The sequence below is a fragment of the Schistosoma mansoni genome, assembly GCF_000237925.1.
Source record: "Schistosoma mansoni, WGS project CABG00000000 data, supercontig 0252, strain Puerto Rico, whole genome shotgun sequence".
NCBI classification, from domain to species: Eukaryota; Metazoa; Platyhelminthes; class Trematoda; order Strigeidida; family Schistosomatidae; genus Schistosoma; species Schistosoma mansoni.
The window spans coordinates 80308-152396 of NW_017386115.1; the positions used below are offsets into that span (position 1 = coordinate 80308).

Genomic DNA, 72089 nt, shown 5'->3' on the forward strand with positions numbered 1-72089 from the left:
CCCAACTTTGAAGTCGAGTCAGATCCTCCTGCAGAACTAGTATATCATTGTGAGTACGTATCTCTCTCCAAAGTTTCACATCATCAGCAAAAAGCAATAAATCAGATTAAACTTGTTGAGGAAGATCGTTAATATAAATCAAGAAGAGAAGAGGTCCTAGTATTGAACCCTGGGGGACCCCACTAGGACATTCCATAGCCTGAGAGAGAGTGAAGTTAACCCTGACCCTAAGATGTCGGTTTTCTAGGTATGAAGTGATCCAGTCAATTAAAGGGGGTTTTATACCCAATCGTCCAAGCTTCTTGATAAGACATGCATGGTTGACCCTATCAAAAGCTTTTGAGAAGTCCAGGTAAATGACGTCAACCTTCCCCTTGCGATCAAGGATGGTTGTCCATTTATCCACCGCAGTCAGCAGGTTGGTCGTACAAGAATGACCTTTTCTGAAACCATGCTGTTGAGGCGAGAAGAACTTTGAGGATGATAAGTGTTCTAGTATGCCGTCGAATACTAGGGATTCCATAATTTTTGAAGGTATGGAGAGAAGGGCCACTGGTCGGTAGCTTGAGGGTTCACTGCGTCGACCTCCTTTGAAAATTGGTGTGATGTGGGCCAGCTTCCATATTTCCGGTAGTTTGCCTCTGCTTAGCGAGTGTGCAAACATCACGCTAAGTGGTGTCGCCAGGATTGAAGCTGCTTCCCTCAATACGGCGGAATGAACCATGTCCGGACCAGGAGAAGTGTCTTTTTTTAGGTTCTGCAGTTTACGGAGCACCAAGTCAGCACTCAGGTCCACTTCGGAAAGTCCTGTACAGGTGCAGGTGAAGCTTTCGTCAGTATGGTTGATGTGGGTCAGTTGGAATGTCCGGGAGTAATGTTCAGCCAAAAGGTTAGCGACATCACTGTCGTTGTTGGTCGTGCCATTAGGACCAAGCAGTTGGGAAACTCCAGTTTTGCCTTGTCGAAGAGAAGCTGCATAACTGAACAAGCTTTTCGGATTGGAGACGAATCTATCGATAAGCTTGGTCTGGAACTGAAGCCTGTCTTCTCTTATTGCCTTTGTGCATGTGTTCCTTATATGTTTGTATTGCCTGTACGCGCCGTTGTTATCCGTTCGTTTATATTCAGCCCAACAGTGCCTTTTGCGGCTTAGCAAACGACGAGTGCGGTTCTTGATGATTGCAGGTTGCTTGTAGCTTTTTGGGACCATTTTAGGAACTGAATGCTCAGTAGCACATAAGATCGTGTGCAGTAAAAAATCCCAATGAGCATCCACTTCAATTTCAGGGCGAACATTCCAATCCACCTGTTGAAGATAGTCCTGTAAAGCTAACACATTCAACCGTTTGAAGTTCCAGCGCTTGTTGCTAGTAGGATATCGTAGCTCCGTCTTGCTGACAAAGCTGAATGATAAGACGGCGTGATCACTTTTGCCCAGGGGAGCCAGGATTGAGAGGTCGTCAACTAGGAATTCTTCGTTTGTGAATACCCAGTCTAAGCGTGACGGCGTCTGACTGTTTCTCCAACGGGTTGCCGACTTCACATTTTCAAATAATCCCATAACATATCAAATATCTTTGCATAAGACGGCTGACTTCTTTGCATTCAGTCCTCGTTCTTTCTGTATGGTTACAGGTCTTTGGTCACATCCTATGTGTTGACTCTGGCTACATAACTGCACCGAATTTAGTCAGTTTGATATTTAATTGTAAGTCATGTGTTTGGCTGAGCCTATGATGAATGAATCGCGTATACTAATGGAGATGGGTGCGATTGGTTTAAATGTGATCTTGAGTGTTTATTTTGAATGTGCCGTTAGTCGATTCAGTGTGCAGCGAGCATACCTACCAGAGCCCCTAGATATTGTAGGGGCAGTGAAATGTAACTGAGCCTTAGACAAATCATCCGACAATTGGATCACTGAATATCGAAGAAATCACCGATCCCTGTCAAAGTAATGTAAAACCGACGCGCATAAGTTAATCATTCACCATGGACTGACCGTTGCGTTGGTAGTCTCACTAACTTCTCTGTATTCATTCATACAATGTATTTCCATAATAACGTCTTTTGTGTCATACGGTCTTCATAGCAGGCATAGTATTCTAATATGTCGAAAGGGTAATCCACGTTAGATGTTGACCGCGAGGTGAGACTTCGAAGTTAGCTGGTTCATCACACCATTCACGTGTAAATCGAGTAGGTCACCGTTTCAGACCCATTGGTAAAGATATGTGAGCTATTTTTAACAACAACATAATTTGAATCATCCAAAGAACCTGAAAGTGGTAAGGAAGTATCGTCACACCTAATAAAGAGATTACAGGCCAGGAGTAAGTAGATGTTACGGTAAGTTGCTTGTCCTTTAGTTAATTTCTGATCGCCATCGATTGGCGCTCTAATAAAGCTACGTCTGTCTGAATATCCTAATCGAATGACTAACCGATTCCTCGAGAGACCGTACTGTAGTAGTATGCGATGGCCTAAGCATAGTGTCTCGAGCTTCAATATTCACTGTATCTGGTCGTCATCCATCTTTATTTACTATGGCGACTAGATATCGCAACTGTTACCTCCGATGCTATAAAAGTAAAACAAACAATCAATGAAGGCTCCTGACCCGTCTTGGACAATTGATTTTATTAGGCTCCTACAGTCAGAGAGCAAACCAATGAGCTGACAAGAAACATTAAAGGAATCGAGTTCGACCAATTCAAAATAGTGCATGACAATAAAATTGAAAAATAAGAATAACCAATGACTAGCAAAAATAAAAGTCCAATTCGATCAACCTGAAAGTAAAACTTCAAATTCAAATATGGGGAATCGATGGGCGGACATCGAATAATATGTCGACCTCAGGTTGTTTTGACACCATTTTAGGCAGGTTAGATTGCAGAAAATTATAAGGTCTGCAAGCTTCATAATTGTACCAGTAAAATTGATGATAACCATCCATAATGAAGATGCCATAAATAAATAGTTTATAACTAACTCCCCTTAAAAATAACTAGTACATACTGCATAGAATGAAGTTTCCTTCCTTGTCTATATTTGTTGGATTGTGAAGAATAAATTTGACCAGCAACTATATGAGGTAATTTTTATTAAAAAGTGAGATGCGTTTAAACTCTATTCAACCTACTAACGTACGGCTATAATCAATTGTTTACTCCTCCTCGGTTAACAGCTTCCCAATATTCCTATTTCAGAGAAAATTTTATACACTCTGGGGAAGCTACAACAGAAACGTTTGGAAAGTTTTCACGCACTTTGAGGCTTTTCCACAAAGCCACTAGTTATTTTGGAGGAAATACCCAAGGCGTTCGGAAAAATTCGGGGTCTTCTTGATTGTTTCATCAGATTTAGTGTAAAACTACGAATTTTCATAAAGCTTTAAATAAAGTCCCGAAATGTCTTCAAAAAACGGAGAGCAGGTATGTTACGACTGGAACCACTCGACAACGAATATTGCATTCAGTGTCAATTCTGTAGGATGCAGTTAGCAAATTTATTGGGATCCTCTTGGTGATGAACAACTTAAAGTAAACAATAGTTTATCAATAAACTGTTATTTGACTGTTCAATATCTATATCATGATTTTGTAGTAATCTTGTGGTTCTCCTAGTTTTTTCCAAAGTTTGAGTAAAATACAAGAAATCCGTGTAACACCGTTCTGCGAAGATGTTATCATTCAGGATATTGTTTAAGTCCTTTACGACATAAATACAGTGAATTAAGATATTTTGTCATATGATTATCTAATTTACTACGTATTCCAAAATCAATGATTTGGCCCTGTTTAGTGCATCGTAACGTTAATAATTATCAATCTTACCAATATAAAGTAAACATTTCTAACTATACATTCATAAAACCAAAATATTAGCTTTTAACTGCGGAAATATCAAAGCTAATCCTAAACATCCAAGTATTAAACAGAATTTAGTCGCACACACATGGAAAGTGCTCATCCTCAATGCGAACAACCTTTAAAAAACATTGCTTCACTCTTGGTAGTGGTACTTTGATTATGCCAATCGAAGAATGAATGTATATGATCCATAATACGCCAACCAAAATAAACTAATTAGGCAATCTAATCTCCCTCCTCCCAGTTAAAGGAAGAATTACGACGCCTCATTATGAACACCGAGAGTCTTCGGAAGTCTTGAGGCCGATGCCCTTTCTAACAACCAGAGCAATAATTTGATGTATAAAGGAATGACTGAGCTATTAAGGAGACCAGAAGGACGAGCCAAATAGCAAAAGAAATGAATGGATACAAATTGGTGATCATTGGAATCAGCGGAACATATTGAACCCAGGCTGGACAGCAAAAGCTAGGTATGGGAGAGATGCTACTGTACTGTGGTCACAAAAAAGAGAATGCTCAACACACACAGAGGGTTTCTCTGTTGCTGTCAAAAGAAACCCGAAATGCACTTATAGGATGGGAATATCATGGACCCATTATAAGATCCAAACCTAAATTCTAATAGGTCTTGATGTGGTTGAATAACTACAGTAAAAGTTTAGAAACTCGTTTCAATCGAAATCAGAACAAAGCGTTTCGGAGTAATAACGGTTCTAAATTTCATCATATATACAAATGTACAAATTTACCTAAACAAATATTACTACCCAGTTATTCAACCAACAATTGATACCAAAATATTCAATCTAAATTACAATGAATAGCAAAGTGGTAAGAAATATATGAAAATTACCGAAAACACAAAAAAGTGAGTGTTATTCTATCCTTTCTGGATAGATCAAGTAAGATTCCGTTTGAGCGGCTGTTTTATAACACAAAGTGTTTCAATTTCTGGGAAAGTGCTCCAAATTACAACCAAAAATGCACGATCCCAGTCAAAATCAAACAGCACAATCAAAGAGCGAGCAGTCAATATGACAGCCGCCAGAATAATAGCAATTAAAACAAACTAAACACAGTTCAGTAAGGAACATAGAGACTCAATAAAAAACGATAAGAAAAACCAAGAAAATTAAACGTTACAGTCTTAATTAGCATCAAAATAGTTAACAATTTATTCATATAAAGAACACGTAAGGAAGAAATCACAAATGTATGCATGGAGGGATTTTCACTTTCAAAATGGATCCAACACCCATCATCATCAAAGCACCCTCCAAAACAAGGAAGGAGAGAATTTTAATGAATGTTATCCAGTGTTATGCAATCACGATTGATAGTGATGATGACAATAAAGATTAGTTCTACAAGTGAAGTGCCCAGTAAATGACTTGACCATCCTGATGGAGGACCCAAACTCCAAAGTTGGACTAGACAATAACGGTTATGAAGATGTCATGGGACAACAAGACTAAGAGAAATGAACGAAGATGGTGAGAGATTTGCAAACCTATGTGCATTCAGCAAAATTTTTATGGGTGGCACCATATTTCTCCACAAACGCATAGACAAAACTACATAGGTCTCACCGGATCACATGACGTCGAACAAGATAGTATACATTTGTACCAATAAAAAATCCGGAAAGCCCAACATCAATCGATTCATAATCTTAATCATAAACATAATAATCTCCATAACCTCCTACTGATCATAAATGTTTGTTTAAAACTGATTAACACTTCCGCTTTTTAGATGGTCTTGTTTATGAAATTCAATTTTGATTAGATTGTTAACACTGGTCGAGAATTTTCAAGGCGTTTTCTTTTATAAATGTGTATTATATTACTGAAAACAGTTTGAAAACTTATTAACACCATCATATTTATTGTATCCAATTTATTTCAATCTCTCGTTCGTTTCACATGTACTTAGTTCCGTTTATAATCTCAAGGCATGTTAACATTAAAAATTAGGTGTGAATGAATAGTAATATCAGTTTAGTTATAGCTGATTTAATAGTTTCCTCCCACAGCAAAATTATCACTTTGTTATTTGTGACTTCGTTGTAGAATGATATTTGTAAATGTCTCATTCATCACTAAAACTGATGATAGTCCTGGAGAATTTATGAACTGACGTCAACTGGAGAATAACAGAAATCCAAGAAAATAAAGAAGTATTTTATTTTAATTAAAAACTACACACAAACAGCCATTATAAACTTACTTACTTACGCCTGTTACTCCCAATGAAGCACAAGCCACCGACCAACATTCTCCAAACCACTCTGTTACAGGTCTTCCTTTCTAGTTCTATCCAGTTGTTGTTGATTCTTCTCATGTCTGTCTCCCATTCTTAAGTCATCGTCTTCTCCTTTGGCTTTGAAGATTCCACATGAGGACTTCCATTGTGATACATTTGGGTACTTTCCTCAATGTGTGTCCTACCCGCTTCCAGTGATTCTTCCTGATTTATTCATCTACTGGAATCTGGCTTTCTCTCTCCCATTGTTGCTGATAGTGTCTGGCCAACGGATCCTAATTATTTTTCATAGACAACTGTTAATGTACACCTGTATCTTCTGGATAGTGGCTTTCGTATTTCTTGAAGTTTCCGCCCAACACAGTAGAACTATCTCAACATTTGTATTGAAAATTCTGACTTAGGTGTTGACAGTTGTTTCAAGTTGTAGATGTTCTTCAACCGTAGATATGCTGCTCTTGCTTTTCTGATCCGCACGTTCACATCTGTATCGGATCCACTGTGCACATCAGTGATGCTGCTCAAATAAGTGAAGGTTTTACATGCTCCAAAGCTTGTCCGTCAAGCGTGATTTGATTGGTGTATGTTGTGTAGTATCGGAGAGTCTTGCTTTTCCCTTTGTTTGTGTTGAGACCTAGTTATGCTGAGGTTGCTGCTACACTGATCGTCTCCTTCATTTGTCATTGCATATGAGATAGAAGAGCCAGATCATCTGCGAAATCTAAAGCCTTCACTTTATCTTATCTAAAAGTTAAAAATTTTATTTTAAACGTGAAACCTTTTAAGACCTTGAGTCAAAATCAAAATAATGACGCTTCCTATTCACTCAACTGTCAACTTAGAGTTGGCATTATTGATAGTCAATTCACTGAACGTTTCAGCAGAATACGGTCTCCAAATACAATGTTAAGAAATCAATCTAAAAGTTATTCATCACTAAGGACTAGTTTTGAGTATTATTTCATGAAGTGATCTTAAGGAGAATACTTTTTAGTTCATCTTAACTCAAAGTATCTGGGTCCCAAATTACAAAAATATTAGATGTATATGATAAGCTAAATGTGTAATACTTTCTAGGTTTTTAACTTATGTCATTAAATCGTGAAGACTATGTTGTAAAAATATTTCTCATTCTGTTGTAACAAATATGATCAGTTCTAAGCTTTAAATGGGTTAGGGTTATCCACTCGTGTTATTTAGTGGATAATGCGATGGAGTTTGTAGCGAAAGGTTCTGGGTTCGAGTCCCAGAGTGAACATCAACTCTGAGATGCAGGTACATCCAGCTGACGAGTCCTAAATAGGACGAAACGCGCGTCTTGGATTCCACTGCTAGCCACTATCCATATTTGCTTCTAATGCTTGTGAACTTAGGCTATATCGAGGCAATACGCACAGTATGCACATATGCCAATTAGAGACTGACCAGTCGCAGTCCTAAAAACATCAATGGGAAGATTCAAACAAACAATACTAAGTGAATTTAGTTCTAAGCTTTATTTTGTAAGGAAGGTAATGATATATAAATACAAAATTAAGAAAATATAACAATTACATGAACTGTTTTATTATTCACTAAAAATATTGAATACAAATAAGAGTATATCATCAGATGATTTAAGTTGAAAATGTAACTAACTAAATTTTAACTTATTTACTTGGATCTCGTAATCAAAACTGAATATCTTGATTTCTATGTAGTAATAGGTTATGGTCATGTTCAATTAAAGTAATCATATCTAAAATAAAAAATGGTGTTTTCTCTTTTAATTTCAGTATTGAGTTATGGAGATTATTATGTTTTTGATTGAAATCATGAATCAATTGATGTTAGACTAACAATGAAAAGCTAGAACCAATGGACGGCCGTTTCGTTCTATTATGTGACTCTTCTGCAGCTCGCATCCACAATCCCGCTCGTGGGATTCAAAGTAACAAAATGATTAGCCTCAACGTAAACGAAATCTTTGAAATAAATTTTTTTGAACTAACTACTATTTGTAAGCAAAGATGAATAGTGGTTAGCAGTAGAATCCAAGACGCGAGTTTCATCCTATTTGGGACTTGTCAGCGAGATGTACCTGCATGTGTTTGATGTAAAGGACGTAGTATTTTTCTTTCAATTTGAATCAATCTAAATTTAGTTGTTCAGAGAATTAATGTTTGTGTTAAGTACAAAATATTTAACAATATTTCTGACATGGTGGATAAAACTAAATTGGATCTTCCAAGATCACATGGTAAATGAGACATAAGTATTTGTGGGCTATTTTATAAATGATTAAATTATTCATCTACCCATGATAACTTGATAGTATGTTAGTTTTGAAGTTAGTCATGCTTATCTATAGATAAGCATAATTAGTAAGTAGTCTAGTTCGAAATTTTAGAAATAAGGCTGCTAATATGGACATCCATCCATACACAGATTAAATGATTAGGTGTTGTTAATCAAATCAAATTACAAGTCATAATAATTGTACATCCTATAGTTTTGGCATTTTTCAAAGTTGAAATCATGAGTCAATTGAAGCTAGACCACCATCGAAAACCTGGAAGCACTGGACGGCCGTTTCGTCCTATTATGGGACTCCTCAGAAGTGCGCATCCACGGTCCCGCTCTGGCGAGATTCGAACCCATGACCTACCAGTCTCGAGCCAGATCCCTTAACCGACAGACCACTATGCCGGCATCCGACTATGTTAATGTCTAACTTCAACCAATCCACGAATTTTGAGCGACCGTTCACCAATTGTTTTCAATGAGTTGTTATCTCACAACAGACGTGGTCGAACTCCACTAGTCACTGCTTCCCACTAGAACTCCAGGACATGTATCTTGAAGTCAGTCACTAGTGAGCATATGATTATAATCAGAAAGGGTTTTGTGGAGATTTCAATATTTCAAAGTTGAAATCATGAGTCAATTGAAGCTAGACCACCATGAAAAACCTGGAAGCACTGATTTAAACTTTGAAAAATACTGAAATCTCCACAAAGCCCCTTCTGATTAGCATTTTTCGTTTGTGGATTTTCAACTGTAATGTCAATTTAAGGAATTATTGAAATGGATAATTCAAGCAAATGATACTTATAATGTTCACAGAGAAAAGAGGACTTCTAGACAATTTGTTTTCCCTATTCAAATTAAATTTCTACTCTTAGTACTTCATCAAAAAATCGGAAGATTTTGTTTAACCTTAATCTATGGGTTGATGCCTATTTTTTTATGAATAACTATTTTGAAAATCCAAGAAATTTTTTTTGTTTTCCAGCATCCATTCTATTTCTGACATTTAGTTATATTGAGAAAATTTTATTTATTCTCTGATCTGACAAAGATGATATTAATTACCACTCAGTGATCAATCACTTATAAATACATTTTGGTCTTACAGGAGGTCAATCGAGACTCGGATAGCTCATTGGTAACGTCTGTGACTGTGAACCTCGGTGATACGGGATGGAGTCCGTTAGGGAGCATCAGTTCCCTCAAGATTACAGGTACACTTTGCTGATGAGTGCCAAGTAGCATTAAACTTAGGTTCAGGGTTTCTTGTGGACCACCTCCAACCAGCATCTTATTTCAACATAGTGCACGCAATGCCGAGTCACCTAGACTGGTAGAAATATTGCAACAAGGTCGATAAGATTCGATCTTCATTAAGAAGGAACAGACATACATGAAATTGATCACCACTCAGTGACCAATCAACTGTAAATATTTATTCCCTTCAGGCATCGTGACAATTATAATACATTCCGTTTAATCAATACATCTGAAGCTATACTGAATAACTCTAACTACCCGGATTTATTAATATTTATTACACATATTACAAATAATTGGAAGACTAATAAGTTTAGCTCAAGAAAACAATTGATCATGCTACACTAAATCAAACTGAATAATCATTAGTGATCTTGATTTTTAATTTAATTACTAAATAATCAAACCTCAGTCAACATATTTTTGTGTAGAGCATGAATGGGACTTTTGAACTCCAACAGTTTTCATATCAAGAACAGTTAAATATTTGTGATCGGTTTTTTTTGAGCAAGTAGTGAGGATTAAGTCCATAAAGCTGAACTAACAACGTACTACAAAAAGTGACGTTTCTCAGATGTTAAGAGCATATCGTGTTGACCAAAATAAGGCAAGCTGTTTTGAAAAACTGTTCCTTTATTTCCTACTACACTATAAGTTGGTTGGATAATGAACATAAAAAAAGTAGAAAACCTATAATCCGACGGTAAACGGTACTACCAACTGTACTGAGGTATAATGGCAGGAAGATATTCCTTATAGACAACCAATATTTGAAGTCATTCCTCATTAGAAAAGGAAGCATCATATGAGATCAGCCTTAAAGTTGCTACAAGTCACCTTATCAGCATAATTTCGTCCTTTATGACACATCAATAAAAGTATGGAGCTTTTGTATCTAAAATTACTAACGTGAAAAAGGTGTATTGCCAGTAGTAAGTTGATGCCCTTTAAGCTCTCTGGTTACGCTTTTAGGTTGTCAAGATCACTGTAAATCCAGTTCATTACCCCTATAGCTTAAGAAGAAAAATATCTTACCACAATATATTCAATCGGGAAATGATTATGACCATCTTGCCTCTAACAGAAATTGAAAAAGGCCAGTCAATGAATACAAATGATTTAAATAGGCATACATATTTTTCCTTAATTTTTTTTCATTTATTACATAAACAAATAAGGGAATATAATTTGACAATTAATAGTATGAATTTATGTTTAGATAAAAAAAAGAAAAAAGAAAGTTTTTTTTGTTCCTGCATCAAAAACACACACACACAGCATGTTTTTTTATTTATTACAGATCAATCGTAAGTTTTCTTTTTTTTAAAAAAAAGTAGCATAAAATAAAATTATCGACAATTGAATAAAATTTTTAAAAAAAAACAACAAAAAAACACTCCGTAAAACAAAATTAAAAAGTAAACAATTTGTGATGTAATGAATGACGTAATAGTTTGTTTTTCAAAAGGAACATATAAGCAAAAAAGATGATTAAACAATTGCAATTACATAAATGCATACTCACACACACACACATATACATATACACACACACACACACCTATGACTCATTCATGATTATTGGGAAGGGGGGACACAGGAAATGAAAATCACTATGACAATTATCTGCACAGAATGTACAAACATTGTGTTTCTGTGCCTCATATTCATATGATTCAGTGTGTGTGTGTGATTATATGTGTGCGTGTGAAGGCAAATATGTTTTCCTTCAACTATAAAAAAAAATTTAAGATTTTCAATGATCGTCTTTTTGTCAATGAAATTCTTTAAAAAAACACTCCAAATTAATAAAATTACAAATAAATTAAAAAAAACAAACAGAATCATTCGAAGTAAATGCCAGAAATGTTTGTTTGTTTGTTGCTTTTTAATGTTTAATGATTGTCCAACTCGGTGAACAAATCACAAACTAGGATTATAAGCTTGTATGACTTTAGCACAAAGTGTATATGATGTAAAGAATATTTTGCATCTCCCTGCAATTGTCACTTTTATATATACAAATGAGTAGTATTGAAGGATCGTAAAGCATATATTAGATTTGTAAATAAAATCGACAAAGTTAAACGAGAGCAAGAGAAAGACAGTTTGTACTGATAAAACATTGACTAGGACAAACAACATTGAATATATATCTGTGTACAAAATGATATAAGTAGTGAAGCAATGAGCAAAGATAAATAAATGAATGAAATTTCAGCTGTTTTCTTTTTTCTTTAAAATTTATGCTTCATTTCATTTCTTGATTAAAATTAACTTTATGATGGTAATATTTTAGATGATTGTAATGTAGCACTATTCCGACGACTTAAAAATTCACTTCTAACTGGTCGATCAATTGACCAATCAGAATAACGTACATCTGATTTAGAAATAATACCTAAACCTGAGGTAGTAGAAGATGTTAATTTCGTATTAAATAGATCATTTTTAACACTTAATGATAGAGTGGTTGTATTTGTATGATTCGTACTAGATATAGAAACACTCGTGGGAGTGATATCACAATTATTTTCATTTATAATAATTGGTGGATATGAAAATGTATGAAAATTATCATAACTCGTTGATTGTAAACGATCAGGACAATTAAATTTTAAATGTCTATTGATATCATTATAATCATATGGTAATGAATGTTTAGTCATACGATAATATATCACAGGATTCATTGAATTACTATTCCCTCCTTCTTCATCATCATCTTCTTCTCCTTCTTCTTCTGTTAATAAATTTGATGGGATCACATAAGAATGAGATGATACATTATCATTTAATAAACTACTATAACTATGACCATAATTTTGTGGTAATAATAAGGATGAACATAAATTTGATTGTTTCAATTTTTGATTATGTAATAATGATGTATTACATGTTGATAAACATACCGTATCTAATTGATTAGTATAGTTAGATTGAATTAAATCATTTGTTGATGATGTAAATAAGATTCTTGGCTTCATTATTTGTATGATATTTGAATTATTCAATAGATTACTGTTAGTTGGCATTTGATTATTATCATTATGTACATTTAATAATGATATAGTAGACATCGTTGTTTGTAAATTAGGATGATTATGATTATATAATGAATTGATTTGAGTGATATCCTTGAATTGATCTAATGTTAAAGTTAATTTAGGTAGGATCGTAGGTTTTAAAAACCATTCAGCACGTTTTGTTAAATTTTCCATTTGACGTCGACGTAATGAATGATAACGGCTATGATTACGTCGAAGTTTTATAGTATTATTATTATTCGAATGTAAATTTGTATTGAATTCATCAATTAAAAGTTTATTTAATTCATCATGTACATCAACTTTAGAGTATAATGAAAATTTGACATCTTTCATCTTTGCTCGTTTGTCTTCTGGTGCCTAAGAGTTTAAAAAAAGAAAAAAAATTACTATCACTATTCTGTAAACAATTAAACACACTTATATGAATGAGATATTTTCATTCAAATAGTCTTAAGCTGTAGTAACATCATCACCTAACTGCGTCACAAGACAAGCCCTCATATGGAATCCTGATGGCCAAAGGAGAAGAGGAAGACCAAAGAACACATTACGCCAAGAAATAGAGACACACGCGAAGAATAAACACAAGTTGGATAGAATGTATTTTGGCAGAAGATCGATAAGGCAAGAACTGAAATGAAACGCAATTGGTAGGAAAATGCATGAACAATGAAATTAGAGAAGATGAGTGACTGATATTTACAGAAGAAACAGTGAAGATTGAGACAATTCATTGTTATTTTGCAAATTAACTGTTTGCTGTATGGTTATCAGAATTTAGTGAGATAGTCTGTAATTTGTGCTTTATTACATTCGATTGTCCCCCACTCGTGCTGTGTTCACTGCAATAGTAACATCATGAAGATTTATAAATAAGAATGTTTTAGGTTGATCTTCTTTTAGGTGATTAGAGTTATACATTAGTATGTAAGGCTTAAGTTAATAGTAAAATGGTAGTTATTCAAATCGAACTAGCCATCGATGGATAAACAAAATTTATTCGGTCGCAAATAACATAAGTTCAAATAATTTGTTACTCATCCATTTTTAGAGAGTTTGGTTAAGTGGGCAAGCTATTGTAAAAGGTTTATTCATCTGATCCAGGTTACAGCTTATATGTTGTTTTCTCAACCAGTTTGGTCATTTAGCAATGAATTGCGTAATCATTATTATTGAACTTTTGGGAATACTATCTTGATCTTTATTTAGCATATGATTGTGTTGGCCAGCTGTTAGTAAAGTTCTAAGTGACTGAATTGGAAAGCATACCATCACATTATATCACAAAATATTATGACATTGGTAAACATGCATATCCAGATACTGAGTTCCATATAAAATGAATCCCACTTCTAGCCTCAATCCAACTTTAATAAACACTTCAGAATATATGGTAATATCAAGGCAATCTCTTCATAGTGCATACTCAACAAAAGAGATTAGGCAGTTGGAATTCTTACCATAAACAACGAATAGATACAAATCCTAAGAATTAAAATCTTTCGGCAATACATAGCAAAAAGCTTAGATCAGTTACGTCTTCTATTCAGCAAGGTGTATTAGATTCAGAAAATTCAGCCTCAGATCCACTTTTTAATATCAGTTACAAAACTCGTTTGAAAATTCAGAGAGGTTCATGCCCCAAAATTTTTAAAACCGCAGAAGCTTTATCCATTTATTATTTGAAATTTGAATTATGTGTATTAAAGATAGACTGTTGGATATTACCTTCAGATCACAGGGTTGATATTGGATTGCTTACACTGCTAATTTCAATCGGTTCATTTTATTGTGCGGCTACCGTCTATGATATACATCTCATGTCCTTCATGGCTAGACTTTCATAATAACAGCTTCTAAGTAAAGTTCCAGGAATTACCTACTGAAGTTAATGTCTAGTAAACACATGATAATTGTTTACTATGGAATGTTGTGAATACTGACAAATGTCCTAGTTTACATTACGGACCGATCCTATTTTATTATTGTTGCTATTAATTATTAATATTAATGGCAACCATTGAAAAGCATTAAGGACAGGATAGCCGTTTCATCCTAGTACGAGACTCTTTAGTGGTGCGTATTTATGACATGACCAAGAATTGGACAAATGGCCCTTATAACTCTCGGTTGTTTTCCAACCTTAAGTCGCCTGGATTGATAACAACTTGAGTAAATTACCACCTCCAAACTTTTGACGATTTTGATAGTTCGTTGCAAAGTATTGAAGTCAAAGGTTTGAATTCTGATGACATTATAGATGTATACTACTAAGAAGCCCAAGACAAAGATGAATGCGTTCAGTGCTCTCTGATTTTGAGTAGTTGTATAATTAAATATGGGTCATAATTGAAAACTACAAATTCATCCTTATCCAGAACCTCGGTACACCCAAATTAGTCCTTTATTTTATAAATTTACTTTTGTATCTAAAAATCGCTGTAATGTTTAAAAAATATTAACATTATAACTCGTAATTGAAAAAGAAATCAAAAAGTGAACACAACCGACCACTGTCAACAGTCATGATTATTGTTCAAATCTCAACCAGATAGTCCACATTTATCAACATCGTTTACACTAAAATCCTTTAGTAACCCTAAATCTGACTTCAATTGGATTGTATTAATGGTTGCTATCGAAATATACATCCTAGCTACCATCGTATATAATTATCGACTTAATTCACATTAGAGAATAACGGTATAAAATAAGTCAAAAATGCGAATGAAGTTTGAATATGTATGTTTTGTTTACGCGTTGATCTGGGCAGACAATCAGGGAAACGAAGAGGAGAGAGCAAAGCAAAGCAAACTGATGTGCAGTGTAGAAGGTGAATGAGTCAACTCAATTGACTCAAGAGTCACTCAATATTTATATTAGGACAAAAATAAATTACAGACCCATAATAAATTGAGTAAGTGATTAACATATATATGAACATATAAAAGCAGTCAGGGTTAACAAACAAATAAGCGACAAGGTCAAAATTTGGCTTGGGAAGAATAAATAGAATGATCTTTCCAGAAGCTAGAATAACCTATATGAACTTGACATGGTACCAGCCACTACAATCCATCTATGGATTGACAGTATTATCTTAGCTTAAGAATCAATAAATCTCTATCAGCTGACTTCGATGCCGACAGCTAATACCGGTGGAAATGCATTCTATGTAGTGGAATTTTGTACATTTGTTACTTAAGTCAAAAAAAGTCAACTTACATCAGTAAACGTTACGAGTGGTTCATCAACAGGCTGATCAACGATTATTTCTGTCTGTTTGATTTGATTATTAGTCTCATTGATATTTTGATAAAACGATGACTCTATAGATGCTTCACGATGTATCGATAAATATTGTTTTGATTTTTCTAGCTGACGAGTTGAATCTTTTGATGGAAAACAAAAATGTTTAGCCGATGATATAACTGATGTTGGTGTTGTTTGTACTTCATTTATATTATTATTATTATCGGTGACATTAGTAGAATTAGAATTCTTTAAACAGAAAAGGCGTCCAGCAGCATTTATTATACGAGTTGAATAAGTTGATTTAGAATAAAGCATAAATGAACAAGATTCTGAACGTATAGTACCACCTTGAATAGAAAAGAGTGAATTACAACAGTTATTACATAATATAACTGGTTAATGACATAAATAATTAAAAAAAATTAGAACTCTCATTATTAGCGTCTATGATTAAGACTTTCAATCTATATAGGTATTTTAACAATATATAATCCCTTAGTAAAACCGAAGGCAGTTGCGTAAACGCTTCCGGAACAAATTATGAGATATATTTAACTGTATCAAGAAAACTTGATCGATAGACCACTGAGCCTGCATCCAACGGTGTTAATGTCTAACTTCAATCAATCCACGAAGTTGAGCAACCATTTCATCAATGTCTTCAGTGAATGCGAACTGCTGAGGAGTCCCACAAGAAGGACGAAACGGCCGTCCAGTGCTTCCAGGTTTTCTACGGTGGTCTAGCTTCAATTGACTCATGATTTCAAGAATATACAAAGAAATTCTTTAAAATCTCCACAGAAAACCTCATCTATCAAGAGACGTTATGACGTTTTTGAAATTCAACAACTGAATGGACTGTACTGATAATACACCAGTTGGCAGCAGATGCAATCGATACTCTTCGTAATTTATGTTTAATTAATCCACAGGAATATTGAGCAATAATTTCTTTAAGATTACAATTAAAGCTTGCACATGAATGACAGCTGACACGGAAGCTAAGCCTAGCAGGCCTTTCAGCGACTATCTGATTATATCTAGCCTTTGATTGAGCATTATTATCATTTAGTAAATATATGACTCGTTATGTTCAATAGTAGTCAGGTAAACTTGGAATGACGAAATGCTAGTTGATCGAATAACACAGTAAAGTATCCATTTACAGCATTCAAACCGCATGGCGAAATGATTAGAAATCTGTAGTACGAAACATTTTATCACATTGACCAATGATTTACAATGTCTTTTGTCAATTTAACTACTTCTCATTACCATTTAGTATAATTTTGATATTGTTTTGTCAGTCTAAGTCAACCAAATGTATTTAAAGTTACATTTTGGTTTAGTTGTTTTTCTAAAGTAGATGTTAATGACGTTGTTCAGAATAAGAATGAAAAATCTACACTTGATGTATCTAGGTAAGCGCAAAGCTATTATGAACACCGACCTACGCTGTAAATCTCCATCATTTTGAAATCCTACAATAGAAGCATACTTCTATTTGACCAAAAATGGGAGACTTTTGAAGTTTAATAAGTTAATGTAAAAGAAAAAAGAAAACCAAAATTACCCGGTTTGATGATTTTTACACCAGGAAAATGAGTTAATTTTGATTTTCGTAATTTATAACGATTATTTAATATATCCCAATAGAATTGTGTAAATTGTTTATCCATAACAGGAAAACAAATGACAAGAGATTGTAATACCTAAGACAGAAAAAGAAAACATGGAAAATTATGTAATCAAACAAAATGCCTTCATTTTACATGCTAAGAGACATAATGTTTTATGAATAGAGGCATATGCCAATATTATGTATTAAAAGAGGGAAAATGCCTCATTTAGTAGTTGAATTCATGAGTCAATTTAAGCTAGACCATCATAGAAAACCTGGAAGCACCGGTCGACCATTTCGCCCTAGCATGGAGCTCCTCAGCAATACGCAACCATGATAGCACTCGCGGGATTCCAGGTTTTTCATAGTGGTCTAGCTTTAATTGACTCATGAATTCAACTAATAAATTACTATAATATACACAAAACCCCCTTTCTGATATGATTTAGGTTAAAAGTATAGTTTGAAAAATGCTAGGGATTACTTAATCAACTCACCATCCAGGCTATTATTTCAACTATTAACAAAATTAGACCTAATCGAAATGAAAATCAGTTTATTGTAGCCATGTTCCATACTAACCAAATGAACAATAGAGAGGATAGACGATATTTCTCACAGTTTGATCTTACTTGGAGTAAAAGTGAAAATGGTGAAGCACTAATTAGCTGTTTTGTTCTCATAAATACATGGTAAGACTAAATTGCAGAGAAGAACAAAACAAGATTTGGAATGCTATTTAAAGATTACAGTACACTTTGCAGTTGGAATAATGAGGCTAGAATACCATAGAAAACCTGGAAGCACTGAAAGGCCGTCTAATCTTATTGTGGGACTCCTTAGCAATGCGCATCCACGATCCCGCCTCGCGAGATTCAAAACCGGGACCTATCAGTCTCGCGCGCAAGCGCTTAACCTCTAGAACCACTGAGCAGGCATCCAACGGTGTTAATGTCTAACTTCAACTAATCCACGAAATTGAGCAACCGTCCACCATCGTGAGTTACTATCTCACAACGGACCCGGTTGGACTCTACTGGTCACTCCTTCCCACTACAACTGCAGGTAATACATCTTGGAGCCAAGTTTCAAAACAGAATGTTGACAATTGATCATTGGCTTACGGATTTCGAAAAAAACTTATAATAATGTTCTAACAATAAGAGAAACTGCTTCAAGAAACAATATTGTACAACTTTATAACGAAATAATACCAGTGGAATGTCAAGATAAACGTGATAATGTTATATATTAATGTTAATTATTTGAATATATGAACTTAATAACAGCCTAGTACTTTATATGTCGTCTAAAAGTGATTCATGGAAAAATAATGGCTTTAGCAAATAGCTGGATCATTTAAATATTAGTAAGCAGTTCATACGGTATTACTTATGTAAGCCGTAGTATAATTACTGTATGGGATGACGCCGAGAAATCTTGATAAGATAAGCATTAACTATGGGCCAAAAATGTAGGATATTAAAGTTGATAAAACATTCATTAAAAAAAGAGTAGTATAGGAAGGAGTTTTAAATCTAACAAGCAAGCAGTACATTTATCATCCCTATGAATCAAATCCTCCAGTCCAATCTTTTTGACTTCGAATTCGAAGAATGACTACTGACACTTAGAAACTTCTCATTTCATCTAAAAATGCCATAAACAGAATAATTTTTATTTATTTCCCATTATATTTGTATTAAGGACCAACTTTCTGATTGTCCAAAAAAAAGAAATTTCCCAGGGTCACTTTAAGAGTCGCTCAAGCTCATCCTTACACCTGAAGTTTAACCTTACGGAAGACTCATTAAATGATGGGACCTATAACCTCTAGGTCTTTGTGAAAGAACTTAACCACTGGAACTACTCGTAAGACATCAAAATCATTTACGTTTCCATAATTCAATAAATGCGGATATAGCGTAATCATCATTTTATACCATTGATGATGACTGTTTCTGTGATGAATGATGTTAGAAAACACCTTCGCTAAACTACTTCACCTGCAAAAGGAGAACACCATTTCTTAAAAATAGGATGTACTATCCACCTACAGGATCTTTCCCTAATCTCCTCTTCAGATGAGAGCTTATTTGTTCTCTCCCATGATAGGCTGTTGCTGAGAGTATCCAGTCAACAGATATTCGGTATCTTGCGTAATTTACTTTGAAATATGAACGTATTATGCAACTAATAAATGACACAAAAATATATTTTATTCAAATTCTGTTGTGATCTTGATATTGCCGGACTCGAACGAGTCAAGAAATATTACCAAATCTTACAGAATTTATCGGCAGATGCATATATATCTAGTATTCCTCAAAAATAAATCTATGTTCCATTCCCTAGCCATATTGGTTTGACTATTAAACAACGAAAATCACTAGTAAGTGTTTGTAATTTTACATTAGTGATCCAACAAAGAGTGTGCTATGTTGGAATGTAAGATGGTGGTTGAAGATAGTCGACAGGAAACCCTGAAGTTAGGTTTTGTGTTATCTGGAACTTATCAAAACGGTTTACTTGTAATATTTACAGAGCTCATACTCGCTACTTGATTTGATTTTATATTAACAAGCTTCATATTTAAAAACTTTACTACTGAGTTATATATGCCATGACTGACCTCTGAATTGAGATGCCGTTACAACTGATTGACTATTGAATAATGACCGATATCCTGTATGTTTGTGGTATTTTGCTTATTCAATATTACCTATACTTTTCAATATAACTAATGATGTATAGCATTTTAATCATTCATTGTATTAACCTAGTTTTGGAACGAAAATTAATTACCTAACTTTACCTTGTTTTTTTTGTTTTTTAAATAGCGGAAACATAGAAACACACACATACAGGCGAGTTGAACAAATCGAAACATCATTACAGTAAACAATAAGTAGTAAAACAATAACAGAACAAAAAATGAATAATTTTAGGAGAGAAAAACCCTAAGTAGGGAATAATTTGTAAAAAAAAATCAATAATTACAAGGACTTTTCTTTAATCTAGGTAACATAAACAATATAGATATATAATTATTGCTATTACAAAATGACATTAGTTGAGGAAAACAAAGGAGTATAGAATAGATCCATTTGTCTTAGGTGACTTGGTTATGAATCGATTACAATGGCGTCAGTGTATACACTCTTTATCTTCCCTTTAAACCGTGTGAATAAAATTACCTTATATATTCCTTTCTACCAACTAATTCTTTCTTCCTTTATTATATCCCTATACACAACATAAATCGTCACTGAATAAAATGATATGAAAAGTAGTATAGTTTCATATGTAGTAAAATCAAATGTAGTCAGTGTATTCAATTTGAATTCAATCTTGGGGATCCACGTGACTATCGTAACCAATGGTTGGAGACTCTGGGTGACATGGCTAAGAATCAATCACAATGGCGTCAGTGCATACACTCTTTGTCTTCCCTTACAACTGTGTGAATAAAATTACCTTATATCTTCCTTCCTACCAACTAATTCTTTCTTCCTGTATTATATCCTTATACACAATCTTTGTTTTATAATATTAATACCAATGAAGTAACTGGTTTTATGAATTTGGTGTTCATCTTGTTATGCTAATGATGTGTGGCAACTTGGACCGATGCATGTATGTGCCTGGTCCTACGTTGTAGCTTACTTACTGACTGAAAAACTCTTCAACTAAGATCATATACCATAGGAAATAGAGTAAAAGATCCAAATGACCGAACGGTAAACAATAAGTCTGAATTCAGTGATCAGTGACCATGATTATATATGATATGTTATCAGTATTACTGGTTAGATACTTTTGTAACTAACATGTTATCCACTTCGGTGATGTTAAAATGCATAGAGGAGACTTATACAGTCAGAAGGACATATTCTTTCCAGTCTTACAACAGATTTTTGTGACAATAATTGCTAATACTGAGTTTTTCAATATTGAATGTTTCTTCTCATCAATAAAAACTGATTACCTTGATTCATGCTTCTTATCTATGCTTTACCTATTTCATTCTTTTAATCAATCAGTTTTATTTTTTCCCAAGTTATTTCAAAGCTTTTAATACCATTTTTTTCAGTAACTAGTTTCCATGTATTTTAGCATTATTTTTTTCAGAAATATTAACATTGTTTAATGCTTTGACGTGGGGGGGGGGTTGACCACGAAATACTTTGTAAATGTCCTTATCAACTAATACTTTCCAACTAAAGTATGTGTAAACAGTACGCAGTTGTTTTGAATCTTTTTCTGCATATAATACAACAAATTACAATGATGTAATTTTCATGATTACGTAAGTTTAATTTGTAGTTTATTGAATTCACTTAAGGTTTCTTATTAAATTGACAGTACTGGACAATTTTTACATTCTTTGTAGTACAATTAGATATTGGTTACTATGTTTTTTACTAGACAAACTTCCAACATATTTTTTTCTAATAGTTTATTCTTTTATACTCTGATATATAACTTCTTAAATTATATTAACAAAAATGTGATCTGATTGGTAATGTGTTTATAAGTATCAATGCCAAGATTGGATTTGATAATTCCAAATAATTTTAAAGTTGAGTTCATGAGTCAATTAAAGCTCGACCACCATGAAAAACCTGGAATCACTCGAAAACCATTTCGTCCTGGTGTGAGATTTCTAAGAAGTGCGCACCCACGATTCCGCCCGCAGGATTTGTACCCAGAACCTGTCTATCTTGCACGTGAATGCTTAATCTCTAAACCACTGATCTGGCATCCATTAAGAACAGTCAACGGATAGGAAAACTATAAGATCATCAATCCTATTCTCAACAAACTATATTTTCATTCTATACTATTCATTAAAATAATATTCAACATCGATTACTCCTTGATGAGTATAGAGAATAGACTTCTGAACAATCCATAACCAATATGTCACATGGAATTGAATTGGTTTGATCTCAATTCAACTAGTAACCAAATTAAAACAATCACACACCTTTCCTACTTTTTTTTTAAATTCACTAATATTATCCAATATTACTTATTAACAATCATCATATTATATAATTGAGTATTATGAAACATCCCACGTCTTATTTTTTTTTGTTTCTAATGGGATCGGTTAACTACTAGATAAAAAGTAAATAAAATATGATAATTAAAAAGGAAAATTAAATCTGATGTGATAAATGGTGATTACATGAATCACATTGTGTTAATGCATTCGGTTTTTTTTCTTTCTTTTGTTCAACACTCAATGAATTCATTTGTAGTAGAGGAAAGTAAGATATAGACTAATAATATTTGGTGATATTAATAGTAATAAGGGGTTTAAATAATTTTTTTCTGGTTAGCGTTTTTTTAGCGAGTTGGTCGCTAAACCCATGCCCAACCCTCCTCCTTTACCCGGGCTTGGAACCGGCAGCAGACCCTGAAGGGGCTACAGGCGTCACAAGACAAGCCCTCATATGGAATCCTGAAAGCCAAAGGAGAAGAGGAAGACCAAAGAACACATTACGCCGAGAAATGGAGACAGACATGAGAAGAATGAACAAAAATTGGATAGAATTAGAAAGGAAGAGCCAGGACAGAGTGGGTTGGAGAAAGCTGGTCGGCGACCTATGCTCGATTGGGAGTAACAGGCGTAAGTAAGTAAGTTATAGTAGAAATAAAGTTTCATATGAATATCGTTGAAACGTCAGCTTTTCTTACTGTAAAAACAAAGGCAACAATGATAGTGTAAAGAATAAAACACTGTAAATAGTATGATTTCAAAAATATATAACTAGATTAGTTAAAGGAGAATAAGTAAGGAGTTATGATTATTTAGGTTTCATTGAATTCGGTAACAATAATGTAACAGTTTGGTAGTTATATTGACTATTTACATCTACGAACCGCCATTAATAGAGGTCAACGGACTATTATGAATACAATTCAATTCTGTAAATATTTAATCCAAATATATGCATTATCATGATACCAAGCGATTGATAGCCATTGCTAAAAATCTCTGAATCTATGTTTCATGCCAGTTGGCATTCAACAATAATGAATAATTCTATAAAGTAAAAATTAGTGTAACTCTCAAAGATGTTCGTACCGAGCCTTAAGGAAAGAGACTGAGTTGCTGTAATATTAAAATCTTGATACTGAATGGGAATTGAGTATTAAATATTGTGGTGTTCATTCATACATACTAGATGTTTAGGATTAGAATCGATCAATGTCTTTTGGCAAATGTGTATCCTGTGCGAATTAACTCGATATTACCAGTAAGTCACAAACATTGTAGGTAGAGACGGAGGGTGGACTCAGTAGTCAACTGATAATGCAGTAGAGTCGGTAGCGAACGAATGAATGAACGTTAACTCTTGCATCAAGGTTCACTCGACTAAGGTATCCTAAATAGGACGAAACGTGAGTCCTAGATTCCACTATTAGCCATCATCTGCCTATAATTTAGAGTTGGTTTACTTTTAATCTCCTATAAACTTTGTGAATCAGAATAACTTTGATTAATACAAAAGGATCGGTCAGTTTAAGTATCTCAGTTTTACAGGAAGTTAATTGTAGCCTAGATAAGTCAATCGTTTCTTAAGTTCAAGTTCGAAAACATCTACTGATATTTTCAAAGTTCTATCAGCACCAATCACCCGTAATAATCATTACGAGACTTTGGCTTCGATGTGTTTGTGCATTGTCCTTAAACATCTGACATTAAAATTGTAGTTACCCATCCCCTGAAGTATCAAGTAGGAACACGTCTATGTGATTCTAATGAATAAATGCTAAGTAAAGAGAATGCTTCTACAAACTCGTCAATGACTATTACCAAGTGTCCAGCACTTAGTTCCATTACAATGCCAATTGAGAGAATTCAGAGCAGCACACTGATCAATTTTATATCGATTTGAAATTTTAAAATGCATTCGAATACACAAATTCATTAAATTTACAATGATTCAAACAGAGTTATTAAAACGATGAACATTGAACTCATCATCAATACTAAAATAAATTGACGAATAACTTTCCAAGATCGTCAGTCAGTCAGTCAGCTACAACGTAGGACCAGGCACATACATGCATCGGTCCAAGTTGCCACACATCATTAGCATAACAAGATGAACACCAAATTCATAAAACCAGTTACTTCATTGGTATTAATATTATAAAACAAAGATTGTGTATAAGGATATAATACAGGAAGAAAGAATTAGTTGGTAGGAAGGAAGATATAAGGTAATTTTATTCACACAGTTGTAAGGGAAGACAAAGAGTGTATGCACTGACGCCATTGTGATTGATTCTTAGCCATGTCACCCAGAGTCTCCAACCATTGGTTACGATAGTCACGTGGATCCCCAAGATTGAATTCAAATTGAATACACTGACTACATTTGATTTTACTACATATGAAACTATACTACTTTTCATATCATTTTATTCAGTAACAATTTATGTTTAACTATTTTCTACAACCTAATTCTTATAAAGAATAGTCATAAATTAAATTTAGTTGTATATAAATTTTTGATAGCAGGAATTCATTTATATAAAAGTTCACAAATCTTCAAATTACACAAAATAGATGTACCAATTGACGCCATTATCTAGGCATGAATACCTACTATTAGATGATAACAACAAACCTGTATTTCAGATATATACATTTATATTACATTGATTGATTTGGAATATATATTAAAGAAATTTATTTAATCAATGTTCGATATCCATATGATTACACATATAGGCTTATCTCTTAAATACCTGGGAAGCATCGTTGATAAACAAGGAGGATCGGATGCAGATGTAAAGGCAAGGATTGGCAAAGCAAGGGCAGCATTTCTACAATTGAAGAACATATGGAACTCAAAACAACTGTCCACCAAATTCAAAGTCAGAATCTTCAATACGAACGTCAAGAAAGTTCTACTGTACGGAGCTGAAACGTGGAGAACTACTACATCCATCGTCATGAAGGTACAAGTATTTATAAACAATTGTCTACGCAAAATACTCAACATTCACTGGCCGGATACTATCTGTAACAGCGTTTTATGGGAGAGGACAAACCAGCTTCCAGCTGAAGAGGAAATTAGGAAAAGACGTTGGAAGTGGATCGAACATACATTACGAAAATCACCAAGCTGTATCATGCAGCAAGCCCTAACTTGGAATCCGGAAGGGAAGTGGAAAAGAGGAAGGCCAAAGAATACATTACGTAGGGAAATAGAAGCAGATATGAAAAGGATGAATAACAACTGGAAAGAATTGGAAAGGATTGAGCAGGACAGAGTTGGATGGAGAATGCTGGTGAGTGGCCTATGCTCCTCTACGAGGGGTAAAAGGCGTAAGTAAGTAATTTATCTCTTAAATGGTGAAAATGAAATTCATCACTTCAGTTTAGTCTAGTTTTTCAAATATGTTTAAACTGAATAAGTGATTTCAATTGATGTATTGAAATTATGATTACATGAAAACAAAGTACTTGTATAATTGAGTGTGAACTATTGTACAAATAAAAATTGGAGACATCGCACTTCGAGTGAAAGATTGGTTAATAAAACCAATAGTTACACATGTGTTTAAATCTTAAATATCCTATTGATTCACGGTTTAGAAGGTCCTAGGTTAGATTCCAATGGGAGAGTAGGGCAAGCGCAATTCTGATCAGTGCTATACTGGAATAAAAAGATCATTTACTGCTTTCAGTTTTCAATAGTAATCTGAATTAGATAGGTTTGATTCATTGAAGAAAATCAACAATCTTCTCAATCTTCATTCAGTTTTCATCACTCTTAGTAATTTACACTGATAATATTCATCGTAAAAGTCTATTTACGTACATTTTGTTGTTGTTATTCCATACATTTGATCCTATCTTAGTACTACGTAAACTGATTATTAGTTTCAAGCAAACAATTATTCAATCTGTATTTTGATTGTAAGATGAAACGTAATCACTAATTATTTGCTATACAATACTTTTTTTCATATCTCTCACCAATGATCAGATAAATTCTAATTGTACTTCCCCTATCCTAAACTATTCTATAGGTGACTTGCTTACTATTAGGGTTTTCCACAATAGGTATATGATTTTATCATGTGAAGTCATAAATATTTAATACTGAGAAGTGTTTCGTGACGAGTTGTTTTATACTCTAAATAGTTAAATTACAGTCATATAAAATACCCATTTTATGAATACATCAACTATCTACCTAAATACGTGGGATAAGTTGTAAACTTACTCACCTATGAGATGATATGGCAGGATAATAATAATCTCTGAATGACTTGTATGAGACTGCAAGCTTATTGTATGTTTGCTTAAAAGTAGAAATCCCTGATTTTAAAAGGCGTCAACCACAATGAAAAGATTATAAATATATATACTGAAATTTGACCCCAGATTAAAAGATTAACGATGGTGAAGAAAATACAAGGTGAGAAGCTGAATAAATATAAGAGGGATAGTGGACAGGGATATATTCTGTCCCACACTTCTATTTTAAAGTATTAGAAAAAAGTAATTCCATGACATAGACTACATTCATTAGGACGATACACTGTCTCGATAAGAGATCATAGATTGATGAATATATCTGAGTTTTCTTGCTAACTGCTTGGTTGTTTTCCTTGCTACACCTATAACACTGCATGACAAACAGTCAGTCAGTCAGCTACAACGTAGGACCAGGCACATATATGCATCGGTCCAAGTTGCCATACCTCGTTAGCACAACAAGATGAACACCGGATTCATAGAAGTAGTTAATTTAGTGGTGGTAATATATAAAAGCATGACAAACAACAATCGACTATATAGTTCTCAAGGTACTAAATTTCTGGGATGCTATAATACCAAACTCTGTGGTTTATAATAATAATTTAACCTTTGTGTCAGTAACATAAGTGGGAATTAGAGTGTTGATACTAACTATAACAGACTGACTTGATCACTGATCAAGACAACTATGTTTGCATGTTGGGAGAAAATAACCATTAGTTACTAGGACTTGCGCTATTGAGCCAAAAAATCAAGCTTCATTAGTCAGTCTGGAGGTAAATTTTAACGGTGTATGGTGATTTTGAAAACCTGTAAATTGGCAAATCACCATCTGATATATATATATATATATCCATTCATACGCTTTTTGAGAGACTATACGACACATCTCTAGAACAGTGTCTCGGTGGGTTTAAATTGCAAAAACGTTAACCTTGATTCTATCAGTGGTACACACTACATAGATTAATGTTGTGATTTGAGAAGCAACATTAGTTGTAAGTCTACGACCAGCTAAGAAGACCGATAGACTTAATAGAACATAATCAACCCTAATCATCTGTCATGCTCGTTGCATTCTCAGATTATTCGATGATGCTATGATGAACCGATGAAATTAAGGATGCTAAGTTTTGGATTTTGATGCGAAATTCATTCATCCATATAGTCAAATAGCAGTTTGGCATCAGTGTCAGTTTGTGATGAAAACCGTTACTTTAAATCCTAACCCCTAACTCTAACTAATTTATAACTCTCTCTGACCTTAGTATGTAGGTGAGCTGTCTCAAGATCTCTATTGACCCGCTCAAAAATCATCCACAAATTATAGTCTACGCGATTATTTGTGTATGTCTATACTGAACAAAGCGAACTGTATCAGTTTGTTGGAAGTTCAAATATCCACCATGACTGACAAAAAGTTACTACATGCAAGGATAGCTCTGTTTTTTTTAGTGAGGAAAACAAAGTTCAGTGGTGTTTTTACTCATCCGTTTTACAACTAATTTGATTTGAAGTTACATTTTCTCACATATTGCCACTAAATAAATATCATACTCCAAGAGATGAATTGATGTGCATGAGTGAAATACATTTGGATACACTTTCCATAATTTCTCCGGAGTTCGTCTCATTATAGATATATTCCCCCCCTAATAAGTGCGTAGTAACCAGTGTCCTGTATGTTTCACCTGATTTAAAATCTATCAATCAAGTGCTTTAATTTGACTGGTTGTGTTAGTAACTTGGCATGAAATTACTAATCAAACTAGAACAAAATCAATGAATTAAAATCTTATTTTATTAACACAACTTACCTGTGTCGTTTGATTGATTAATAATATTGACGATGTACAAGAATGAAACATTGAACCAGCAACAGACTTTACAACTCCTTCAGCTAATTTAAGTAATGGAATATTAGGTAGTTCATCATTATCTTTTTCTAATTCATGATTTTGATTTGCTGTATTATATGCCATATTGAATACAAGTTGATGTAGTATACCAAAAATCATTATTGTTAGTTGACGATGTGCTACAGTTAAATCTTTAAGTATACTTTAAAGAGAATTAGAAGAAATAAACAACAGAAAAACAAACATTAACTTTGGAAGTATACCATTCGGCATAACATTTTATTATTGTTAACATATATCACCTTCTCATAATCAATGATGCAGGTTGAAAAGAAGGTAAACAATCTATAACTAATCAGATATCTATCCATCGACTCTGATAAGCATTCCAACAATGTTAGGCTAGGTATTGACATAAATCAGTTATAAAGTAACACAATGAATTTTAAAGGGAGATCAACAGATACTAAATATCATAGTACTACCACCACTCAAGTCATTTGAAAGACTACATATTTTTGTCAAAGTATAATTTTATTTTATTTTATTTAAACACATAAATATTGGTACAAAGGGGTACCAGATATATTTGCGCCACACAAATCTCATTCGATTTGTGTGAGGTCTATGATGCTTCCCGAGTGCCCAAACCGAAACAGGTGGTTTTCTTAGGGGGCCACACCCAGAGCCTTTGACTGAAAGATCTGATCCACAAGGCAGTGGAGCATCGTAAGGAGATGCAGTCCCATGGTAGCCAGTGACCAACGATTGATTCATTCTTCATTAGTTCTCGTGGGATACTGGAGCCCATGTGCACCATTGGTTTGGAATGAGGGTTTTCCAACTCTCCTAGGTGGACCCTCCGTGTCCACCAACCCGGTTAAAGCGCCGAACATTTGCTTTTCATCCTCTCAATCTCGTAAACAACACTATCGCCACGGGGAGGCAGTGAGTAGGACTTCCCTAGCAGAGGTTGTATACGCGTGGCCGTGTGAGAGCATTTCGAGAGGGAGAGTGGACTTTCCATACTATCGGCCGTACCAGGGCATTTCGGGGCTAAAACTGAAAGGCAGTCGCCTGCCGGAACCCGAATAGTAGACTATGCCATCTGCTCATGATACATGAATATAAAACAGTGATAATAAAACTTCAAACAATTAGTCGTTTTGATAAATCTTGATAATCCAATGAGAAGATGAAGATTATCAGAATTATGCGATATATGTGCGCAATATATATTTCAAACAATCTGGTCATAACTATACATGATAAAGAAACTATATATGAAAAATAACAGGTCAACTGAACAAATTAAAAGGTAAGTGGAAACAAAGGTAGTAATAATAGAGTTCACAATGTGAAACAATGTTGAAAAATAAATCGATATCATCAGGTTAGGTTAAAGGTAAGAACAAATAGTTTTTGAACACATATATGGGAATTCAGTTTTCGCATAGTCGAGGCTTCAATAAACTTTAGTATATACACCCTTGAAAAATTTTGTACGAAATTACAAAGGCTGATATGATATCAACAATGTGACCGGTCTTAACCAAATATTTCGCCATGGAGGAAGAAGAAATTTATTGCGTGAATAACATATAATTCTGATAATAAAACTTAATTGACAAATAATATGATTCAAGAAGAAAGAATTAATTTCTGAGTTAAACATATGCAAGAATTCACAATTGATTGATCACTAGGTGGTGATCAATGTCATGCGTGTCACGAGTGCCAAGTAGCACGAAACCCGGATCCAGGGTTTCCTGTTGACCACCTCCAACCACCATCTTATACACAAGAATTTCTAAACTTAGGATTTTAGGGAATATGAAGAACGAGAGGATCTGTAAGATTATGACTAATTCCAAACCATTTCGCTTAACATTTCCAAATATCGGTCATAATAATTGTTAAATCCTAAGATTAAAATCGGTACATTTCAATAAGTAAAAATCAGCAGTCCATGACTTCATGGACAGATACAACGAATCAATTTGGAAATAATCAGCTTCATTTCAACCCAATCATAAGCCAACCAACATCGTTTATTGAAGTTGGCGGTTGTCGGGCGTGCACAATACATGTCCCAGCCATATCAGGCAATACAGATTCCCAATTTTATCAACTAATTCGCCTTCTTATCAACTTAACGGATACCAATTTTGATAAAATTATCATAATCCTCATCATTGTATAAAACTCACTTTTGGAAAACTTGTACACGTTCTACATCCACTGGAGTCAATTGATAGATTTGTTTTATTGAACCATATGAAAATAATAAATTAACAGTATTGGATTGCTGAGTTGTATCAATATTCGTGATAACTATAGCACGTTTAAGTAAATCATCTAATTGTTCTATACATTCTTTATTGGTATGATGTTCATTCTTGTCATGACTATTTGGATTTGTTTCATTTAATGATGAAGTATTCAAGGGTTCATTTATATCTAGATGTAAATTCTCTGTAGACTTGGTAGATATTTTAATATTATTACTTATTTCTAAATTAGATGAATCTTGAAGATGTATTGTAGATGTTTTACGTATTGTTTTCAATTGATTATTGTCATTTAATGGTTGTTGTGTTAATAAAGCAGTACGTAGAAGTTGTTTTTCACCTTTTAAACCAATTAAACCATTTGGTATATTGAATAAAACACGTTTAGCAACTGTTGCTACAGTATGAATATTATAATCTTTCCAATCGATTACTTGATCAGATGCAAAACGTTGTAGGATATGCTGTAAAAGAAAAAAAAATTGAAAAATTAATTTCAATGATAGATGAAGAGTTCAGTGAGATTGAAGTTTATTTATTTAAACACATATATATTGGTACAAAAGGGCACCAGTTACATATGCGCCACACAAAATAATGAGAATGGGAGGAGAAAGGGGGAAGATGTGTATATATATAAAAGAAGAAAAAAAAAGGATGAAAAAAAGGAGAAGAGTAATGATGGGGGGAACTGAAATGTACAACCAAAAGAACTCTCTCAGTTAAGAAAGTTATAACCACTCTTCGTGAAAAAATTAAAAGAAGGTTACAGCAGGCTCGCCACTGGCTTCTATTCTGAGCCATATCTGATAACGTCTCTAGCCACTGTGTTGCACCATCTCTCGGACCCCAGCCACGGAGTCGTGAAGGACCAACAGAAGCTAGCCCTTTGCAGCTTTCTTTCATACCACGACACCATGTCATACACTGACAACCTCTCCGCTTTTTCCAACCAGTCCCAGAGTCGGCAAATAATGCACGACGTGGAAGCCTCTGGGACGACATTCGTAGAACATGTCCAAGCCACCGAAGTCGGTGTTTCAAGATGGTGACACCAATTGAATTATCGTCTCTGCGCCCGAGCACACGATGCCGAACCTCTGCATTACTAACATGGTGTTGCCACTGAATGTCAGCAATCCTTCGGAGACAACGATGATCGAACACAGAGAGTCGTGTGAGATTGAAGTACAATAGTTATGCTTAAATAGTATTTTCAATTTGGTTTATCTTAATAAGAGTTAGAATAATAGATTCAGTGATATGAATGAAGTTCTGGTACAATAGAGGATCAAAAAGTGTGCTACATAAATAAAGTGATAATTTTATGAAAAGATAAAAGAGAGAAGAGTAATAACAACTAGTAATTGGTATATAATTCCTATTTGAACATTAAAATTAAAACACGAAGTTCAGCGAAGGGATCTCTGTTTCCAACGAATTTATTAACAAGCAAGGACCATATGACGATGAAGGAACTCAATGGGTTCTTAAGTTACATCCGCCAAGCTTGCGCTAGTGAAATATGAGATCAATTTTCTCGAAAGCTGTATCGAAAGTAATGATTATCCTAAACTCTTCTGGAAGGCACTAAGACGAAACCACATTCATCCCAATGCAAAAACTCTCAAATGTCATACAACGAATATTTTATCATTGTCCAATTAAAAACAAAAATTAAAAAATTTTTCATGTCAGTTGAGAACGATTAACTCACTTTTATGAGGTGATAAAGTATTGATTTAAACTAGAAATATTAAGCATCAAGCTTAAACTCAATGATTCAAGTGTTCTGCAATCTTACATAGGTCTTTAGTTCGACCTCCGATGGAGTCATTGACACTTATACTGAATAGATTCATACTAGAACAAAACAAATGTCCATTACTTTTTGAGTTTCTGTGTTATACTAAATAAAGTCTGTCTATGATACAAAGTTACAAATGTAACAGTCTTCACAACCTTACGTTCTGGCAATAAATATGTTGTCACTTAATGTTTTTGACATCAAGTTAAAGTTGGAAGGATGAAATAGGGAAATTCAGTGACGTTAAGACTATGAAATACACCACCGATAAAAATGAATTTGAATGAAAGGAATCAATGATGTATCCTATCTACAGACTGATGTATACATTACTGCTTATTATTCAGTGTAAACATTTACATTAGTATTGTATTTAACGTAAATAGTTAACAGTACCAATTTCATCATTAATCACTTTATCTATAATACGTCTATAATCATCTCTTTCCACTTTTCTATAAATCAGTTCCATCTATAATCTCTTTGTGCCATTACTATTAATTATTACCAGTAGTATGATTAATAATAATAATAATAATAGAAATCATTCATTTAGTGCAGACTCAGTAGACTAAATATTAGGCGGTTGCTGATGGACTGAAGGTAACAGATTCGATCTCCAGTGAATGGGTCATAAATATTTACTGCCGATGATTTCTATATTAGGACGAAACACCTGTCCTGGTTTTCAGTGACTGCTTATTACAGTCGATTCGTGTTGTAAAATTGTTAATTCAACAAAGTTTACAAATCCGTAAACTAATGATAACCATATGGTGTTTTTTGAAAGGTAATTCCGTCGGCTCTAGTGAGAAGCGCTAACTAGAAGAGTTCAGTTATATCGAGAGTTAGACAACTATCAACCACTGACACTGGATGATGGTCGCTGTTTGTCGTGAGTGAATTGGAATTAGAGATACAAATCTTCAGGTTTCAACTCAAAAGTCTGAAAGTTAAGAGTTTCCCACCAGCTTTGAAGGTCCTGAGTTTTAACCTCAATGAAGTCGTATATGTGCATTGTTAAGGAATTCCTTACTGAGATGAACCAATAATGAAATTCTTTTACTATGATTCATCAGTAAACATCACGTGAAAATGAGAGCTAACTCTCAGGTAAAGAATTTCCCCGAATTCGCATTTAATTTAGAATATTTAACTGATGAAATTTATGTGATGAACATGAAATAGTTAAAAAAACGTCTGCTCTAAAATAGTGAAGTTTAGATATCCAGATTGATTTTAGTAAACTGTTTCTACTTAAAATTAGATTAATCATTAGTCCTTATGAAAGGTTCTATATAGGATCAACCTGAGCAAAGTTTATATTAAATCCTGTGTTCTATTGAAATGATAAATCAGTCTCTCGTTAATACTAAGTTTTACAGAGGATTGAGTCAGTCATTTAGTCAGCTACAACATAGTACCAGGCACATATATGCATCGGTCTAAGTTACCATACTTCAATAGCACAACAAGACAAACACTAAATTCATAAAAGTAGTTAATTTAATGGTGGTAATATATAAAAGAAAGATTGTATATAATGACATAGTACAGGCCTGCTTCAGTTTGGGCACCTGGGCAGTATCACAGCCCTCACACAAATCAAATGAGATTTGTGCGGAGCATATGTATCTGGTGCTTCCTTGTACCAATATTTATGTGTTTAAATATAATAATAATAATACATAGTACAGGATGAAAGAAAAATATGAGGCAATTTTAATCCCATAGTTTAAAGAAAGAAAGAGAGTGTATACACCTACGCCATTGTGATTGATTCTGAGCCATGTCACCCGAAGTCACTAACCATTGGTTACGATAGTCACGCGGATCTCAACCAAATAGTCTGCATCTACTAACATGGTTCAGACTACACATTAAATGAAGACAGAGAACATCATCTTCAATATGCTTAACTTCAAAACAATTCACATCAGCTAAAATCATCCTCAAGTAGAAATCACTTACAAAGTAACTAATTACTTGCTTACGTCTGTTACCCCTTGTGAGGGATCATAAGTCACCCACAAATTAACTAATGAGTGTACCAAAAAAACGTTAGATTGTATATTATCTACATGACTTATAATGACTGTATCAAATTAGACCTCGTTAATGTTTTTATATTTTGATAGACTGGAAACAAAAAATTAAAAAAACAAACATGATAAATTAAACAGTAGGACTCATATTGTTTACTTAAAATTGTCCTTAAAAACGGTCAACTAAGGCCATTAAGAAGGAAATAAACATGATAACCAGTAATAAATGGATTAGCATCAAACTGCTAATCAATAGATGGATAGATTTTGATTGAATTACCCAAATTTTTTATGTGTAGGAAGGTTAGAGTGAAATCAGATCTCAAATTCGCTTTGGTTTTGTCAGTTTAATGTACATAGCTTATTAGAAAATATTATGATATTGACAAGATTTTCAGTATTTTCATAGTTGAAATCATGAGTCAATTGAAGCTAGACCACCATGGAAAACCTGGAAGCACTGGATGGCCGTTTCATCCTATTATGGGACTCCTCAGTGGCAGTGCGCATCCACGATCCACGATTTTCAGTGTCAATTTCAAAATTGTCTATGATAAATGATTAGACGTTTAATAATACTACTTACTTTTATTTGAGCAATGTTTCCAGGTCGTCGAAATAAATCTTTTGCATAAACACCTTCTTGTGCTAAATATAGAAATAAATTGAATACAGGAATAGGTATAACACATTCTTCAATGAATTCGTTAACATTTTCTTCATTATTAGTAGTTTGTATTGTTTTATTGATTGGACTTAATAGATCTTGTTGAAGGGCTTGTGTAGATACAGGATTAGTTGGTTTATTAGGAATAATAGTTGTTGTTTGCCAGTCATTATTATTAATTGTAGTTTTCTGTTGATTTGATGATTTTATACTCCATTGAAATGGGCAATGAGCAATCCAACGTGTGATAAATTTTGAACATTGTAAACTAATCGATTTTTCAGTAGAATTTATATCATTTGTATCATTCATTGAAACACATGTTACTGTTGATGTCGGTAGGGTTGTTGTCGTTGGATTAGTAGTAACAATACTAGTAGTACATGGATGAGTTAAACTGTATCGATAAGATGAAGTTGTCACGTCAAACATCTTAATATCACTTAGCTATTCATTTAGAAAAAAAAATTGGAAAGAAATGTTTACCGTGGTTAGTTTAAAAAATTGCTTTTCAGTTAATATGGAATAAGTATAAATAAGGAAAATATTTTCAGTCAGTCAGTCAGTCAGCTACAAGGTAGGACCAGGCACATATATGAATAGGTTCAAGTCGCCATACCTCATTAGGACAACAAGATGAACACCGAATTCATAGAAGTAGTTACGTTTTATTTAAAAATGACTGTACAGGTGAAAATTTAAAATGCATCAAATTCTTCATTTCATATCAACGCAATCTTAATTTTTGTAGAGATCAATTTAACTTGTAAGCTGTATCTGTCACTAGTCGTCACTGATGCATTTCATACATATTAGGAATGAAAATATCTTCACCGATTGCGTTCATTAATCGTCATGTTGCTGATTGATAGTTGATTGAAGTTGAACCAGTGGATACTGACTAATTGTTTTTAATAGACAAGTGTTCACCTCAAAAACTGGTGGTTTTGCGTTCAATCCTTGGTGGGTTTGCGGGTGCACATCTATTAGGAGTAGAATACTAAGATGAAGTAGTCATCTTATGTTCCTTTTTTCTGAACAGTACGTGAAATGAGATCAAACTGTAATGAAAACATCTTAGATGTTTTTAATATCTCAAGTCAAATATTGGTTGTAATAGTCATTCCATTATCACTATTATATTGTAGGAACTCCATAGTTTAAGTGTACGCTTTTGTTGAGGTAGCGTAACTTTAGTCCAGAGAACTAGAACATAAATAAAGAAAGAAACTAACAGAAAAGAGAATAAAAGGAAGAAAGGAAAGAATGATGGAATGTCTAGATTTCAGCATAACGATTCAGTAGTTACCACTAGAAAAGTTCTAATAAGTTAATATTTTTTTAACCGGTCCTGCTATTCTGATAATTTTATTCTACTGAGAGAAAAAAGGAAAGCAACCTTACTTAATTACTTACTTACGCAAGCAGTTAGCAAGAAAACCCAAATATATTTATTAATCTATGATCTCTTATCGAGACAGTGTATCGTCCTAATGAATGTAGTCTATGTCATGGAATTACTTTTTTCTAATACTTTAAAATAGAAGTGTGGGACAGAATATATCCCTGTCCACTATCCCTCTTATATTTATTCAGCTTCTCACCTTGTATTTTCTTCACCATCGTTAATCTTTTAATCTGGGGTCAAATTTCAGTATATATATTTATAATCTTTTCATTGTGGTTGACGCCTTTTAAAATCAGGGATTTCTACTTTTAAGCAAACATACAATAAGCTTGCAGTCTCATACAAGTCATTCAGAGATTATTATTATCCTGCCATATCATCTCATAGGTGAGTAAGTTTACAACTTATCCCACGTATTTAGGTAGATAGTTGATGTATTCATAAAATGGGTATTTTATATGACTGTAATTTAACTATTTAGAGTATAAAACAACTCGTCACGAAACACTTCTCAGTATTAAATATTTATGACTTCACATGATAAAATCATATACCTATTGTGGAAAACCCTAATAGTAAGCAAGTCACCTATAGAATAGTTTAGGATAGGGGAAGTACAATTAGAATTTATCTGATCATTGGTGAGAGATATGAAAAAAAGTATTGTATAGCAAATAATTAGTGATTACGTTTCATCTTACAATCAAAATACAGATTGAATAATTGTTTGCTTGAAACTAATAATCAGTTTACGTAGTACTAAGATAGGATCAAATGTATGGAATAACAACAACAAAATGTACGTAAATAGACTTTTACGATGAATATTATCAGTGTAAATTACTAAGAGTGATGAAAACTGAATGAAGATTGAGAAGATTGTTGATTTTCTTCAATGAATCAAACCTATCTAATTCAGATTACTATTGAAAACTGAAAGCAGTAAATGATCTTTTTATTCCAGTATAGCACTGATCAGAATTGCGCTTGCCCTACTCTCCCATTGGAATCTAACCTAGGACCTTCTAAACCGTGAATCAATAGGATATTTAAGATTTAAACACATGTGTAACTATTGGTTTTATTAACCAATCTTTCACTCGAAGTGCGATGTCTCCAATTTTTATTTGTACAATAGTTCACACTCAATTATACAAGTACTTTGTTTTCATGTAATCATAATTTCAATACATCAATTGAAATCACTTATTCAGTTTAAACATATTTGAAAAACTAGACTAAACTGAAGTGATGAATTTCATTTTCACCATTTAAGAGATAAATTACTTACTTACGCCTTTTACCCCTCGTAGAGGAGCATAGGCCACTCACCAGCATTCTCCATCCAACTCTGTCCTGCTCAATCCTTTCCAATTCTTTCCAGTTGTTATTCATCCTTTTCATATCTGCTTCTATTTCCCTACGTAATGTATTCTTTGGCCTTCCTCTTTTCCACTTCCCTTCCGGATTCCAAGTTAGGGCTTGCTGCATGATACAGCTTGGTGATTTTCGTAATGTATGTTCGATCCACTTCCAACGTCTTTTCCTAATTTCCTCTTCAGCTGGAAGCTGGTTTGTCCTCTCCCATAAAACGCTGTTACAGATAGTATCCGGCCAGTGAATGTTGAGTATTTTGCGTAGACAATTGTTTATAAATACTTGTACCTTCATGACGATGGATGTAGTAGTTCTCCACGTTTCAGCTCCGTACAGTAGAACTTTCTTGAAGTTCGTATTGAAGATTCTCACCCCGCCTGTAGCTCTTCTAGAGTTACTGCCGGTCCCAAGCCCGGGCAAAGGAGGAGGGTTGGGCATGGGGTTAGCGACCCCATCCCGTAGAAAAGCTAACTCGCTAAAAAAACGCTAACCAGATAAAATAATTCAAACCATTTAAACTCTGCCCTGGGAGTTGGAGGAATAATTATGACGCCTCATGATGAAAGCCGAAATTTTTCGGAAGTCACGAGGCCGATGCACCTTCTAACAACCAGAGCAACACTTTTTATAGGTACATGGGAGACAGGGAAGACCAGTCAAACAGCAATGGAAATGAGGAGATACAATAGAATGAAACCTACATGTCTGAAATTTTCTCATGTGGATAATCAAACATTCCCGAAATACTTATTTGATTCAAAGAAACTGTTATAAATAAAAAAATATTTAGAAAGGGTTTTGTGGAGATTTCAAAAAAATATTTCTCAATTATTCAATTGACCATCTTATAATGTTACTTTTTTCTTCATCTATTGGTATATTTTTGTCTATAGATCAAACCTAGTCATACTATTTAGATAACTTAGTCATTCATTGAAACACATTGAATCTAAGCCTTATATACATCGATATAAATATTGAATTAGATAGGAAAAGAAAACTGGTAAATATGTAGAGATACTAACACAGATGGAAGAAAACTGAAATATATATATACATATATATCAACTACATTTTAGGGTTGGGTTTATTAGCGTAAATATCACAATCCAGTAATTTTCGAAAGACTCCTAACACTACTACTGTTATTATTACTACTTCTAGTACACTACGTAAGAGGTGAATAAAAGGTCAATAAAATAATCTATTCAATGTTTCATACAATAAAAATACATAACACAAATCAGTCTATATCAGTGAATAAGGCATAAGGAAGAAAGATAGAAAATGAAACTATCGACTTATGTCTTATATTATAAGGGAACCTTATGAAAGATGTGGCGGAAAAATTGTGTATGTGTGTGTGTGTAAATGTACATAGGTGAGCGTTTATTTTTGGTAAATGTAACTAGTGGTAATTAGGATAGAGAAAAGAGCTAAGATATTAGATATTCGGTTATGTAATGAAAAATTAAGTTTTTTTCTAATCATAAGTAGTTATATCTCCATTCTGTTTAAACTTAGGGTGCAGTGACACTAATAAAACGTTTTCTTGAAAAGAAAATGATTTCCATAAAGGTTATTCCAACTTGTTGACAGTTATTTGTTATCAGAGAATTGATATCAACTAAACTGGATAATAATGAACAATTATTTCATCTTGAATCGAGACTCATCAGAAGTTCACACAGTACTGATGACAACATGAAAGTTAATAATTTCAGGTCATATGACGATGAAGACATTCACTTTTTCGACCATATTGTCAGAATCCAATAGTCTATAATAATATATTATTATCCGATAAAATAATCGTTTGAATTAAATCTAACCTATTATTTGAGAAAGTTAATTAAGTTTATTTATTTATTTATTTAAACACATAAATATTGGTACAAAGGAGCACCAGATATATTTGCGCCACACAAATCTCATTCGATTTGTGTGAGGTCTATGATGCTTCCCAGGTGCCCAGACTGAAGCAGGTGGTTTTCTTAGGGGGCCACACCCAGAGCCTTTGACATAAAGATCTGATCCACAAGGCAGTGGAGCATCGTGAGGAGATGCAGCCCCGTGGTAGCCGGTGACCAACGATTGATTCATTCTCCATTAGTTCTCTCGGGATACTGGAGCCCATGTGCACCATTGGTTTGGAATGAGGGTTTTCCAACTACCCCAGGTGGAGTCGCAGTGTCCCTCAACCCGGTTGAAGCGCCGGGTATTCGCTTTTCGTCCTCTCAATTTGGTAAACAACACCCCCGCCACGAGAAGGCAGTGAGTAGGATTTCCCTGGCAGAGGCTATATACGCGCGGCCATGTGAGAGCATTTCGGGAGGGAGAGCGAACTCTCCCCACTCTTGGCCTTACCAGGGCATTTGGGGGCTGTTATGTATATTTCTTAATACTCATCACACAGACAGTTTTACTGAATTCCAATTCTCTAAAATGTATTTGAAAGCATTTTTTTATATTACAGTTTAATGTTCATGATTGATTCATTTCCATAGTTGAAAGCGTCAGTCAATTGAAGCTAGACCACCATGGAAAACCTGGAAGTACTGGACGGCCGATTCATTTCCATTAGAAATTATAGTAACTATTCATACACTTCGAAATGATTCAAAAGGCATACAACTTAACAACATGTGTAAAAGAATGTTTACAATACTCAACAATAAATAGATTCTATACCTTACTGGCATACGATAAGTTTTATAAACCAATATGTACAGTTACTTTCATTTAATTCATAAAATTACATTATGAACTTTGATCATTATGAATGATATATGTTGATATTCTAATGGAAAACATTTAAGCATTTCGTATGTATGACTTGGCTTAATTAGCTTTTACACTTAGATTCCTTGACAGCTTAAATATTTTATACACCTTTGAAATAAATTGACTAATATGTGATATAAATTGAATGGAGAAAATAATAAATTTATTCAGAAGGGGTTTTGGGGAGATTTAGTATTTTCATAGTTGAAAGCCAGAGTCAATTGAAGCTAGACCACCAAGGAAAACCTGGAAGCACTGGACGGCCGTTTCGCCCTATTATAGGACTCCTCAGCAGTGCGCATCCACGAAATGGAGTTTGACATAAACACCATCGGATGCCGGTTCAGTGGTCTATCGGTTAAGTGCTCTGGCGCGAGACTGGTAGGTCCTGGGTTCGAATCTCGCGAGGCGGGGTCGTGGATGCGCACTGCTGATGAGTCCCACAACAGGACGAAACGGCCGTCCAGTGCTTCCAGGTTTTCTTTGGTAGTCTAGCTTCAATTGACTTACGCTTCCAACTATGAAAATAAATTTATTGTATTACATACAGATGAAGTAGAAACAATACATAAATATTGGTCCCACAACTTAATAGAAATACAAAGCAATTAGTCCCTTTGCTAAATTTCGATAGTGTAATAGTGATATTGAAAAGAGAAAACAAAGCAATAATATTCTGCTCCTGTTGTTGGGATGGCTTCCGAGAACTACGATGGAGCCTCCACAGACCCTAGAAGAGCCAAAAAGTTCCATCCAGTCAGAACGCGATGGGGCTTTCTAGAATATCAACGTGGCATGCTACTATTGTTCAGTAGCATAACATGCCTCTTTGTGGAGTGGTTGAATTACAATGGTGATTTAACAAATGCTAATATCTATAAATATCCATGATTTTCTGTACATTTTGATTTTGGTCAAACAATCACTTTTTAAAGTCTTCTTTTGTCATCTCATTTGAGATTTGAGAGGGTCCCACCGTTCGAGTGCTCAAGTTATACGCGGTATATTAAGAATCTAAGCTCTAGATATAACACATGTATACACTATTAATTCCTATTAACAGTTTAACTATATGATTAACTAATAATAATAATAATTCTGAACATCATGATAAATATTTAACAGTAACAAGTTATTTAAATTAAAATTTTCTATACAGGAATCTTTTAAATAAGCTTGGACTGGACAACTTGTATATTTCGTTTTAAGATCCACAAGAATATTGCTTTATTATCCATCATGAGATTACTAATTCAATTTGTAGTTGTCTGAACTATCCTGTTGTTGATATTGTGACTGAAATTTGGTCAGTCTTAATTGCGATTTATTCATCTTGTGTGGATTGCCATGGGATAGCTATAAAACCATTGGTTTATGTAAGATAGTTGGAATGTGACTAACAGTGGAATCTAGGACGTGTGTTTCATTCATTTCGGTACATCTTAACTGGATTTAAACGTCAGCACATCAGTTACTGAGTTCACAAAACCATTCACTTTTGCTGACTTAAAGTGAAAAGTAAAAGGTTCTAACCCCGAAGCGAACATCAGTTCTGAGATAAAGGTACATCCCCAAATAAAACGAAACTGCTGTCCTGGATTTCATTGCTAACCACATTCCATATACTGTATATTAGATAAATAAATTTAATATAACCAAAGAAAACATGTTTGTATAACTGGTTGTCACATTTCTAGACGATAACCAAATCAATATTCATTACTTCACTGTTAAGTGAATCACTTTATAATCTGATATTCAAAAAGATCTATCATAGTTCGCCTCCAACATGTTGTTGTTATTTTTCAAGATGGAATAATGTATTGCTTAAACATAGTGGTACTTCAACTATTCGAAATCTCTACAAAATAATGAGATAAGTTATTTAGAAATGACATCATTATTGGCATCACTATCTACACGACTAGCATAGGTAGCACTTTTCGGAGTTACTCGGTTTCCTCTTCTCTGTTTACTAGCTGTGTATACTTGAATGACAGTGAGTTTGATATTTTACTCCCTTAAGGTCATGAATCTGATATATATGGAAGTTCGTCTTCTATTTTCTGACATTTCACTCAGCAGTTTATTTTTATATCATAGACTAGTAACTATGCACATCTCTGATTTTCAACCTTACACTTTTTCTGTCTAATTTGAAATAAATCAACATGAAGGTGTTCAAAATACAGAAAACATCCTCAAAGGAGAAATCAATTACAATTCAAAATACCTGATATGGATTCACGTAAAAAATGACAAATTTTTAGTACTACGGAAAATATTAAATACAAATAACATTTAAAGTAATTTTCATTGTCTAAAAGTTAAATAATCCGGAAAGGAAGCGAAAAGAGGGAGGCCAAAAGACATATTACGCCGAGAAATAGAAGCAGATATGAAAAGGATGAATAACAACTGAAAAGAACTAGAAAGAATTGCCCATGACAGAGTTAAATCGAGAATGCTGGTGGACGGCCTATGCTCCTTCACGAGGGGTAACAGGCGTAAATAAGTAAGTAAGTCTCTGATTCACTGTATACAAAATAGATTATACAATCAACTTGTATAAATAAATTTCATATACCGTTCAGAGACAATATCAGTCAGTCACAACGTAGAACTTCGTACGTACGTACATTATTTGGAGTTGCCATACCACATTAGCACAGAGATGAAGTTGTCAGTTGAAATCCCATAGTCGTAGAAGTAGTAAGAGTATTAGCATTATGTGAAAGATTAGAATTTGAAGATGTTATTGAAGGAGTATAATACAGTGAAATAAATTTGGAAAGAGAAAAAGGATAGGGACATGAGGAATTCAGAGGATTAGAATTTGGTATAATACAAAGAGTGGATACACCTTCGCCATTGCAAACGATTTTGAGCCATGTCATTCAAGGTCTCTAACCATCGGTTGCTATCATCTCGCGAATCTCAACCAGGCACAATATATAGTGAATGAAATTTCTTCCCATATCATTTACATAGACAAACAATCTGTTATATTAATACATTTTTTTGTTTTACATCACAAGTTTCTGATACATTAAAACAAATACCTATTTTAAACATTGTTAACATTTATTTGCCCCCAAATGCCCTGGTACGGTCGAGAGTAGGGTGAGTTCGCTCTCCCTCTCCAAATGCTCTCACATGGCCACGCATATATAGCCTATGCCAGGGAAGACCTACACACTGCCTTCTCGTGGCGGGGGTGTCGTTTACGAAATTGAAAGGTCGAAAAGCGTAAGTAAGGCGTAAGTAAGTAAGCAAATATTAAATAAAATCACTTTTCAGGATTGAATATTTAATCTAAACTAAATCTTATTCCAAAAAACACATTACGTCGGGAAATAGAAGCAGATATGAAAAGGATGAATAACAACTGGAAAGAACTGGAAAGGATTGCCCAGGACAGAGTTGGATGGAGAATGCTGGTGAGTGGCCTACGCTCCTCCACGAGGGGTAACAGGCATAAGTAAGTAAGTAAAGTAAGCAAAAGTTAAATAAAATCACTTTTCAGGATTGAATATTTAATCTAAACTAAATCTTATTCCAATATATCTCTAATCAATATTTTAGAAATAGCAAACTTACTAGATTTTTATTATTATCAAGCATATCTGTACAAGAAATACAAACTGACATGGCTTCTGGTTGTGTTGTTTGAATGTTTCGACTTTCTTCAGTTGTTAATTGTTGATAGTTTGGAGTTGTTGATGATGATAAATAGTCTTGCTTCTGAATAGATTGATTATTTAAACAAGTTACAACGGATTCATGACATATAATACAATTTTTATTATTAAGAATTTTTTTTGTATTATCTTGTACAAGATTAGTTGTATATGAATATGGATAATTATCAGTAGAAATACATGTGAAAAATCTTCGAAATAATGACATACTCTTTCCACATCTCCATTCAATTAATTTTTGAATGGTTTAGCAAGATAATGAAAGTGCTAAATAAATAAACAAACAAACAGAAAAACAGGTTAACAGATTGATTGGAAAAGTTTTGTAAAGATTAGTTTTACTTGAAGGTTATATTCGTCGTAGGTTAATCTCAGTTGACGTAACTCTGTAAATCAAAGAATATTAAACGGCTTGTTTGTCTTAGTATGATACTCATCAGCAGTGTTCGAATACAAGACATTCAGGTCTCTCAGAGGACTACGGGAAAAAAGGATACTAAAGCGAAGAAGCTATCTGTTGCCCCCTTGTGTTTAGTATCATCCTTACTGAGATACGCCTGTGACAAATATTACCTGTATATCATTATTGTTCGCTTAATGATCCATAAAAAATTATTTCGATTTGATGGGTGGAAAGATTTTTCCACACTTAGACTCACTGATATCAGACTGAATCTGTAGATTCACTTCAGTTAGAAACAACCAGAATAGGAGTATTTTTAGATCACACAAAAATTAGGTAACTCAAAGATAAACATAAAACTGTGCTCCGTCATTGCTTTTTATTGACATTGTTATCGAAGCTCGTTTTTGAGCACTTCGAGGATAGACATTACTTACTTACGCCTGTTACTCCTCGTCAAGAAGCAAAGGCCAATCACCAACGTTCTCCAGCCAACTCTGTTCTGAACAATCCTTTCCAGTTGTTTCCAGTTTCTATTAATCTTTTTCATGTCTGCTTACAAATACCGACGCAATTTGTTCCTTGGTCTTCCTTTTTTCCATTTCCGTTCACGAGTTTAAGTTAAAGCTTGCCTTCTGATGCAATATGATGATTTCAGTGATGTATGTCCGTTATAATCCCAGCGTCGTTTGTTGATTTTCTTTTCAGATGGAAGCTGGTTTGTTCTCTCCCTCAGTGGGCTGCTTCTGATGGTAATCGGTCAACGGACATTCAGTATCTTGAGTAGACAGTTATTTATAAATGCTTGTACTATTTGAAAATGGTTGTAGTAGTTCTCCAAGTTCCAGCTTCGTACAGTAGAACTGTCTTGACGTTCGTATTGAAGATTCTCGCTTTGATATTGGCTGACAGCTGTTTTTAGTTCTGTATTTTCCTCAACTGTAGGAATGCTGCCATTACTTTACCAATCCTTAACTTCACATCTGCGTCATACCCTCCTTGTTCATTGATGATGCTCTCTGGATATGTGGAAGTTTCAAAATCTCCCAGAGCTTTTCCATCTCTGTCTGTAGCTCTTCCGGGATTACTGCCGGTTCAGAGCCCGAGTAAAGAAGGAGGGTTGAACATGGGATTAGAAACCTCATCCTGAAGAAAACCACCTCGCTGAAAAACGCTCACCAGAATAATGAAAAGAATTGACATTAGAAGGTACTAAAACTTCTTGGTGAATTTGGGTAACTGAGCTTATGGATAAATAAGGCTAGTATTAAATAGTAATTAAACAGCCTACTGAAAACTACTTACTTACGCCTGTTACCCCTCATCGAGGAGCATAGGCCACTCACCAGCATTCTCCATCCAACTCTGTCCTGAGCCTTTCCTTTCCAGTTCTTTCCAGTTGCTATTCATCCTTTTCATATCTGCTTCTATTTTCCGGCGTAGTGTGTTCTTTGGCCTTCCTCTTTTCCGCTTCCCTTCCGGATTCCAAGTTAGGGATTGAGTCGTGATGCACATTGGTGATTTCCTTAATGTATGCCCGATCCACTTCCAACGTCTTTTCCTAATTTCCTCTTCAGATGGAAGCTGGTTTGTCCTCTCCCATAAAACGCTGTAGCTGATAGAATCCGGCCAATGGATGTTGAGTATTTTGCGTAGACAACTATTTATAAATAGTTGTATCTTCCTGATGATGGTCGTAGTAGTTCTCCACATTTCAGCTCCGTACAGTAGGACTGTCTTGACGTTCGTATTAAAGATTCTGACCTTGAAATTGGTTGAGAGTTGTTTTGAGTTCCATATGTTCTCCAATTGTAAAAATGCTGCCCTTGCTTTGCTAATCCTCGCCTTTACATCTGCATCCGATCCTCCTTGATTATCAACGATGCTCCCCAGGTACTTGAATGTTTCCACCTCTTCCAGAGTTTCACCATCAAGTGTGATTGGGTTGGTGTTCTCCGTGTTGCATTTGAGAATCTTGCTTTTTCCTTTGTGAATGTGGAGGCCTATCGATGCGGAGGCTGCTGCTACATTTGCTGTCTTCATCTGCATTTGTTCGTGTGTATGAGAGAGGAGGGCTAGGTCATCTGCGAAGTCCAAATCATCTAATTGAGTCTGAGCTGTCCATTGTATTCCGCATTTCCCGTCAGATGTCGAATTCTTCATAATCCAGTCAATCACTGGAAGGAAGAGGAATGGGAAGAGTAGACAGCCTTGTCTGACTCCGGTCCTTACTGGAAATGCATCTGTCAGCTGTCCTCCATGCATGACTTTGCACTGTAGTCCATCGTATGAGTTTTGGATAATGTTGACAATCTTTTCAGGAACTCCATAGTGTCGAAGAAGTTTCCATAATGTTCTCCTGTCCACGCTGTCAAACGCCTTCTCATAGTCAATGAAGTTGATGTATAGTGATGAGTTCCACTTGACTGATTGTTCAACGATGATCCGTAGTGTCGCAATCTGGTCTGTGCATGACCTATCCTTACGGAATCCAGCCTGTTGATCCCTAAGTTCGGCGTCTACTGCGTCTTTCATCCGATTCAGCAGCACTCTGTTGAAAACTTTTCCTGGTACTGATAACAAACTGATGCCTCTGTAGTTTTCACATTTGCTCAGATCTCCTTTCTTTGGTACCTTGATGAGATATCCTTCTTTCCAGTCCATTGGCACTTGTTCCTCTTCCCAAATCTTCTTGAATAGAAGGCGAAGCATGTTTGCAGTTATTTCAATGTCTAACTTCAGTGCTTCTGCTGGTATATTGTCAGGTCCTGCCGCCTTCCCACTTTTGATTTGTCTGATGGCCATCTTGACTTCTTCGACCGTTGGTGGAGTGACATCTATTGGAAGGTCTGTGTGGGCTGCTTCGATGTTCAGTGGGTTCAATGGGGCTGGTCTATTCAGTAGTTCCTCGAAGTATTCTGCCCATCTTTTCCTCTGTTCTTGAATCTCAGTGATTGTCTTTCCTTCTTTATCCTTGACTGGTCTCTCTGGTTTGCTATATCTTCCTGCCAATTTCCTCGTTATATCATATAGTTGTCTCATATTTCCTTCTCTTGCTGCTTTTTCTGAGGTCTTTGCTAGTTCTCCCATGTATTTCTGCTTGTCAGCTTTGATGCCTTTCTTTACTTCCTTGTTTGCTTCTGCGTACTCTGCTTGTGTCTTGACTGTCTCTGCTGGTGTTCGACTGTTGTTAATTGCTGTCTTCTTGTTCTTCCTTTCTTCAATCGTGTCCAGAGTTCCCATAGAGATTCATTTCTTATGATGATGTTTCTTGCTACCCAGAACCTCCTGATACGTTGAACTTAGTGCTTCTTTGGTCTCTTTCCAGTTGTCCTCCATCGTAGTTTCTTGTTGTTTCAGTAGATCCTGTAAAGCTTGGAACCTATTGTTGAGAGTTATCTTGAATTCTCTGAGCTTGTCAGTATCTCGAAGGAAGGCTATATTGAACCTTTGTAATTCTGTTCCTCCAGTTGTCCGGTGTTTCTTTAGGTTCAGTTTTATCTTGGCCACAACCAGATGGTGATCTGAAGCTATGTCACCTCCTCTCCTGGTTCTCACATCTTCCATTGTCCTTCGGAATTTTTTGTTGATAAAAATATGACCTATCTGGTTCTCTGTGTTGTGGTCCGGAGAGATGCATGTAGCTTTGTGTGTGCGCTTGTGTGGGAATATTGTGCCGCCTATAACCAATTTGTTGAATGCACATAGGTTTGCAAGTCTCTCCCCATTTTCATTTCTCTCTCCCAATCCATGTCGTCCAATTACATCTTCATATCCTGTGTTGTCCACTCCAACTTTAGCATTTACATCTCCCATTAGGATGGTGAGGTCCTTTCGTGAGCACTTCTCTATAATTGATTGCAGCCTTTCATAAAACTGATCTTTATCATCGTCGTTGCTATCATTGGTGGGTGCATAACATTGGATAACGTCATTGTGATCCCTTCCTTCTTTGTTCTGAATGATGCTTTGATTATCCTGGGTCCATGAGATTCCCATCCCACAAGTGCATTTCGTGCTTCTTTGGACAGCATTATAGAAACTCCCTGAGTGTGTGGAGCATTTTCCCCTTCGTGACCGGAGTACAGCAGCATCTCTCCTGTACCTAGTCTTTGTTGTCCAGTTTGTGTCCGATGGATTTCGCTGACTCCGAGTACTGCCAAGTTGTATCTCCTCATTTCCATTGCTATTTGGCTGGTCTTTCCTGTCTCCCACATTGTCCGGACGTTCCATATACCTATAAAGAGTGTTGCTCTGGTTGTTAGAAGGTGCATCAGTCTCGTGACTTCCGAAGAATTTCGGCTTTCATCATGAGACGTCATAATTATTCCTTCAACTCCCGGGGCAGGGTTTAAATGGTTTGAATTATTTTTTCTGGTTAGCGTTTTTTTAGCGAGTTAGCTTTTCTACGGGATGGGGTCGCTAACCCCATGCCCAACCCTCCTCCTTTGCCCGGGCTTGGGACCGGCAGTAACTCTAGAAGAGCTACAGGCGGAGTTCTACTGAAAACTAACATTGAGCATATAATAGAGTTGCTAACGACGAATGTTATAAAACTCATTTTATTTGATTTATGAATCATCAGATAAACTTATCTAACTTTTTACGACGAGAACTTGACAATAACAAACATAACTTCAAATATCTCAATGATTAATCGCCAGGTTATCAAATCACAATAATTGAGTCAACTGCTTTATAAGAAAATACAACCCCTTACGCTAAGTAATGAACATGCAATTCTTTAGAAAATGATATCGGAAATTCAATTGTTTTACATTTTGGTCAAATCATTGGTTTTACATCCAGTATTTATAAACTGATTAAAATTTTACATTCATAGTAAAGTGATTAAATTATACTATAAAGCTTAATAAGCTGAAGAGAAATGTTCATACAAAAGATATAGAAATACTAATCATAATATATTCTTTCTAAATGATAAATTAATAATAACTGTTCAACGTTTAATTAAAACTCGAACACGAGGTATGTTTTCAAGACATATTGGTCTATACATTGGTCTATATATTATAGATTACAAGAAATATACATGAATCCAAAACATGGTGTTTAGAGTCAGGTAATTCAAGCTATAATTAAATATTCGACCATTTGTTTACATCTCGTCGATAAAACTACGTCAAACTGTCAACCTTGATCGACCTAGTATTTGTATAGTGTTATTTAATAAATACGACGGACATATAAATCAAGAATATGTCAATAAAAGGTATGGAAACGTTAATTCAGATGATAATTTTATTATGTTTTATGGGCTTTTATAGTTTCATAATTGATTGTTTTGATCTAATGAAAGCCATGATAATATTTCCCTTAAGAATTCAACCATCAGAAAGCAAATCAGTATGTATTTGGGTCTTTTATTCACTTCAAGTCGATTTCACATCGAATTTACAATATTTGTGAGCGAATTTATTGAAAGGTCAAGAAAATTCTTTGATATACGTTTGAGAATTTATAATTGTGCTGTTTTTATGCAGGGATCAGTGATGAAACAATTTGATTATTAGATTGTTTTAAAGAAAGACACCAACTAAAACTTATTCTTATTAACTTATCTTTCGATTACAGTCTGAAGGGATAAGGATCAGGAATTATATGTATTGTCATTCCATATGATGTTACTGAAAATCCAAATAATTCAATTTATTCAATATTTTCTTAACCAAAACAGCATACACTATAATGATAAAACTCGGTGGTTGCTTTATGTACGGCGGTTTAATTACTTTCTCCATTTTCCTTTGTTGAACTGTACTTAGTAAACATAAATTTCTCTTCAAAATATAATATACTACTGTTACCACGTGTTGCAGTTCAGAACGTTCCGTAAGCTAAAAATCACACCTTTTATACAGGACGTTCTGGATATAAGGAAAACAAAAAAGCATTGGAATATGATCATCCGACAAACTTTGTTTAGTAACCACCCTTGTCGATTTCGTCTAAGATGAAATAAGTCTTTTTCAGAAACAAGGTTTATATTTACATGATCAGATAAACACCTAACAATCACGAACCGTCCAAATATCCTAATGGAAATTCACTTTAGCATGCTTATATTAGTTTTATTGGCTTTTGTTTGAGGCAAGTGTTCCAAATGTCAACAGATTTTTGTGAAATTATATACAGTTGGCCAGTTTTTGAAACTTTATTGTCGTCAGTACAGAAATGAGATAGAAGTATCGGTCTGGTATGTAAGTACTTTATGGAAAACTAGTTTTGGATTTAAGCTGCTTACCATGGGATGATCTGCAGTAAGTGATAGTTTTATTGGATACGATTCTCTTATGTGACAGGATTTTTACCAAGTCATTAAATTCTCGGTCCTACTAACAACGGTGTTTTAGTCATCAAATTAGTTTGTATTCGAGTAAACTGTTGAGTACGTAGTATAAAGCATCAATATGTCACATTCACTTGCCACCAGATGTCTTAGCAAACCATTACTTTGCCTTTAGCTGTCAGCAAATCTTGGCTGTGTGGATACATGTTCCAGAGTCATACTGAAGAATGTATATTACGTTAATACTCCTCCTAAACAACAACTGAGCAACCTTAAAGGTTCTTTAGAATCTAAGCTAGTAGGTTAAGTAGATTATTTGGTTATTATTGCTTGACAATGCTCCGTCTTTGACTAGAAAGGGAAATAATAATAGCTCTCAATGCACTAATATCTAATATTATTGGCTAGTAGTGAGAAGTCAGTCGTGAGCAATTAATCTCACTTTTCACTTATTCAGAATTCTGTTTGAAAGCTGCTGTAAAACAGTACGGGTTCGCAAAGAATAGCAGAAAAACTAACTCTTGATTGAAACAACTGTTTTTGAACCATTCAATACAAAGAGACCCAACCATACATTTAAACGGAGTTCTTGAACGTCGTTTTAGAACTAAACGTCCAAACGTTTCCATTCGCTTCGCTCATTAAACATTTTCCATAACAAGTATTACAATTAATGAAAGACGGTAAATTATACCAATAATTAGAAAGTAGTGATGGTACATAGAACAGAACAAAAATAATTACTGTAGTTAATTCGACGTAATTTTTATATTTCAGTATACTATCATTAGAACGTGTTTCCTATAAAGTATCGATGCCTGATAAATGAAAAATTGAGCCTTTTTAAGTTATGTTTTACAAACAAAACCAAAACCACAACGGACTCTTACACACATGAATGCAACCTGGTGTTAAAGGAGTGTAGTATTGCTTCTCTATGGTACAAATCATGACTTTAATTGCCCAATTGGGCTATTCCATATTCCATATTCTTTAAAGAATATGGAATAGATTAGACGCTCAAATTATCCCGATAGTAACTAAAATATCAACCAGAATGCATTTTGAAGTAATACTAAAAAGCATTTAACTGAGTCATGGATTGTTAGACTTAGCTATCAAATTTGAATTACCAAACGTTACTGAGAGGTTGTAGTCAATCGGTAAAATAAGCACTTACGTACTGAACAACTATGTAAATATGAGAAATTAAACTAACCGAAAAGATTCTTACCTAAACAATGCGGTCTATATAGTATGCTTAAATGTGATAAACTTAAACAAGTCTGAAAAACATCCTTGCTGAAGACAATATATTTCATTTTCTGCAAAGAAAACTGAATAGTTGGCTAAAATCAAGATAGAAATTTATAATTACATTTATTTACTCATGTGTTTCAGATAATATTCTCATTGCCTCTCAATTTCGGTTGATGAACAATGATGGTATATTTGACTGTTTTGGCTCGCAATCTTTGGGCTATGATGCTGTTTCCAATCTTAGATCATTCAAATAGTTCGTCAATATTGATTATCTACGAGATACTTGTCTCATGTTTATGTATCACTACCTTTATTCAAATGTACTAATCCCTTTAAATTTTACCATTTACCCTTTTAACCGTCTTCCGAACGTTTCGCTTGATGTCTTTTAAAGGAAGCATTATCTGTGCCACTTTTTCCCTCAATACCTAACAAAGTATCAGTACAACGTGCTTGATCACATTTAATTTCAAAAACTTGAAGAGCTTAACGGAAGTCCTAAGTAAATAATGTGGCTAGAAAATGGATCCATAAAGCATCATCCCATGTTGTGAAACCACACTTGAAAGTCAATGGCGAAGGTAGGGAAGGAATATAATCCTCATAAATACACTTGCGACTCTCACACACCACGCTCCTAGCAAATTATGACACCAAGAAACACTCAGAAGCTGTCATTGTCACACAAAAAGCCTGTTTGTCCATGTCCTCAGATAACCGGTGAACGAGCTGCATTAACTATCATGATCTGCCTTGCCGTTAAGAGTTGCACAGAAGAATCTTGGGGTCCTGAAACTAATGATCAGGTGACTTTGGATTGATCTCACTTGACTTAAAGTGAAAATAACGAATTTCCGAAACCTATGCATCCATTTAAATTTAAAAATAGTAGTATTTACAGAAACTTTATTTTCTTCCGATCTGATAAAAAGGCAAGTGTGTACCATGTAACACCGTTTTAATGAGATACGGAGTACAGTGGAAAATACTGTGTGGTAATATACAAGTATAAATAATACTTATTGGTACCTCTCTGTAGTCGCAAAAGTTGTGGCACATGTCACTCGATAACTACTAAGGATATTTGTGAGGAATTGTCGATTGTACCACAACAAATCACGTTTCCTCAGTGATGGAAAGATCAGGATGGAAAGTTATGATTGTGGTCAGGTATTGAACGTCTGGTCTGAAATTAGGAAGGGTACGAACTAACAGAGTTTGTGGAATTATGGTCTAAGTTCGTTATTTGTACGGTCCACATAATAGGCCTAATCCTAGAATTGTAGATTTGTCATGATGTGACCACCTAATCCAGAAGATTTTATGTACAAGTCACACCATTGTTTACACTGTCTTGTCGTATCGTGACAATTGGCAGTATAACACTTATTACTTCTGAAGAGCACATTCTGGCTAAATATAGAATGATGAATTTAAAGTGAATGAAGATAGGTTAGATAGAATGACCGAGACTGCGAGGCTGAGACATGTCACTCGACCAATTTAATTACTTCCTCCCGCCTACTCTATTCTTGACCTTAAGACCAATACCACTACTAGTTTCCCTAAAAATAAAGCAGGCCTTTGCTTTCGCCACCCTCCCTCTTCTTGCGGCGTTGGGCTATCTTATGTTTTGTGGGACGTATGGACATTGTTTTTATCTAAGCTCTTTGTGAGGCACCTTGCTGGATTGCACTGTTTCTACTAGTTCCACGTTACAAGCCAACCGGACAGCTGACAGTTTTGTATCGTGGATTAAACATCTATTTAATATATCACACTGCCATGAACATAAATAACGGTATACGTTATAAGATTACGATCAGATTATATGTGGTTTGGAAATGAAAAGTAGAGATAACTGAAAAAATAACATGAAAGAGGGGTTTACGGCTGCAAAATATAAGAGCAAGACGATAAGTAATTAGGAGAAGAACAACGTTTAATTGCTAGTAATGAAAAAAGTTTCATATTGGTAGAACGTGAACTACAAGGAACTCCCAATAATTAAGAATATTTTCCGAGCTTATTGTAATCGGACATTTTCTGATTTTCCGCCCCTATCAGTCTGTATTTGCTTTAGGTTTTGTTGGATCGTGGTCCAAGCTAGTTCTAAGGCCCTATGTGCGTAACATCACCAGTGGTTTAAGAGAGCAACAGAAAACTGAAGAAACACAGTTGTTTAGTAGTTGTTAAAGGAGATTATAAAGCACAATACATAAAAAAAACTGACAAAGCACTCCGGTGGTTAAAGTTCGCATGCTTCGCATAGATGTACCATCAACAGTATTATGGTAAATATTACCGTGTCTGATGTACATGAGCACACGCTTCCTAGAACTAACTTCTAAACCTCAACCTCGTGCCCATCCAACTCATTCGTTCAAGTCAGCTTCGAGATGAAGATGATCAACCTAACTTCCTGTTGCTCTCCAGATTTTACATCATCCGCAAACAATAATGTCGACGAATAAGCCAATAACGGTATTTCATTATTGTATGGAAGGAAAGGTACTTGACCTGAAATAGTGTTACGCCTCCTTTTGACCAGCTTCCCTATGGATACCGTTCCATTAAACCTCACATTCTATCTGCGGTTATTTAAGAAGTATACCATCCCTTCCTGTTCAGGACCTGATATTCAAAAGCTCAAGAGCTTCTGCATGACACTGAAGTACTGACCATAGTCCATCGCGACTTGACGCTACCTTCATCTGTTGAGCCAAGTTTCGAACACGTTCCAACCTCTGGCAAACCTTCAAAAGAGGATTACCATGGTGAGTCTATTGTCTATCTACCCACTTTTGTTGCACGTATTCATATTGATAATTTTCAAAATATAATATTTTGGCAACAACACAATATGATAGTAACGATAGAAATAACAATAATATAAAAGACTCAGAGGTACAGGCAATACGTTTTCGACCAGTTCCCTTTATTCCTCACGATCCAGAAGTTTGGTTCGTTGCACTGGAATCTCAATTCGAAATTCGCCGCATGACGAGCCAACGGCAAAAGTATGCTTATGCCCTGTAAACGCTTCCTGGAGATCACTTATCTGCTTCCGTGGAGTTGTCCTCAATGCAGATTTACCTAACGTCTGCGAATGTCTCAAGGAAGCGATCCTTAGACATTTCCTCCCTTCAACGGATGAACGTTTGAAGATTTCGTTAGCACGTCACCCCATGGGTGATGCTCAACGGAGCCATCACTTTACGCGCCTGCGATCCCTTGCAGGGCCCACGAAAGCCGATTCCGAAATCGTTAAGGAATCATGGCCCGAATCTCTGCTCGAGGACACCCCACTTAACAAGGTGGCCCTCATAGCAGATAACATGTTGTCACGGACTAGCAACCTAGACGACTATATAGTTACCTCGACATCACTTTCGGACATCGATCTCGATGCTGGTCAACCTGCGGCTAATGGTGATAGGGGTAAGTGTATTTATACTCGTCCCAGTTTTTGAGACCGAGCTGGATCACGCTCCCGTAAAGTCGTACCAAGACGCCCTAAGCGGGCACTCCCCAAGCCACGCTCGAAGGCGGCTTCGGAAGCGAGTTCTGGTTGGTGCTGGTTCCACCATGTGTTCGGGTTTGGTGCCCGCCATTGTCGAGCGCCCTACTCACACAAGACAATAAACTCCCGAACCAGCGAGTATATGCGGCTGAACTCTCCTTCCCTTCTCCCCAGGTTAGCCGTTTATTTTATGTGCATGATTATTGCACCAACGCGATGTACCTCATGGATACAGGTGCAGAAGTTTCTGTCGTACCGACTGGTAACAAAAAGTCTCAAGCTACGATGGTTTGACTACGCTCTGTGAATGGCTCAGTCATTGCTACCTATGGTTCACGACAGTTAACGGTCAACTTGAGCAGTTGACGACAGTATCTGTGGACGTTCATCACTTTCGATGTTCCCATGGTCATATTCGGCATCGATTTCCGCAGCACTATGGATTGCTAGTCGATTCACCAAGGCTGCAGCCAATCGGTACTTCATGGAACAGCAAATTCATGATTCAGTACGAAAACACTTGCAACAGCCTTACGAATGACTTTTTCAAAATAGATATCTCCGTTTGTCATTTGGATGTAAATGGGAATTCATCCACGGTTAGATTGATAGAGACATCAGCTATCAAACTGGTTGACAATCTTTTTACTTCATAGGCTCAATAAATCCGAAACTATGGATAAATGAACATTCACTCAATAATTATTATCCTATCCATAAGGACGGACGATTCCAGATTTCATCTCAGTCATGTTTGTAGCGTCTTAATCCAGAACAAACTTCCTATTCAACTGTCATCGGCTGCAATAGACACTCCCATTGTAGCCAGTCTATATTGCGAGAAAGCTTAGGACAATAAGTTCAATGGAGTGCTGAAAACCAACTGGTCTTACCGATACCTCTATGGTATTTACTATAACTGTTAACTACACTTCAATACTAATGAGGTGATCAAGAACTTAGATGAAGACTGCTAATTTATTGTTTATTATGAAATCACATAGTGGTTAAGTAAGATATATTGGATTATACGTTTAATACATTATTTACATAGCTTCTTTGAGTTGTCCTCTACATATTCCATTATTCTTCAAATTCTGCTATTATTTCGATTACTCTCCAATTCCCTTAATCTTCTCTTCATTTGAATCTTTTGCTGACAAGTATTCCATTTCCTATTAGTGCTACATATTACATGCATCCACCAACAGAAGTAAAATACACCACATTAGGAATGTATAGCTTACTTCTTCCATGCCCCGTGATATCCCGAAGGACATATATTGTAAGCTAAGGCTTATTTGATAAGGTTAAAAGAAGATCAATATACATTTGAATTCATTCACTTATATACTGATCATATTTGGTAAGTTTTCATGAAAGAATCTTATTGCGCAAAATCAATATTCTCTCTTTCACCTCGATAACCGTTATAATACAAATCTTAACAGTGCATGAAATCAGAAGGCAAAGAGAAGCTGCAACTACAATTTATTATCAAATGACTCAGGCCACACAAAGCTACAAGCACATGAGTAAGTATCAGCAAGCAAGCTCGATCCAAGACATGCAAATTTACAGTCAAATCGTATAAGAGAACAGCAAGCCATTTGACTGCATATATATCTCGGAGGAGGGAAGGATGAATCTTTGAATGATATTTGAGCAATAAACGTTTTGGCTAGAGTCTATCATGTACTCTATTGATCATAACAGCACAAAGATATATATGCAAATTGTTACTATCCAAATGACAATGTCTGTGAAGTAACTAAATTAAACATGGTCGAAATTCGATATAGGTAAGTTGCGACAACTATTCTGAAATATTAGAGAAACGATTTCGAATTTATCCAGACGTATGCACCTAATACCAGTCATCTAATACAGGATACATATGAAGCGAAATTATAAAGTTATTCTAAATAATCAGATTGTTAATTTATTAAATAAATCATGCAATGCTAAAAAAGATAAACCAAAAATCAGCAATATGTATACAGAATTCGAAAGCTATTGAATTAAATATGTTCCGCACTAAATCTGATATCATTACAGCATTCTGCCAAACGTAACTTTTTACCGGAAACTTACAAGTCAAATTAAGATCATAAGTCCTTATCGGATTCTTAAATTTCAAAGTGATTTCCTTCTTGTTACTTATCTAATGAAGTGCTATTCAATGATGTATAACATGTACATATACATTGAAATTAAAATTTTACTATTTACACTTGCTCTTACTCGCCATGTTATATAGGGGTACTACCCCTAACTCAGGGTCTGGAGAGTCGGAAACATGAAAATTTCGCAAATGCAATAAAAATGATCTTGGTGGTGTTGTATTACTATTCCGACACCAGACAATGATTTTTAAGTGCAATCACTGATCGAAATACATGTGATACATGTGATGTGAATGTGTATATGAATAGTGCGAATGGTCCACAAGGGTGCTTGGTACCTATGTAGTTGCGCCACAGGATTGAGCTGTGCTGTTCAGATTGAAGCGTTGAAGCGTGTATAGTGTCTGGTTCTCCTGTCTAGAGGCGGCGGGATTGAGCTATACTGCTCGGGTTAAGCCTGAGCTAGACGATGTCTGGCTCTCCTGTTAAACGGTATTAAACTGTACTGTTTGCATTGTCATATGAAAGTCTGGATGGTGTCTGGTTCTCCTGGAAAGTAATGAAAAATTACCCTGACCCACAAGGGTATATTATATAACTACAATGTTTAACTGTGATCAACCATAGAATATGAAAGTATTTTAACAGGCATCTGAATCACTTGTCATAAATCAGTCTTCAAACTATTATTTCATTGTTCATAACTTTTGAATGGATTAATATTTTTCAATGTGGTTTCCTTCTTGTTACTTATCTAATGAAGTGCTATTCAATGATGTATAACATGTACATATACATTGAAATTAAAATTTTACTATTTACACTTGCTCTTACTCGCCATGTTATATAGGGGTACTACCCCTAACTCAGGGTCTGGAGAGTCGGAAACATGAAAATTTCGCAAATGCAATAAAAATGATCTTGGTGGTGTTGTATTACTATTCCGACACCAGACAATGATTTTTAAGTGCAATCACTGATCGAAATACATGTGATACATGTGATGTGAATGTGTATATGAATAGTGCGAATGGTCCACAAGGGTGCTTGGTACCTATGTAGTTGCGCCACAGGATTGAGCTGTGCTGTTCAGATTGAAGCGTTGAAGCGTGTATAGTGTCTGGTTCTCCTGTCTAGAGGCGGCGGGATTGAGCTATACTGCTCGGGTTAAGCCTGAGCTAGGCGATGTCTGGCTCTCCTGTTAAACGGTATTAAACTGTACTGTTTGCATTGTCATATGAAAGTCTGGATGGTGTCTGGTTCTCCTGAAAAGTAATGAAAAATTACCCTGACCCACAAGGGTATATTATATAACTACAATGTTTAACTGTGATCAACCATAGAATATGAAAGTATTTTAACAGGCATCTGAATCACTTGTCAGAAATCAGTCTTCAAACTATTATTTCATTGTTCATAACTTTTGAATGGATTAATATTTTTCAATGTGGTTTCCTTCTTGTTACTTATCTAATGAAGTGCTATTCAATGATGTATAACATGTACATATACATTGAAATTAAAATTTTACTATTTACACTTGCTCTTACTCGCCATGTTATATAGGGGTACTACCCCTAACTCAGGGTCTGGAGAGTCGGAAACATGAAAATTTCGCAAATGCAATAAAAATGATCTTGGTGGTGTTGTATTACTATTCCGACGCTTGACTTTTGACAGCACGACATTATGAACACATGCACACAGATCGTCACAGTCGTTAAGGCACTTCCGCGCTAATTTAACAGGCACGTAACACCTAGTATGTTTACTAGTGATATTTTGGAACCTTACGAAACTCTTAAAAGATCGATTCTGAGACGTGGAGATCTAACCGACCGATAAAGGTTAGGCCAACTCCTCAACAACATCGACTTGCAACATGGTTTTGCGACAAATATGTTGCTTAGGATTAGAGAGGTGATAGGTCAATGAACGTTCGACGAATGCTTACTCAAACAAATTTTCTTATCCAAACTCTCGCAACTGGTGCAAGCAGTTCTCGTCTCGTTCCAAAACAACGCCGTAGACGAACCGTACTTCGTCATACACTGACACGCTATCTTGGATTTCGTAATGACCGTAGACGGTCACAAACAACGCGAAGAGGCGTTTCATCAAGCAATCTGTCTCGAGACCACGAGAGACGGATAACTCCGGCTGGTGTTGATATTACAACCAGTATCAAAAGTCTTCTCGAAATTGAAAAAATCCCTGCAATTATCAGACCTCAAAATCGAATGACACGCGTAATCGGCAACCGTAGCCGGCCAACATAGGCGCTTTTTATACGTCGCGGATGTGACAACGAAAATTCGCTACCTAGTCGACACCGGCGCAGAAGTTAGCGTTCTTCTTGCAAAATCTACCTTAACGTGACTTTACGCGAAATTATTCACTGGATGTTCGTTGTGGCAGATGTTTCTATGCCAACCATTGGTATAGACCTGCTACATTACCACAATCTACTCATCGACACACGCTCACGAAGATTAACAGACGGAAACACTTAGCTAAAATCATTCACGATCGTTACCCGTAGCCCCACGATCACGATTTAACACACCTTCAAAGGAACAACGGGCTTTTCAAAAAAAAAACTTCATAAAAGCTTATGATCAAATACCTAGGTATTTCTATTTATTTATTTAAAATTGTACATATTGGTACAAAGGGGCATCAGATACATATGCGCCACACAAAACAATGAGGATGAGAAGAGAAAGGAGGAGGATGCGTATGCAAAAAGAAAAAGGATAAAAAATGATTGAAAAAGAGAAGAGTAATGATAGAGGGAACTGAAATGTATAAGGAGAAGACTCTTTCTGTTAAGAAAGTTATAACCACTATTTGTGAAGAAACTAAAAGACGGTTGCAGCAGGCTCGCCACTGTCTCCTATTTTGAGGTATATCTGAAAACGTCTCCAGCCTCTGTGTTTCCCTTGTTCCACTAGCACTACAATTCGCTAATACTATAGTCCATGCTATCCAGCGAACAAATTAAACCGTAGTCCAGGCATAGCTAGAAATCATACCATCGATAAGGATGCTCTCGGTTTTTTTAAACTACACACTCCCTATATAAGAATTCTCGTCTAAATTAGAGCGAATAGTTTCACAGTATTTGAGCGCCGAGTTGACGTAAGACATTTTTTATAGGAATAATATATTTGTAAAATCTCAGCGAATGAATTTTAATTAAATCCAACGTTTCGCCTGGCAATCTGGTCCAAGCTTTCTCAAGGAATTATAATCAAACATCAAAATTATCGAATATAAATAGGTACATGGTTCTCCGAGTTCATTATACACTGAATAGGTCATCCAATCAACATTAACAAAAAGTCTAAACTAGGTATGTTTAAGAGATATGTGATGTGAAGTGATGAGTGTTCATAGTTATATATTGTTTAGAAAAACGTAAGAGGTGAGAGAAGAAAATTACATTCACATTACATATTGTCTCTTATCGGTGATTTTATAAGGGAAAACATACAACTTGTAATATATATGATATGAATCATATCTGTCACAGCATGTATAACATGAAGATAATCAAACAAAATAAAAATAAAAATATAAAAGGTGAAATTTGAAGAGAGTAATTTTGGCTGTATGTATGTGTCATTTTTAATTTTCCAATGAATTGTTTAGCAAATTCCGATAAGACAACTGATTAGAATCATCGAGTGTGATTGTTGTCATTTTAGGTAATACGAATTAGATAAAAACATTAAGGAGTTCGGGTTATTACTTATTAATGATTAGCTGCCATGGCACAGCTAATTGTATTCCATCTCTCCTATTATTATTGTTTGGATTAGTCCATATGTATAAGGCTTCAGCTTTTCGTCTTTCCTTGTAAGAATTAAAAGCTTTTTGAAGGATTCTTGTGCCATCGAAATCAATTGTATGACCTGATTCTAAAGAATGTAATGCTATCGCTGATTTGTTCTCCAATTTCCTTACATAATCTGAGGATTTAGGAATATGTTTCAAACATTGTTTATGTTCTTTCACCCTCACATTCAGTTGTCTTGATGTTTCACCTACATACGTTGCATTACAGTCACTACATTTGATTTCAGAGACACAATTTTGTTGTTCTTCTTTATGTATTGGATATTTAATTCTTACTAATTTTGATCTTAGAGTATTGTTTGTTCGAAAAAATACTCTTATATTTTGATTATTTAAGATTCTTCGAATATCTTCCGAAACTCCTTTCCGATATGGGATCACCACTGTGTTAACCCATTCCTTTTCCTGTAATCTTTTTGTATTAACAATGTCGTCTTTTCTTTCATTCTTAATTATTCTTTTAATAAATTCTTTTGGATAATTGTTCATAATTACGGTAGATGTAATTAAATTCATTTCTGTTTTCATATCATTTGGTTCAGTGACAAGTTTTTGAGCTCTTGTAATCATATTTTTTTTACTACTGTCACTTTGGTTGAGTGCGGATGTGCCGATTTAAGATCTAGAAATTTTTCTGAATTTGTCGGCTTTCGAAATATACTAATTTATTATTATTTTTCCTTTCCACTAGACAGTCTAGGAAAGGTAATTTGTTTTCAGGAGATTCCAACTCTTTGGTGAACTTGATTTTTCTAACATAGTTGTTGATAAGAGTAAACAGTTCATCCAAATGGTCCCGTTTTATAATGACAAAGGTGTCATCTACATATCTTAACCATACTTTTGGTGCCTGAGAACATAATGAGGTGGCACTAGTTTCCAATGAATGCATAAAGAGGTTATCAGCAATTGGGGAAACTGGTGATCCCATAGCTACACCTTCTGTCTGTTTGTATAAATCCCCTCGAAAACTGAATATAGTTGAATGTAAACATAGATCTAACGCTTTAATAATATCCGTGGTAACTAGAGGACAGCGCTATGAACACTATGAACACTCATCACTTCACATCACATATCTCTTAAACATACCTAGTTTAGACTTTTTGTTAATGTTGATTGGATGACCTATTCAGTGTATAATGAACTCGGTAGTTGTCAGTCGAGGAATGATGAATTTTCGGCAATCCTTAATCTGTACAGCTGGTCACAGTGGGTTCGTAACCCAACAAGTGGTGATAATACACTTGATCTTATATTTAGTGGAGATATCATTCACTACCTGTACAAGTTTATAATGAAGTTGAAAGTAGTGATCATATATTGTGCTCTCCCTATCTATCCCTCCTACAACCGACTAATTCATAGAACCTGCAATTGTAGAGACTATAAGCATGTAGACTGGGATTTCCTGCGCTCACTGATCAAATTCTCAGACTGAGATGAATTCTTCTCAAGTAGTAGTGTAGCAAGCCCATTGAACTACTGTATTTTTTGTGTGCTCTCTGTAATCTTAACATTTAATCCACTTTGTAAATTTAAGTGTCTGATTGAGCGCATGTGTCTGCACATCAATCCTTATTCTGTTCTCTCATTGGTTGTGAACAAAGACAATTAATAATTTATCCACAACCATTAACACTCATAAATGTATATGGATTTTTAACACTCTCTCTCTCAGACACACACTTGTTTTCCCTGTGTGCTTGCTATCTGTACGCTTGTGGATTTTTACCTAGCTTCAACAATAAACTATCTCTATAACTGCTGTTCAGGCTTTTGAATAATTTCGAGTAAACCCGTAATTCTACTAGGAGATTTGGCTTGCAGTAAATATTCAGTTAGCGGGATATTATTTATTTATTGGAGTCAGATATAGAGGAATTAATCCTCTACAAAATTGGTGAGCCGCATTTTGAACACGCACTATTTTTCTACAAAGTTTGTGATCCGCTTTTTCAACGCGCACCATCTCTCTACAAGTCTCCTGAACATTCTCTAATCATATCATGAAGAACTTCACATTGGAATTACTGTTACAATTATTAACAATTCATTGACAGTCACAATCTATTTACTCATAACATTGTTCCTTTGGAATTATATCGATAAATTCACATATTTGTACCCAAAGTGACAGTTGTTTTTTATTCGGTGAGTCTCATTTATATTTCTTGTTGTTATTGATTATTTCTTCATATTGTATATCTCAATTCACAGTTTATTATTTTTGCTACTGTTATTATTTCTTTTTATCATGTCACTCGATAATTCGCTTAGCCTTTCATCTAAGTCTATTTCCGTGGGTGCCATCTCTGTACCTTTACCTGTTTTTAATCCTCGAAAGGCAGAACTCTGGTTTGCACGCTTAGAAAGCTTTTCTGTTACAAACAAAATCGCAAGCCAGATCACGAAATTTAGTTACGCGAATTCGTTGCTGCCGGATGACGTTATTGAGCAAGTGCCTGACGTCATTTTTAAACCGGATCCTGACTCACCATATGATTGCCTATAAAGAGAGGTCTAACTGAAGTAGGCCTCTAATCATTCGACATAGCAGGCAGACTAAATAAATATTTGCCACGAGTGCTTCCAGACAAAAAAAACCATTTTAATTCTGTCGCAAAATTAAAAAAATTAGAATAAGAAACGATGAGTCGAAATTTGTGCGATCTCCTGTAAAATGTGATGGCGTCCACCTAACCTCTATATCAAACGTCCTTCAATATATTCAACACAGCAGGCGGTACGTTTGAAGCATGCGTTACGATTACACGGTATTTTTAAAAGTGATATATATACTTGAACTATAGTTTATAACTTAATAATAACTGAATAATAACTTAACCCGTTAAGTAAAATGGATTGACTGAAAGATGAACAAATTCAGATAAGCCTTATTTCTCCAGATAACAACAATTCTGTTATAACCTTTACCCCATGCTCTGCAACTCCTATGGCATCAGATAATAGCTGGAGTTGACGTATACCTCACCTGTTGCTGTATGACTCAGTGTCAAACTTAATAATGAGTTCTAACTCACGACCTGAGGGTATCGATATTATTAATAGTGAATTAAACACTGTCAATAAGCAATTAGGCGACATGCGTTGTAAAGTGGAGTCATTTGCGGGCTCTTTATTAAACCATGATGATCTTAAGCTAGAACTAAAGACACTGTCATCCCTTAAACTGCTGTTGTCAAAGGATGTAGTTCCTGCAGAACTTGAAGACAGCAATAAAGTAGATTCTGTTATGGAGTTAATAGCCAGTGAAGTCATTAAACGAATAATCTCTCGAAATAATGCGATTATCTATAACATACCAAACAAATTCGCCATTAAAAATGTAAGGAATTCGATACTAAGGGCAGTTAACCCCCAAGACAGTCCATGCTAATGTATTCGACTTAATAAGAAGTACCAGAATTACTCGTGTCCTATCTTGTTTAGATTCGATGCCCATTTATTAGCAGAACAGTTGAAAGAATCCGAACAGCTAATCTGTGCGCTTACGAAGTTTGAAAACGCTAGTATGTTTGCGGAAAAAACCAGCAACCAACGACTGACGCAAAAGCGTACCTTAAACGAAAATAACATTGTTGAGGTCACAACAAACCTCGTTGCCCCAGCATCTGAACCCACTGGTGCAGCTAACCTATCTCATGTTAGCCAGTGCACTGATTCACCAATGCAGAGTGCTAGTCTGTCTCTCATACCTGCAATGACCCCAGATGACCAAATTATATCTAATGGAGACACTAATGCGATATTTTCCATTGTAATATCTGAAGCCCATAATCAAACAAATAATTCTAATGTGAAGACTCTTGAAAACAATTTGACAACTAAAAAGTCTATACCAGTTGGGAAGAAAGTAAATACAAAACCTGGTTGTAGACCAAATACCAAAAATATTTCAATGGCGTTACCGAACAAAAATATACTTTCCGAAACCATGCTTTACTCTACTCATCGTAGGGAAGGTTGCAAGGACACACTTCGTTTAAACGTCGCATGAGACGGAAACTATAACCATTGTATAGATAGGCTTACTATTAGACAGACGGCAATGAATCAACGTGCCTCAAGGTTACTTTCAAATGTTTTAAATAATAAACCTGCAAGACGTAAATCTTCTCATCACTTTCGCAATGGGGAAGATGGAATACTAGGTTACGCACCATCAACGCAACCCCAACTGGCAGGCGACTGTCTTAACTGTCCATCAAGACAATTTCAACAAATTAATCCATCGTACCAAAATGATGATTTTTTTCGGCCTCCAGAAATCCCTTGTTCCACAAGCACTACAGTTCGCTCAAGCCCACCCTGCTTCAGTCTGAGCACCTGGGCAGTATCATAGCCCTCACACAAATCGAATGAGATTTGTGAAGCGCATATTTATCTGGTGCTTCCTTGTACCAATATTTATGTGTTCAAATAAATAAATAATTAAATAAGCTATAGCTCATGTGATCAGACAAACACGTTGAACCATAGTGCAGGCAAATTTAGAACACATACCATTGATAGGGATGCTCTCGGTTTTGTTACACTCCATACTCCTTTTTTAAACTTATTACTCATTAGCGCACGTTCACTTCTGAACAAAACTATATTATATTTGTCATATATTTGCCTTGAATACCCTAACAAATAACGAAGTTGAAAAATGTGTTTTGAATGGTTTACCAGAATCGGTCTGAATATCAATCCACACGGTGAATCTTAGTCTACTACTGGGATATATATAGAGTTCCAGATAGTTCCGATAATGTGAATGATCTTATTATCAATGCATTTATACATGTATCTACTGCAAACGTCAGTGACTGGGTTGTCACAGGAGCATCGCTGGTTGTCAGCCAAGCAATAATGAATTTTCGGCAATCCTTAACCTGCATTGCTGGTCACAGTGGGTTCGTACCCCAATAAAGGGGTGATAATGTACTTGATCTAATATTTAGTAGAGATGTCATCCCAGTATCTTTACAAGTATACAATGAATTTGAAAGCAGTGGCCATAAGTTAGTAGCTTATGCTCTCCCTATCTATTCATATCATAACCGACCAATTCAAAACCCTGACAATGAAGAAACTATAAGCATGCAGACTGTGACCTCTTGTGCTCACTGATCAAACTGTCTCTCTGGGATGAGTTCTCCTCATGTAGTAGTCTCATAGATGCCATCAACATATTCTATTTGATTGTTAACTCTTGTCTAGGTTCCCGCTCACCAAATAAAGCTTACAGGTTTAGTAAACCTTACGACTTGTATTTACCGACAAAATAACTTAATGAACTAAGACGCCTACAGAAACATTATTTTATGTCACACGACGTCACGGCAGTTCCAAAAATAACAAACGCGCTAAACAACCCCAAATGTTGACAAACCATGTGATCCTGCATGATATCACTTCTATATAAAACTTAATGTCTATAGCAGAACTTTACAGTGGTAATTTTACGAATGGTAATGAATTTCTTACTAGCATTTAGTTTAAGAGTCATTTGCGTGACTCCTAACTCATTAGAATTTATCTCCTTCACATTCTCGAATATTGCTTAGGCTCTCAATACTCTCAATGGACAGAGAGTTCATGGAGTAGACGGGATTTCATCTTTTGAGATGATCAGCTAACAAATTGTTATAAATAAACTGTCATATCACAGGATCTAAAACACCGCTTAATTTCATTCATTTCTTTCTTAGCCACCGACATGGAACAGGTAAAATTAACCCTTCATTGTGGAAAGCTGTCACTGTAGGAATTGGCGCAATATAAGGCACTGTCCTAGGCCCTTTGCTCTTCTTAGATTTTATCAATGATATTGGCGAATGTCTTTGCGTGGGTAACCCCTTTCTCTGTGCATATGATTTGAAAGGCTTGTTTAAACGTGCTAAGCCAACTCAAAATGCTGATATACCATACATCCTGCATAACAACAGTTTTATATAATACTCCAAAATTATAACAGACCTTTTCAGCAATAATTTTGCAAATGTCAAGGAATCCATAAATGGCTTTGTTTCTAGAGTTATTTGTGTGACTACTGACTCAATAAAATTTATCGCCTTCACATATCTAAAAATTAGAAAGTTATTAAATAACCTCAAAGTTTCGAAAGGTCACGGAACAGACGGGATTTCATCATTTTTCTACACATGTGGTGGTCCAGACATTCCACTTCTTCTCCTTAAGCTGTTTTCTCTCTCTGTAGAACCAAGCTGTTATCCTGACCGTTGGAAAACCACGAACATCATACCACGTTACAAATCCGGAGATAAGACTGACATGAACAACTATCGGCCAATAAATATTACTCCAGTTATCTCTAGGATTATGGAAAAAATTATTAGTGACGAACTATCCAACTATTTATCGACTGAACAATTTATTGATGAATCGCAACATGGATTTCTTAAAAATCGATCCTGTATGACATGTCATTATGACTTCTTTAATTTAGTCTATTCGCTTCGTAGCCAGGGATATCTAGTATTAGTGCTATAGCTGGACATTTCTAAGGCCTCCGACATGGTCAACCATCAACTTCTCATAGGTGAACTCGCATCTTTTGGGGTCCAAAACCCGCTACTACCCTGGTTTGATTCCTTCCTCAGTAATCGACATCAAATAGTTAAAATCAACTCTTCACTGTCGAATGCCGTCCCTGTTAGAAGTGGGGTAATTCAGGGTAGTGTCTTAGGTCCTTTGCTCTTTTTAGTGTTTATTAATGATATTTGTGAGTGTTTTAGTGTGGCTAAGTCCTCTTCGTAAGGTGGTGTACTCATTTTGTCCACATGAACTGTGAAATGTTCAAAAATGTATCAGCTCGGAGCTTAACAATGTAGCACAGTGGTGCTCAAAATGGCAACTGGAGCTTAATACAGCTAAATGTTGATGGTTATGCTTCGATGATACATCACTCAACCTCGATCTTACCCGTAATGGTGAAATGTTATCTAGGTTACACTCAGTAGTAGATCTAAAACTTAGGTACTCCGACGACTTGTCGTTTACTGAACGGATAATGAAACAACCGTCCAAGTCACAATGCCTTATATGTTACATTACTCGAAACCTTCATAACAGCGAATCTCGTATAATTATGTACAAAGTCTGTGTTCGACCACTCCTCGAATACTGCGCGTTTCTCCTTATTAGCACGCGCATAAAGGATAAATTAAGACTGGAATCAGTACAGAGACGATTTACATTTCGAACTCTTGGAACTGATAGTGCCTTGACATATAATTCGAGGCGTGGCAAACTAGAGCTTGACCCTTTATGGAAGAGGAGACTCGAACTTAACCTTATCTTTTTTTTCAAATTACTTATCAAACTCTCCTTCACATTCAGCCAGGCGATTCAATATGCTAAAGCCTCACATTACGACATTCGTAACTCCTTGTCTTTAGCGAAACAAACATATTCTAGATCTTCTCTCTATATGAGTTACTTTACTTGCAAGTTTTCTAGTCTTTGGAATAATCTACCACAGACTATCCGTACGTTTAACTCTCTCACATTGTTTGTTCGCTCAATTAATACTTTTTGCTCCTCTGAAAACGCATTAAATGCTCTAGCGCCTGTAAGTGTGTCTTACTCCACAAGTCAGATTATCGGAACTTTAAATGTTTAACCTCTTACTTGTCATCATTGTTTTGTTGTTCCATGCTCTTTGCTTTTATCTCACTTTCTCCAGTTGCACTGGAAATAACCTTAAAGAACAACGTTGATTAATCATCAGGCTATCCAGTTAAGAAAAAATGACAAGTTCTATGGTGTTCCATAGGCTTGCCGTGATATATGCCATATATAAACTACTAATCAATTACTAAACCAGCAAACATAAAACTTTCGTATATTTCATGTTTGTTCTCTACACTATATGTTGCTTTGTATATCAATCTGATCATGCCTGTAAACTGGTGTGAATTCTGTAAATATTATTTTCAGAATATATTATTACTATATAGGTGCAATTCAATAAGTCTGTTCTATATTATAAAAATTGCACTACTTTTTACTAACATTGCTTTTATGTGTTCGTTCTATTTTCGACATTATCATCATGTTCATGTACTGTTTCACTAACTACAAACATGCTTTCCGAAAATACTGTGTCGAGTTGACAGCAAACCCCGTAAAAAAGGTGAGTTTGTTCATGAATTGATTCATCTGCCGATAACTCAGTCGAAATAAATTAAGCCTTTAAAACTCGTCAGCATCACTTACCGTTATATCCTAGTGAGAATTAAATTATAAACAATTCCTGTGAAATATTGATCAGCAAATATTATTTGAATTCTTAATGCATAATGTCTCACCATCTAGATAGTGAACATTCGTTCACATCTTATTACAAGCTTCTTTTTGACCTACAATTATCATTCTATGGACTATTCTTACGTTCTTCCCAGTTTCATAAGTACAGTCCCCCACAAAAACGGCCACTTTAAGGCTTGATCGTGTACAAACGTCATTTCCTGTTTTATGTCGTGATGAGGTCTGTTCGGCTTGCATAAACATCAGATATGTTTGAAGTGAATAATTTGCATATTGAAATTTGGTATTGGTGTTCTGAACGTACTCTACTTTTTATCACAGATAAACAAGTTCACATTCACACATTCGAACAGTCATTTGTTTACTAATCCTCAAACAGAAATCCATTCCATGTTATTCTAATTCATTCAAATCACTACATCCTTCACAAGAAGTTATTCAACTAGATATGTTTTTAACTATTATGGTAGAATCCAATCAACACTGAAGACTATATAAAGATAGAATTGGATCAAGAATCCTACAGAACATAGTAACCAGATACTTTAATAAAATCCATGTTTCAAATAAATTCGCATCAGCCTGGGGTTGAATTTCATAATGATTACTGATGGAAATTAGAAGAAAATTATTTCGAATGCTCAAACTAACGTCAAACATCAGGTAGAATACAAGAATAAACTGCGAAATAAGTTACGTCAAACAGAATATTAATCGGTGGAATAAATGAAGAATTGACGTAGAGCAATTCAATATTGGAAGTGATTACACAAGTGTAGGAAATATGGGCATAATATGACGAAATGTAAGTTGGATTTTCAACTGGGTTCATTTGACTGAACTGATATTTATCAAAGTGACGACAGGGATCATCTACATATAATTCGTAAATGAGTATATGATGTCATTCGTGGAGTTACTGCTCACTGTGCATGATAAACATTTTATATTCAATTTTGATTTATAGTATACAAAAATAACTCCGCCTGTAGCTCCTCTGGGGGTTGCTGCCGGTCCCAAGCCCGGGTAAAGGAGGAGGGTTGGGCATGGGGTTAGCGACCCCATCCCGTAGAAAATCAACTCGCTAAAAAAACGCTAACCAGAAAAAATCATTCAAACCATTTAAACTCTGCCCTGGGAGTAGAAGGAATAATTATGACGTCTCATGATGAAAGCCGAGTTCCTTCGGAAGTCATGAGGCCGATGCACCTTCTTACAACCAGAGCAACAATTCTTATAGGTACATGGAATGTCCGGACAATGTGGGAGACCGGAAGAGTCTTCCAAATTGCTGCAGAAATGAGAAAATACAACCTGGAGGTGCTTGGAATCAGTGAAACGCATTGGACGCAGGTTGGACAACAACGACTGTCTTCAGGAGAACTTCTGTTATACTCCGGTCATGAAGAAGAAAATGCCCCACATACACAAGGAGTTGCATTGATGCTGT

General features: G+C 35.2%; 1 protein-coding gene across 1 annotated transcript; it reads right to left on the bottom strand.

The window, feature by feature from the left end:
• Positions 1 to 11971: 11971 nt before the first annotated feature.
• Smp_165530 (hypothetical protein) lies at positions 11972 to 44802 on the bottom strand (the record flags this gene model as incomplete). Its single annotated transcript, XM_018792542.1, has 7 exons — positions 11972 to 13099; positions 15968 to 16344; positions 17571 to 17709; positions 28731 to 28963; positions 31002 to 31527; positions 35502 to 36029; positions 44752 to 44802. The coding sequence occupies 7 exons, from the start codon at positions 44800 to 44802 to the stop codon at positions 11972 to 11974; spliced, it is 2982 nt and encodes a 993-aa protein (XP_018644007.1).
• Between the last annotated feature and the right edge of the window lie 27287 nt (positions 44803 to 72089).